Genomic DNA, 72,089 nt, shown 5'->3' with positions numbered 1-72,089 from the left:
AAATAAAATGAACGAAATCGAGAATCAATTGAACATTTAAAATTACGAAGATGAATTTGTTCCCATTCCAAGTCCTCAGGGTCATTAACAAACTCATTCCAAAAACACACCCGCTTTTCAGGAACACATTTCTCAATCATGATAGAATAAGCATATCGAGGAGTTTTTGGAGCTTGGATAAGGTTATCAACCAGATTATTAAATATCTCAGAACTAGAAATATCAAAGTTTGGATTATCAATCCAAGAAGAGGGAACATTTTTCATAAAAAAATTAAATTTCTTCCTATCACGATTAGAAATATCAAAATCAAGAATTAATTTTTCAAACAATTTACTACCTGGATGGGGAGGATTAAGTAAATCATCAACATACACAATACCTTTATCACACCAGTCTTCATAGTAAAAATACTGTTTAGATTTTGATCGAATATTTCTGTTCAACCACAAAGATTGGCAAGGCCCAAGATCTGAAAAGGGAATGCCAAAACTGAGGTTCACGCCATTTTCACGGAAAACATACCACGTCCTGAGTGAATCGGCCAATTGAGTACCATGAAGCTTATTTAATACACTTTCTGGAGCATAAGATTTCCATAAAATATCACCATACATACGATTTAATACAGATAACTCAATTGTTTTCCAAAAACTGTTAAAAGTTATTATCAAGGAGTAATTTAACCCAATACATTTTTTTAGCCAAGGCAAAAGTATAGGGATCAATCATACGAAGGTCACACAGAGAAAAATCATTGCACACACATTTTCTTTTGACTCTATCATTATCACCATTTCAAATGAACTTGAAAAACAATTTGTTAAGTTCTTTAAAGAAAGAATTGGGAATTTTGATACTCAAAACTGAAAAAAGGTAGAGCAGCTGAGGCAAAAGAAGTGTTTTAATAACACAAATTTTTCCAATCATAGAAAGATTTCTAGCGCGCCAGCAATTTAAGGTTCCCTCAATCTGTTTCAGTTTAACCTTATAATTATGATCAAACATTGACTTAAAATTCAGAGAGAAATTAATACCCAGCGTTTTAAAATCACTAGATCTCCAAAGAAGACCCTGCCCAGAAAAAGGATGATTTAAAGAACCTTTCTTCGAGCCAATCCAAATAGCTTCAGATTTGGTGAGATTAATTTTACAGCCAGAACAAGTCGCAAATTTTTGTAAAGTCTCAAAAAGGTTGCTAAAGGAATCAGGCGAACCATCCAGAAAACAAGTTGAGTCATCTGCTAACAATGAAAATTTTAACTCTCTCTCCTTAATAGGAATACCCTTAATGTTAACATTCTGGCGAATAGCAAGTGCCATTGTTTCAATAACCATCAGAAATAAATAAGGAGATATAGGACAGCCCTGAAAAATTCCTTTATCCATTATGATGGGATTTGTGAAAAACCCATTATTAACAACATAACTTTTTCTTTGAGAATAAAGAGTTTTAATCCAGTGAATAAAATGTTCACCAAAATTTAAATGTTTCAAGACTTGCAGTAAAATTCATGGCTGACACTATCAAAAGCTTTCTCAATATCTAAGAGAAGGATTGCACCTGGGATTTCATTAATATTAGTAAATTCAATGATATCCATAATTAAACGAATATTATTATCAATATATCTTCCTTTAAGAAAGCCAGATTGATCAGGATTAATAAGATGGGTCAAATACTTGTTTAAACGGTTTGCCAAAGTCTTTCTAAGGATTTTATAAACTGTCAACAGTGAAATGGGTCTATAGTTTTTAATATAAATGGGATCTTTATCTTTCTTAGAGAGTAATGTAATAATACCATATCTTTGAGACTGAGACATGACACCATTCTCCATAGAGAAATTAAATGAATTAAATAAGATATCTGATATATCAGGCCAAAACACAATATAAAATTCAGTTGGTAAACCATCATAACCTGGAGTCTTGCTTTGATTCATAGAAACAAGGGTGTTATACAATTCCTGTTTTGAAATGGGCTGCTCAAGGAGTTGTTTATAATCATCATCTAATTTAGGGATTTCAATACTTTCAAGAAACTCCTCAATGTTACTATTATCAGTTTGCCCATTATTTTGCTTGGAGTAAAGATGCTGGTAAAAAGGGTGAATTTCAATCATAATATCAGCTGACTTAGAAATTAAAGAATCACAATCATTTTTAATTCTCTGAATATTTTTCCTCTCAGAACACCTTTTCTCTACGTTACAAAAATACTTTGAACTTTTCTCACCTTCTTCCATCCAGCGAGTACGAGAACGAATAATTAGACCTCTTGTTTCAAAATCCAAAATTGTATTCAACTGGGCTTCAAGCTGATCCAATTGAGAAAATGAAGAATCATTGGATGTAGTACCACTAATTTGATTTTTGACCTTTTCAATTTCACCCAAAATCTTGTTTTTTTCTCAGCATTTCTTACTTTCTTTTTCCTTGCACTGTATTCCATACAAACACCTGTGATCGTACATTTTAAAGTGTCCCATAAAATGTTAGGATTACATTCATCATCTTTATGAATATTTTTAAAGTCTTGAATTTTCTCTTTCACCAAATTAACGAAATCGGCATCATGATGTAAAAATTACAATTAAGTTTCCAGAACCCAGGCCCTTTAGTAGGCTGGCCATCATTAAATTGCAAAGTCAAAAGGTGTTCACTATACTACCAACTGAGTGATCTGACTGAATACCCGGAATTATTTTTGATTGGAGGCAATTATTGACCAAGTTATCAGAAACAAGGATAAATTCCAGTCTAGATAAGACCTTGGGAGAACGTTGGTGCATAGTGTATTGCTTCAAACGTGGATGAAAATTTCTCCAAATATCACATAAATCAAATTCATCCATCAAAACTGAAATCATTTCACTAGCCTTAACATTAGAGTGATTTTGTCTACCACCTTGATAATCAATTGAATGCAGCACTGCATTAAAATCACCACCAACAATCAAGGAGGAATAATTAAATTGGTCAACTTTGCCAAAAACTTCAAGGAAAAAAATCAGGGTCATCATTGTTAGGGCCATAAATATTAACCAAAACCAAGGGCAAACCATAAATAGAAATTGAAATAATCAAAAACCGCCCATTTGGGTCACTAAATAGAGAATGGAACACAATAGATACCGAATTACGAATTAAAATAACAACACCTCTACTATTCGAGGAATAACTAGAGAACCAAGCATTCTCACCCCATTGGTTCTTCCAAAAATTTTCATCCTCGGAAGAGGAATGCGTTTCTTGGAGAAAAATAATGTCACTACTGACTGAACGTAAATAATGAAAAACCTTTCTTCTTTTAATATGATCTTGCAATCCCCTACAATTAAAGGATGTTAATGTCAGTGGCATATTGAAGCATTACATAAAACCCTTACTTTATAAATCATATACAAATACATGCTGCAGCAAAGATTTATAACCTGATACAATATAGGACCTTCAATATGAATCAAAATACAAGTGAGATATTTTATAAATAATATGATGAGTAGAAGTGTGACTGCATGATCAAAAATTATAATACGTCTACATGTAAGATTATGTTTTACAAAGTGTGAAAACATTCTATACAAAGTGACTGTGGTTATGAATATGATCAAACAAATACAATACTGAAAATGACAGATCAGTAATTGAATAATACATGATTGCATATCTGAATTAGCAACTGCTGCATAATTGGTGAAGAAATTGGAAAAAGATTGGATCATTGGAAAAAACAAAAAAGGCAAAAAAGGAAACAAATTAAATTGCCAAAAAATGAAGGCGCAAAAAGCACCAAAAAAGCTTAGACCTCAAATCACACCCGGTATAAGCAAATGTGCAAAATGCGATGGCAAAACGGGGCAACCACGGGTCACACCCAAACCCAGCAGTGCAGCTAATAATTCTAAAAAAGCAATTGTAGATCAATCTCTGAACCCATATCATGGGAAAAAAATCAATCAATAAAGAAACCCCATGAGATGGGTCAGAGAAAAGGCCCACATGAGTTTCATAAAACCAAGAACAATAGAGCGGCCGCACGAAAGGTCACCAGACCAAATCCATGACAACAAACGTTGATTGCAAGTCCGCTAAAAAGCACCGAGCTTTAGAAAAATGGACAAATGTCATTTAAAATCATTAAAATATTATCAAAATGCTACTTCACTTCAGTACGCTTGTCTTCAACTTCCTGAACTCTTCCATTCTCATTTCTGTACAGCAGCTTTGCTGGATAGGCAAAAAATGGCTTCTTCTTATCATCTTTCAGCTTCATAAAGAGAGGCATCTTCTTCTTTCTCATCTGGAGTACAGTTTTTGATAAATCATCACTAACAAAGATCTTCCTCCTTTGAACATATTGTTTGACTTGAGTTTTTCCATCATAGCTTTTCTCACCTTTTCTCTTGCAATAAAGTTATTGAATCCAACATGGATCATTCTAGGCTTGGAGGTATCTCTGAACTTTCTTGTTGGTGTACGATGACACCTAGCAACTTCTTGATCCACCGCATGCTGGTTAATCCCAGCAAATTCAAATAGCTCTTTGACAGTGTCATTACAGTTTTCAGATTCACTTACTTCTGGAACCCCATATAATACGAGGTTATTCCGTCGGGATCGATTTTCAAGTTCATCCAACTTCTCTTTTAGAGCTTCATTTTCTTTCTCCAACTTATCAACATTATCCTTCAAAGCATTTATTTCAAAGTTCATACTGGCAATTTTCTGCTCATGATCATTAACCACAATCAAAAGGGGTTCAAAACGCTTCAAGCGTTCATCAAGGCGAGTGTCAAAATCAATAAACCACTGAGGTGGTCCCAACGGTCCAAACGCCAACGATCTTCTCGTATCATGAGTATCCATGGGGTCCGCCATATTGGATTGGTCGCCATGTTGTTGATCAGACTTCGCCTTCTTGTGCGCGGATGAAGACTTGGTAGGAGATCTCTCTGGTCTAAGATGGTCATTTGGAGGGCCCATATCGATCAAATTATTCCTGGTTGCTTTAAAATATTTAAAATTAAACAAAGTTGAAGAACATCGCCGGGTTTAGGGTGATTTTATAATGAAAGACAAAGGTAAAAACAATTTATCGCGTCTGACGTCATCTGTCAATCAAATTCGAGCACGGTTTGTTTACAAGTGTCGTGATGATGACTTGCTGAACGCAGATTTATAACCGGGCGCCTTATTGTTAATTTTGCACCTTTCGACATGCGAACCATCTCAAAAATTAGGTCTTTATAGTAGGAAACTTTCTTTGGCGAAGGCACCATGTCCACAATACCTAGAAAAGCTGCTTTTTGCCTTGTAAAAGTACGTAATTTTTCGCCATTTGCTGCTATTCCTTTTCTCCGATCAGCACCAGATAGATCGGTCTTCCTTTACGCGCTGATTAACCTGTGTAAACCAATCAAGGATCGTAATTGACAGTGACATCAGACGCGATAAATTGTTTTTATCTTTGTCTTTCATTATAGCGCACGAATCACTCCATACGTCTACCAGTAGTAGTGTGAACAGCGGCCTCCCAATTTGATGGAAATCTTATAAAAAGGCTTTAAGGTCTAGATAAGGTAGTAATTTCAAGCACGACATGAACTGAGAAATAGTTGTTAAGCTCATTTTATTTGTCTGTTTGTTTGTGTAGATGTCTGCAGTGGAGTTACCTGTATGAATGGAGGAAGGTGTGTGGTAAATGACAACTTCGAAGGTGTATGCAGGTATGTATCTGTTTGCATATTTCCCAAAACTACTAATTGGTTTCACAATTTTCAGTCTGGTTGTACAGAATACAATAGGTGATTATTTTTGACATTCGCCATCTGCCCAATGGATCTAGGTTGGTTGCATGTGCGAGTTTTTATCAAAAGAATTTCTTGAAAAATTTGTGCTCAATAAATGATTATAGTAACTCAATAATTACCATATGTTTGTAATCCAAATGCTAACAACTTTTGATGAAGAATAAATTCAGTGAATTAATTTAATAAAAAAATTAAAGCAATAATGTGCAATATTTCCATAAAGAATATATTATTATTTGTTTTCCATAAAATGTTAGTTTTCACTGATCACAACCATTATGTCTCCTTTCAATTTCAAGCCAAAGAAATGAGGTACGCTCGTAATACAAAGAAAATTGATATATCATTCCAGCACCCTATAACTATTGCTAATTCGTGTATTAGCTCGCCGATCGTTATTGAGCAGAGTTTTACGCTGCTGGGATGCATAAATAAGACGTATGATTTAATTCCTAACTTCACGTACAGTATAACGTATTTATTGATACACATACACATGCACAATGTGCATTGCACATACACATGCATGTTTCATCAATTACTCGACCGGTTAACACATTGAATAAAACTGGGATGATGGCTTCATTATAAAAACTTAAATTTTACTGTAATTAAAGCAGTTCATGCTTAGTCTTTCACATGGTATTTTGTACTACACCATAGGGCAGTTAAATACAATTGTGCAAAAAGTAGAATTTCAAGAAAAAAGGGAGTCGCTCTGGGGCAAATCAAACGTTATGACTTTATTTGAGAGAGTGAACAAGTCAGGAGCATGGCGATGGAACCCAGTCACTTATGGTTAATAGTAAAGAGCTATTCCAGTATGTCACATCAACATTATAGTAAAGTTCGAGAAAATAGCCTAAGATTTCTAAAGCATAATATGCTTCAAGAGCATTAATGTAAAGGTATGTTCCATTAATTTAAAGGTATGTTCCTTTATACAGGAGCATTTTCATTTATAATGCTTATTGGATCTAAGAACATCATACCGTATTAAATTTTAAAAATGACAATTCGTTGTATGCTTCACATACTGTCATATCTCAAAAAGCTGCCGTGTGTGATTTTTATTATATTTTTTATTTCAAATTGTTGCTTTATATTTCAGCATTGCTTCTTTCATGAATGGACATGAGTTACTATTGTGATAATACTATAGTACGTTAAAATTAATACAAAGTTAATACAAAGTTACTTTTACAATGTTTCTCAACACAGTTAGATGACAATAATAATAAAAAATAACAAAGGGCAGCCTTTTGAGATAAAACAGTATGTGAAGCAGACAACAAATAATAGAATGTATGCAAAACCAAAACCATGAGATCCCCAATAAAGGAGTGCTTAACAACAACAAATGTAACCAGTAAATATTATTATTATTGTTTTGTAAATGTAAACAGTAACTACATGTATTGTTATTATTATTTTGTATATAAATGCAATTCGTAATAATTATAGCTGATTGATTATTATTATCTTCCAGGTGCCCTGATGGAATCAAAGAAGATACATGTGGTAAGCAAAGATGTTATGCCCAAAGATTACTAACTCAAAATTGCACTATACGTAATGCTATGGTAAATCTGCCCTCTTGGTTTGTCGCTCAGGGGGCCACAAAATGTTTAAAAAAAGTTTGCCGGTCGAATAGTAAAATAATCGGGAGGTACATTAAGTGGCCTCCATAAGCGACATACAAACATGACAAAGTCTGTACTCCTTAATATTACCTCGTTGATGGTAAGTCAAAGATGAGGTCTGTCCCAAAAAGTAATCAATGTGTTATTCAGTGGGCATGGTCTAGCTTGTAAACACAATATCTGATTGTACATTCACATGATTTTGGGTGCCATCTGTCAGGTTGGAGATGACCCTACATCATTGGACATGCCGATTCCTTCTTCTTCTCCTTATTAGTGCCAGCCTTGAGTATTATTGTACTGCATACAGACAAGCTGTGCTTATTTTTACTCTGGAACCTAGAGTAGATGAGTGTATTTTTGAAGTACAGTCAACAATACCGGGATGATCCCCTGCTCTTTCGAATAGCCTGTGATGTTAATGCATTAATATCAGAAATACATGTACATGGGACCGACAGCTTAAAGTGCCCTCCGAAGCACTAAGCAAGTAGAGTGAAGTGCCTTGCTCAAGGACACAAAGAGCCAGCCGAGCTCAAGCGGACCTACCTAGATTTTGAGATCCCTGGGATTCACAGTCCAACGCCGTAACCCCTCGCCACGCTCCTCTCCACAATTATTTTGGTAAGGGTGGGTTAGTTGCAAGTGGTGGTACTAAAAATATTGTGTTCACTCAAATTTCCCTCAAAATCTATATTTTCATACAAAAACTAAATTAGAATGAGAATAGACGATAAAAAATTCATGTACGGGCAGTACAACCATTATTTTTGGCCTAAGCATGTTATGACCCAAGCATGAGCTGCTATATGACCTGATTAACCTATTTATTCCTGTTGATAATTTGTGGGGCAGTTAGACAAAATATGTTATAATTATACAAATCCTAAAAATTGATATGTTAGTTTGAATATTTTAACAATTGTTGTTCCAGATATTTTTCAGAATGTGTCAGGTGGCTTGTCTGCAGGAGCAATTGTTGGCATAGTGATTGCATGCATTGTGTGCATCATCCTTGTCATCATCGTTATTGTGTGCTTTATGAAGCGCAACGCTGGTACTAAATGTGATCCAGAAGAGGACGCCAAGGAGCCAGGACTTGAACTAGCTACCAGTGGAGATGGCAGAGGAAAGGCTGGTGGAAGTGGTGGTGGAAAATTAAACAAAGCCATGGAACAGGATGAGAACACGAAACAAGATGACAAAGGAGGAAATGGTAGAGAAATGAATGAATATGTTGAAGTAGGAAATGATGGAAAAATGACTGACAGCAAGGGAGGGAGTGATGGGGAAAAGAATGACGGAGTAGGTGGTGTTGAGGTTAATAAAGAGGACGAAGGAAGGAACAAGGAGAGAAAGGATAAAGGAGGGAATGATGGTGGAAAGGATGAGAAAGAAGGTATAGATGAAGTGAATAAGAATGAAAATGATGAAGGAGAGAGTGGCGAGGAAAGGAAAGAGGACCAAGGGAGTAAAGATAGGGAAATGAACAAAGAGGACGAGGTTTGAAAATGATAGCAAACTTTTTTTATATTATCTCATGCTCAAAGGCAGCTTTTGTAAAGAATCATAAAATAAATATTGTACACAGAAATAGCTTGTATCGTAACACTATTTTGTACTACCGGTACTTGAAACATGTAAATGTGTATACTGATGTCAGTTATTGTGTATTCTGACAGTGAAATTTGGTCAAATTGTATGAGCATTTTTGCAAGTGTGGTGGTTGGTGAATGATTGATGGCCTAAGATAAGGTCAATTGTTTGGCCAAGGTCAGCTAGTAGAGGTAAACTCTTGATGACCTAGCAGCAAGTAACTCATGGGATAATTGTTGCAATGCACGGATTGACTTGAATTGCTTTTTCCCAGCCCTAGATCAGATCTATGACGTTAATAAACAGGAGGAATCCTGACATGGCAATCTCTAAAAGGGCGGGGTTCTTTAACTCCAATATGTAGGCCTATACTCAGAAAATGACCATTGAATGCACTTTATATGAGATTCATTATCCATGGTATGAGGTCAAACATTTTAGTATTTACTGTTGTGTGGAGCATAATTTGCCACAAGAAGTTGGATTATTATTTATACCAGTCTTCTGAGTGGTACAATAAATACGCGTATCGCAGCGTGTCGTCGAAGTACCTAGACAACTGCAATATTTAAAAGAATATAACATGCGCAGATGATGTGCGCGCATACGTTTCACTGATCGGCATTACACTCGCACTGCGTTTGTCAAATCAGTCAAAGTAAATTTCATTTTTCAGACTGATTCAATATATTTTGTTTGATACTAGAATATATTGCACTTAATAGAAAAATATTCTTGTATCCCGATATTATATAAATATAATTATTTAGGCTCATAAATGTATATATACTTTGATACTAAGAAATAGTGTACATGTAGTTGAAACTTTATAGTGGAATTATCTATTCAAACTTTGATGACACCTCTGTCACTTTGATGAAACAGGTGCCCTGTTAAATTTGATGCTGTATTGAGTTCAGATTTATTTGCTCATTGCATTTACCCCCACGAAATGGAATTTGTCCAGCGTGATGTCACTAGGTGTCACCGTATCTGGAACGTATAATACATAACTGTTTTCTCAGTTATTTGTGATGTTTTATAATGTAAAATGTTTGGTAATACTATGGGCCAAAGGCATGAATGAATTTAATAAACTTGAACTTGAACTTGAAAAACAGCTTTAATATAATCATGTCAAGAAAATGTATTTATCATAAAAAAATGATTATATATAGCACATTTTAGATATCAAATTATATGTGCACCAATTTGTAACTGATGTTTACTTTTGTTATGTACCGTAAATAGGGTTTGCAGGGACAGGTGTGAATAGCGTCAAACGTTTGAAAGTGTTCTGGGGCTCCATTTTCATACTGTGACGGAACCGAGGGGCTAGGTACTTAGGTAGCAAGTGGTTTAATTGGTGGGTTTGCCGGAGCTGGAATCTAAATCTAATCTAATCTGGAGGAGTCTAAAATACGCCACGCCAGAATGAATAAGAAAAATGTGTTAATATAATTATTTAACATATAAGGCCTACAAAAAATTAATTAAGTTATTTAGTACAAAATGAAAATTTGCGCATAGTGGTCCCGCGCGGCACCATGCCAATAGCAATGACACTTGCAAACGACATGGCACGCATGTATTGGATGAAAAATTAGGCAGTATGGCCCCGCTCGGCGCATGCCAATAAGTATAACAGATGCAAATGACACGCTCAAGTGTGCACATATTAATAATAATATTTTGAAAAATCAGTTTGGACGCAACTGAAAATTTGCGCATAGAGGCCCCTCTAGGTGCTGACCAGACCTTTGACAATGCATAACAAATGACACACCTGGGGTATGCATCGTTATGTATTCTCACTTTATCTTAAGATTACGGCATAATAAAACAATATAGATTCCAACAGACTGTGTGTTATAAAACAAAAGCACTATACAAACCATTAGGCCCCCACCATCAGGCCTTGGATTGAAATAAGATTTTAATCAAAACACTTATACTATGTAAACCCTGGGGTATTCAAGTTTGTTTTTGGTAGGGATGTGCTGATGAGAATTTGAAAGCAGAATCATCCATACATGTATGTTTATTTTCCAAGAAATTTGGACCCATTACTATATCAAAAGTCAAAATTTTAGGGAAATTAAAAAAACAAATTGAGCCATCAATATACCAAAATTGCCCCAGAAAAATGTGTCATTGATATACAGGGTGTCCCAGAATGATTTGTACCGTGTTTGCGAAAATAACTAAAAATAGAAGACGGGCAGTGTATATATTTTTGATACCAGCATTATAATGTTGGACATGTCTCCTACTTATTCTGTTAATTTCAGCACGCTACCTTTATTTGTTTTGGCGTGGCATGCAATAATGTAAAATCGATGAAAAACGACTCGCATACCTTTGAAAAATGGCACGATACGATTAAATGAAGAACGTGGGATGTTTGGCACAGCATTTCGACGACAACTACTGTTGGGGTTGGGCCCCGGGTTGGGCCTTAAAGCTTGCCGGACAGCGGCAATGTTCGCTCAAGTTCTTACAGTCTTACGAGCACCTGAAGCTTCACTCTGCCGATTCCTGACAGTTCCGTGCTCGTCAAACTTCTTTACGTTATACACTATCGTCTAATTAATCTTCTTTGCGTCTCAACATAGCTGCCGGTTTGCCAGTAAGTTTTTGAAAGAAATCCACGTTGCTGCACAGTAAATTGAGGAGCCGTCTTTTCTGTACCACAAGCAGTTCGATATCTGCAAGCATTTCAAATGACATGGACATCACACCACAATAACTATATTTAAAACTACCGCCAAAGAGAGAATGGGATTAGGCCACACATCCTTAATTCCATATAATGCTTGCTTCGTAACGTCATAAATAATAGATAGATATCGGCTATTAAGTGGAAATATGAACAGGGCACAACCAAAATACCTGCATAACTTTTTCTAAATAACTTTGTGCTGAACGGTTAGTAATGTTACAGATTTTCAAAATAGGTTGCGTTGTCAAAACTTAGAATTCACCATTTTACGCAATCTTCTATAACATCTACTAGAAACATCAAATTTTAAAATCTAAAAAATCTGAGAAAGCTAAATATATGTATAACTTAAAATGCAAAACAATATGACCATTCAACATGCCCTTCATACCTAAAAAATTCCATCTTTCCCGGTACAGATCATTCTGGGACACCCTGTACCAAACGCCTGAGAATGAAACCCATGTTTGCGGCACATCCCGTTAGGTGAATGTTTGTACTACCACATGTAAACTTACTTTACCTTTCATAATGTTTATTTTGAGAGGACTGTTGAGAAGATCTACACTAAAGTAGCAGACCATGTGACATGTAGCTTAGTTATGAGTCATTTGGCTATTCCAGTTGATATCTACACACCCCCTGTGGAAGACATGATGACCTTAACCTTCAACACAGGATTGAGAATTTCAAATGTGTGGGAGATTAAGGTCATGTCTTCCATAGGGGGTGTATGGGTTTTAACTGGAATAGGCCAATGCTGAGACAAATGAAATTGTTGCAATGGATAAACACACACAAAATATCATACATTATAAATTGGCCTTTTGTGTGCGAGTAAAGATCAGGGAAGTCACCAACTAGTGTTCTATTTTAATGTACTTGCATAAGATTATTTTATACTATGCAAAATGTGATTAAAATCTTGCTTTTATAGAAAAGAAAGAAGTATTTGTGTTCCATTTTTGTGTTGGTAATTACTTAGGGAGTGTTCATAAATACTTTGGTGGGGGGGGGGCTGGAAAATATTTTTTTTCATGTCGAAATTTTTTAACCCCCCCTCTTCGCGAACCCAAAACTTTTTTGACCCCCCCTCTTAATGGACCTAAAACTTTTTGACCCCCCCCTCATATAGGTTCAAAACTATTTTGACCCCCCATCATAATGTACCATTCTACTAATTCAATTCTACTACCATTCAAATGGCATTAATGGTATTAAAATTTGTATTCAAGTGCAATAAAATTGTACGCATGTCATTGATGTGGAAATGTGGAAGCTAAACAAATGAAATTTGATGTAAAAGTGGATAACATAGGCGCGAAGCGCGCAAAAATCTGTACTTTGGGGGCTAAAATGGCCAAATATGAGCTTAATTTGGTCAGAAACACACATACAAGCGTCAACATTGGGGAGATGGTTGAATGTGCCATCCCCCGGGATCTACGCCTATATGTTTACTACGCCTATGTATTTTAGCCCAAAATACAGGGGCGTAGCAAGTTTTCTTGGTCGGGGGTGAATAAAATTTCGGGGACACAGACGAGAAAATAAATTGCAGTTGCAAATACATATACCGGTTTTGTTTTTTAGAGAGACTGTACATGTATTTGAGCTTCAAAAAAAGGCTTTATTGGGACAATACGCGTGCAAAAATTGTGTATTTCGCCCATGATGGGATGAAAATGCCTTTATTGTGACAATGTTGGCACACAGCGTGCAAACATTTTGTATTTTACACTATTTTGGCCCATGATCGGGTTGAATTTATATGGAATATTGTCTAGGCCCTATAGCATTGCATTGTTTGTTGCATCGTATAATTTTCATTTGTCCATGCTAATCTCCTTTTTTTGTCAGAGGGGCACTTTTCTCTTTCATTTTTTGTCAGGGCCCTTCGGCCCCTGTCTACACTACTGCCGAAATGGTGTGTTTTGATCTTAAATTGATGGGCCAGTTCGCATAGCGCAAAATTTTGCAATTTTACCCTATTTGGGCCCAAAACATGGTGCTTTTCGATGTGCTAAAAAAAGTTGCACATGGCAATTATTATTATTGCTTTATTTTTTCTTCTTTAAGGATTTTTAGGGGATGTCCCCCCATGAAAAAAAATTAGAGGGGAGGACGTGTACCCCGTTTCTCCAAGCCTCCTCCGCCTATAATTGTAATGCAACATGATTTAGTTGTATATATTAGTGATAATAAATGAATAATCTGTACTGCATGAAACATTATTGTAAAAATTGTCAACACTAAAGAAGAGCAAAGATATTGCAGCTTTTAGTGATTTAAAGAGCTGACCAGGTCACTACAAATCTAGATGCATGGGTCACAGTTGCTCATTAAAATCGAAATTGCCTTTATTTTTCTGAAAATTTCAGCTATATTTTTTCACAGGAACCCAGAGTCGGAATCCATAGGTCTGGATGGTAAATTACGAAAATATCAGCCCATACTATTACATGAGTTTGAAATTTTTTTGAAATAGAAAATCATTTCAGGCAAAAATTATTTGTGCATGAAATTGTAAAAAAATCATCAGTTTTAAAAATGGCATTCTCACTGGAGACAAAAATCTGTGACCGGTTGAAAATCCATCAAAAATCTGCAATCCACAGACTTTTCACGGAGTTTTCAACCAGTCACAGATTGTTCACAGAAAAATGTCTAATAGTGATATCTGATCCACTTTTGGCCTGGCCCGCATCCAAACTACTCATTGATCTTTACTGTATTAATATATATATACAAATATATACTGCCATGAGAGGTTCTGGTTAAAACTATGGGCTCGAGGTGAGATCAATAGTAGCCCCGAAGGAAAATAGTATTAATTGATCTCAACGAGGGACCATAGTTTTAACCAGAACTTCGAATAAAGGCAGTATATAGTTGTTTTATATACGTCATTAATATGTTCTTTGTTCATTGATTGGTTAAAAGAAAATTATTTGACGTTTTGATTTTTTTTAAAGTAGATGAACCATCTGCCTGCAGCACCGTAGTGGGAGCGCCATCTATATCGCCGCTCGCCCCCCCCCCCCAGGATCGCGAGGTCTTTGACAAAGACCATCCAATAATACCACCTTATTCTCAGGCTCTCAAAAGTATCTATTTACCAAAACTTTCAGATCTGTCAAATTTCTTCCAAAGTTCCAAAAATTCTTCTACTCAACCAATTATAAAAATCAACTGTTTTTGTATGAAAAAATTAAAATTAACACGCAAAAAACAGAAAGAAGACTCTCATACGACGACTAAACACTCCCAAGTGAGTTTATTTTATATAGGTCCCGCAGTGCTAGAAAGATCGGTGAAACGCTCAAGCGCTAATGCAATTCCTTGCCTCTAGAGCTTATAAAAGTAAAACACACAAAATTCAAATTTCTTTTGGAATAATGAATTAAAATAGAAGTAAAACAAAACAAAAGAAAGGGCGTTTTATTGACACAATATCATCTCTCTTTATAACGAAATGGTGGCTCTGAAAAGAGCCGTTTGGTTTTTGTAGAGCTAAATTTTCTAACTCCGTCTCTGCCACGACCCCGCCTGGCGTTCACCATGTATATAAGCACCGCTGCACAATGGACTTTGCACCGCACCTAAGCATAAATCCTTGGCCGCACGTCCAAATGGATCCTGCCAAGTATCAACGTAGACGAAGCCCTCACTATAGAACTCACTATTATGAGCTGAGAACTGGTTCTGGTATCCCCTAGATGACTGAGGATGGCGAGTTGGGCCCTGCCCCGTGAAGGATGGGGTGGGCACTGGTTCTCTGGGTTTTTTTCTCTTGGAAGGCTTATTATCCGCCTCCTGTAGACTCTTTTTCTTACTCTTGCTAGGCAATCTTTTTTGCGCTAAAAATTTGACTCTGTCAACAAGCAGCTAGCAAGACGATCGTTTCTGGACTCGTATGTCCTTCATCAGTTGCACTGCTTTGAATCAAGAATTCTCTTGACCCTTGCATGTTTTTAATAATAAAAAGCATAGGCTCTAAATTCGATCCTATACCTCGGAATGACTACTGTCTCCCGGAATTATTTATTAATTAAAAGTGTAGGTCCCAAAATTTTCTGTACACCTCGGTCAGCTAACTTGCCTCCTGGAAAATTAGAAAAAAGCCCAGGTGCTCAAATTAACGCCATGTGCCACGGCTAGTCTTCAAATAAACTATCTGGGTGACAAAAGAAAACTTGCTAGCTGCTTGTTTAGCATTTCATGTCTCATTTGAGATATGGAGCAACCTCTCTAGGGGTTGACAGTTACCATAATTTAGATTAATTGGAATTTAATTAATTAGAATTTCCCCTATTTTTTGTACGGCCTTTGATATTATTATATTTAGAAATATAATTATATCTTGGACTCTTTTTTGGATATATTTTGGATTTGGATAGTTTTTATTTAATATATTTGTTACTTAGATTAATTTATATACTGGATATTTTTGTGTGAATTTTATTAATTTCTTGGAAATATGATTTTAATTTTTAATATTAGTGGAACTATTTCTGCGGACAAAAATAACAAAGCTAATTAGCATGAAAAATCATTGGTCAATTTTATAGATTTTTGATTGGCCATATCCGCGGTCCAATCGGATCGCTCAATTTACCAACCTATCAGCGCATTAAAGTACTTTTGGCATTATGAATATATAAGGTGACTCATTTGATCAAAAACTTCAATTCTCTCTCAGTATGAGCAGACAATTACCATTCGAGAGCAAGTTATCACTAAAGAAGAAGATGTCAGGTTCTCAGACTTCAATCTCCAGCTCGCAATCTTCTCAGGTGCAAGGTCCGGAAGGGCAGGCACCGAGTTTAGGTCAAAAACAGGTGCAAGGGTCGGAAGACCAGGTGCCGGCCGTTAGGGCCAACCCAGGACTCTCAATTAATTGCCCGGGTCAAAAAGAGCGCTCCGATGTCCCCCACCACCATTTAAGATTCCGGATCAAGAGCTTTCGAAGCACAATCGTGCGTTTATTTTTGGTTTAATTAACATGATGGAAGGAAAATTGATTGGTTTGGCAATTCTCGAGGAAAAGATGACCAAGCGATCAAAAATGCTTTAAACAAAGAGGTCTCCAAAAGTGTTAAGGAGGACAAAATAAACTACATGGAAAGGAAGTGTGTGGAAATGGAAAGATGTAAGGGTGACTCAAAAATAGCTTTTGGTATTGCCAAAGAACTTACTAAGAAGTTGACCCCCAGGATGGATGTTATAAATGATGAGAAAGGTAACACTCTTACCGAAAGTGAAGACATCAAGAGGCGATGGATTCAGTATAGTTCCCAGCTGTTTGAGGCACAAGATGACAAGGTGTATGCCCGGGGGTGTATGTACAGTGTGAAACGAGTGAGGAAGAACCTCCACCATTGAGAGCTGAAGTTGAGCTTGCCATGGAACAAATGAAAAATGCTAAGTCACCTGGCATTGATAATGTATATAGCTGCTGAGTTGTGGAAGGCAACTGGAAAAGAAGGGATAGACCTAATGTGGCGTCTATGTAATATCATGTGGAAAAAGAAGAAATGACCGAGAGACTTGTGCAGGGCAGTATTTATTCCACTGCCAAAGAAGGGAAATTTGAAAGAGTGTGCCAATCACCGGACCATCAGCCTGACTTGTCATGCAAGTAAAGTGCTTCTGAAGATCACCATCAAGAGAATGAAGAACAAAATGCAGCAAGAAATATCTGATGAGCAGGCAGGATTTCGTGAAGGAAGGGGGACTAGGGACCAAATTGTCAATATCAGGAATGTGATTGAGAAATGCATAGAGCATAGACTTCCTCTTTACATGTGCTTCATAGATTACAGTAAAGCTTTTGTTAGCCACCCTCAGATGTGGGAAAAAGATGGGTTTCCCAAGTCATCTTGTGGATCTGATCAGCTGCTTATATGCAGACCAAGAATCGGCAGTCAGAACATGCAGTGGGGACACAGATTGGTTCAAGATTGGAAGAGGCTTACGACAGGGCTGTGTGCTATCACCAAACCTATTTAACATCTACTCTGAAGACATATTGAGAACAGCTTTGGAGGGGTTTGAAGGTGGAGTGATGTTTGGCGGTACAAAAATTACTAACCTGAGGTACGCCGATGATACCACTCTTATTTGTAGCACCAGAGTAGAGCTGATTGATCTTTTGAAGCGCATCAAAGAGGCCAGCGAAGAAAAACACCTTCTCCTGAACACAAAGAAGACAAAAATAATGGTTGTAGACAGAGAGCGGAAAAGTGATGAGTTTGTGGTAGATGGACAGCAGATCGAGGAGGTGAAGCAATTTGAATATCTGGGTTCAATTATTAACAACAGTGGTGACAGCACAACTGAAATTAAGCGAAGACTGGCTATTGCAAGGACAACTGTGCAGGGCATGTCAAGCATATGGAAAAGTAGAGGCCTATCCATTGACCTCAAGGTACGCCTACTTCATGCACTGTGTTTTCCATTGCGGCATAATGGAGAGACAGCTGAAGTACTTTGGCCATATTGTCAGGAAACACGGAGTGATTTATATATTATATAATCTATGTATCATAAATGATTCGTAATTTTGAAAAGTTTCACATTGCGAGACATATCTTGGATATTTTCATTTATAAATTTACCCTTCGTGGTTTTGATTTTGGAACTGGAGGCAGGTTCCGTTCAGGGTCCGTTTTTCTGTAATTTAATTAAATCCGATGTTTGTTGAACAGGATCCTTTACTGTAATTAAAGCACATCACGTGGTATTTAAATTTAAGTACACCATTGGGCATTACAATCATGCAAAAGTAGAAATGTGAGCAAATTACTTTAATGAATATTTCACAAACACTAGTAGGGAGTCTTGACCAAGCACTGATGGTCGATCCCAAGATCGAACCAATTAGGATCTGGTGCCTTTCATCCTCGAGCTCGGGTGTATTTAAATATGTGGTAATCTCATTTGTGCAATGGGCTATTCCACATTGTTGTGTTGTGCCCTAAGTAATTTGATGATTTATGTGTGTTTACATTTTTATAGGAACCCCCGCTCATGTAATCAAGTTCATTCAAGATCAATTCAGTCAGATTGAGAATGAGCTTTTCTTAGAATGGGACTTTTTAGTTTTTACTAGTTTAGTACAAATAAGAAGCAAGAGATATATGTGGCAGATTTTATCAAGAAAGTTGTATGTTTTCTATTATGTGTTTATAGTCTATGTGCTTTCAACGAAAGCTACCTGTAAGCCAGTCAATTTGCATAGCCAATAACGTGTTATTGATCCAGCAATATATAAAGAAGGGGATTTCGAGTACAACAAAGTGCTCTTTCTTCCCAAAAGTGGAATAATTCTTCTGTAGACTTGCAGAAGTCTAGTTTATGAAACAACACATCTTTAATGTAGGTGGAGCAGGTGTAACGAATAATGTATCCTGAAGAAAGTGAATGATTGGTGAAAGCAGCACCATTGTGAAAAATTGTCATCTGTGTAAGGATTTGTATGCAAAGGATATAAATTCAAGTCGGTGGTCTTCGCAGGACAAGTTTGAACATATGTTTATACATATCAGTTGTCCGGAATATTAAGTGCCACAGAACTGTCTAATAAACAACAATACTGCCGGATTAGTAATCAATATAAAAGTATCATTGTGATTCATGTTTGCATTTTATGTTCATATGCAAAATGAGTGTCCAATCATACTTTTCATTAAAGATTCAGATTTTGTTAACTCATAAAATCAGTGTGTTTTATTGTTCATTCTGAAGTAAATTTGGAGTAAAAGGTGTTTTTGGCCTTGAGTCATTGCGATCCGTAACAGATTGGGGCTCATCCTGTAAAAACAGTTGACATTAATTTATGAGTTTCAAAAGTGAGAGTACAGTATGGCGTTCAAAGCAGAAGAGTTTGCAAAATTTTATAAATTGAAATAAAACAAAATGCATTGATTGATGTTTTGGTTGATGAAGAGCTTTTTGATTAAACCTGCTTGGACAAGAAAGTTGAGGATCAAACTGAAATCAGTTGCGATGCAGTTAAATTGAAAGAACTAGAAGTTCAGTTGGAAATGGAAAATGCAATTGCAGTTATGCAATAGTTAGATAATAAAAAGCAAGAAAAAAATAGCTCCCAAACAACAAAAGCTACAAATGAGAATAAAATGGCGATTGGCAATTACCATTCGAGAGCAAGTTATCACTAAAGAAGAAGATGTCAGGTTCTCAGACTTCAATCTCCAGCTCGCAATCTTCTCAGGTGCAAGGTTCGGAAGGGCAGGCGCCGAGTTTAGGTCAAAAACAGGTGCAAGGGTCGGAAGACCAGGTGCCCGTAAACAAATCTCTGACTGGGTCTGAGCCGTTATATTAGGGCCAACCCAGGAATTTCAATTAATTGCCCGGTCAGAAAGAGCGCTCCGATGTCCCCAACAAGATTCCGGATCAAGAGCTTTCGAAGCACAATCGTGTGTTTATTTTTGGTTTAATTAACATGCTGGAAGGAAAATTGATTGGTTTGGCAATTCTCGAGGAAAATATGACCAAGCGATCAAAAATGCTTTAAACAAAGAGGTCTCCAAAAGTGTTAAGGAGGACAAAATAAACTACATGGAAAGGAAGTGTGTGGAAATGGAAAGATGTAAGGGTGACTCAAAAATAGCTTTTGGTATTGCCAAAGAACTTACTAAGAAGTGGACCCCCAGGATGGATGTTATAAATGATGAGAAAGGTAACATTCTTACCGAAAGTGAAGACATCAAGAGGCGATGGATTCAGTATAGTTCCCAGCTGTTTGAGGGACAAGGTGTATGCCCGGGGGTGTATGTACAGTGTGAAACGAGTGAGGAAGAACCTCCACCATTGAGAGCTGAAGTTGAGCTTGCCATGGAACAAATGAAAAATGCTAAGTCACCGGGCATTGATAATGTAGCTGCTGAGTTGTGGAAGGCAACTGGGAAAGAAGGGATAGACCTAATGTGGCGTCTATGTAATATCATCTGGAAAAAGAAGAAACGACCGAGAGACTTGTGCAGGGCAGCATTTATTCCACTGCCAAAGAAGGGAAATTTGAAAGAGTGTGCCAATCACCGGAACATCAGCCTGATTTGTCATGCAAGTAAAGTGCTTCTGAAGATCACCATCAAGAGAATGAAGAACAAAATGGAGCAAGAAATATCTGATGAGCAGGCAGGATTTCGTGAAGGAAGAGGGACTAGGGACCAAATTGTCAATATCAGGAATGTGATTGAGAAATGCACAGAGCATTGACTTCCTCTTTACATGTGCTTCATAGATTACAGTAAAGCTTATGACTGTGTTAGCCACCCTCAGATGTGGGAAAAAGCTGCTTATATGAAGACCAAGAATCGGCAGTCAGAACATGTAGTGGGGACACAGATTGGTTCAAGATTGGAAGAGGCTTACGACAGGGCTGTGTGCTATCACCAAACCTATTTAACATCTACTCTGAAGACATAATGAGAACAGCTTTGGAGGGGTTTGAAGGTGGAGTGATGTTTGGCGGTACAAAAATTACTAACCTGAGGTACGCCGATGATACCACTCTTATTTGTAGCAGCAGAGTAGAGCTGATTGATCTTTTGAAGCGCATCAAAGAGGCCAGCGAAGAAAACACCTTCTCCTGAACACAAAGAAGACAAAAATAATGGTTGTAGACAGAGAGCGGAAAAGTGATGAGTTTGTGGTAGATGGACAGCAGATCGAGGAGGTGAAGCAATTTGAATATCTGGGTTCAATGATTAACAACAGTGGTGACAGCACAACTGAAATTAAGGGAAGACTGGCTATTGCAAGGACAACTGTGCAGGGCATGTCAAGCATATGGAAAAGCAGAGGCCTATCCATTGACCTCAAGGTACGCCTACTTCGTGCAACTGTGTTTTCCATTGCCACTTACGGATGCGAGTCTTGGGCTATGACCAATAATGATAGGAAAAGAGTAGATGCTTTTGAGATGTGGTGTTACAGGAGGCTTCTACAAGTGACATGGAAAAACAGGAGAACAAATTCCTGGATCCTCGACAAGATTGGTACAAGTCTAACCATCAGAAGCGGCATAATGAGAAAGCTGAAGTACTTTGGCCATATTGTCAGGAAACATGGAGGTGTAGAAAAACAGATTTTGCAAGGGGCTATGGAAGGCCGACGAGGAAGAGGCCGTCCACCAACATCTTGGACTAATGACGTGAAGCTGGTTTCTAACCAAGGAATGCAAGGTGCAACGCACTTAGCATCAGATCGAGTGAGATGGCGTACTCTTGTGAAGACCACAGCAGCGCTACACAGCGCCACCTGACACACAGAGAGAAACATGTTTAAGAAAGTAGTGATTTTGATATATACAATCTATGTATCATAAATGATTCGTAATTTCGAAAAGTTTCACATGGTGAGACATATCTTGGATATTTTCATTTATAAATTTACCCCTTTGTGGTTTTGATTTTGGAACTGGAGGCAGGTTCCGTCCAGGGTCCGTTTTTCTGTAATTTAATTAAATCCGATGTTTGTTGAACAGGATCTTTTACTGTAATTAAAGCACATCACGTGGTATTTAAGTACACCACTGGGCATTACAATCATGCAAAAAGTAGAAATGTGAGCAAATTACTTTAATGAATATTTCACAAACACTAGTAGGGAGTCTTGACCAAGCACTGATGGTCGATCCCAAGATCGAACCAATTAGGATCTGGTGCCTTTCATCCTCGGGCTCAGGTGTATTTAAATATGTGGTAATCTCATTTGTGCAATGGGCTATTCCACATTGTTGTGTTGTGCCCTAAGTAATTTGATGATTTATGTGTGTTTACATTTTTATAGGAACCCCCGCTCATGTAATCAAGTTGATTCAAGACCAATTCAGTCAGATTGAGAATGAGCTTTTCTTAGAATGAGACTTTTTAGTTTTACTAGTTTAGTACAAATAAGAAGCAAGAGATATATGTGGCAGATTTTATAAAGAAAGTTGTATGCTTTCTATTATGTGTTTATAGTCTATGTACTTTCAACGAAAGCTACCTGTAAGCCACGGCTGTTTGATGTATATAGAACTGGCTTCATTATTAACTAAATGCAAACTATAGATGGCGCTATTTATTCTAAATCATATTTCTTCATTTGCAATGGTTAGGTGTTTAATACTGCCATTAAAACAGCTGCAATAGGTAAAACAAGCAACAAGGAAATTTTATAAACATATTTTATCAAACAATAAAAGGAATTATTTGTATTAAAAGCTTGAAAGGGTAATTTCCAGTAACTAAATAGCGCCACCAATTTTGTCATTAATAGATACATTTTATATACGAAAAAGCTTTAAAAAATACTATAAAAGTGAATAATTTTATAAAAGAGGGGAATTTAAAGTTGAGAACGACTCAAAAGCATCTGTATACATTAGCACGATATCACTATTAGCTGTTTAAGCCTAAAATTTGTTTATACATGATGTTTTGTTTGAAAAACTAATAAATGAGACCATCAAACAACCGTGAAGCCAGTCAATTTGCATAGCCAATAACGTGTTATTGATCCAGCAATATATGATAACGAAGGCGATTTTGAGTACAACAAAGTGCTCTTTCTTCCCAAAAGGGGAATAATTCTTCTGTGGACTGCAGAAGACTAGTTTATGAAACAACACATCTTTAATGTAGGTGGAGCAGGTGAAACGAATACTGTATCCCGAAGAAAGTGAGTGATCGGTGAAAGCAGCACCATTTTGGAAATTGTCATCTGTGCAAGTCAACGGTGGTCTTGAACATATGTTTATACATACCAGTTGTCCGGATTATCAAGTGCCCCATAACTTTCTAATAAACAACAATACTGCCGGATTAGTAAGCAATATAAAAGTATCAATGTGATTCATGTTTGCATTTCATGTTCATATGCAAAATCCCTGTCCAATCGTACTTTGTTTTAAAGATTCAGATTTTGTTAACTCATAAAAACAGTGTGTTTTGTTGTTCATTCTGAAGTAAATTTTGAGTAAAAGGTGTTTTTGGCCTTGAGTCATTGCGAACCGTAACAGATTGGGGCTCATCCGGGATCACACTGTAAAAACAGTTGACATTAATTTACTGAGTTTCAAAAGTGAGAGTACAGTATGGCGTTCAAAGCAGAAGAGTTTGCAAAATTTTATAAATTGAAATAAAACAAAATGCATTGATTGATGGTTTGGTTGATGAAGAGCTTTTTGATTAAACCTGCTTGGACAAGAAAGTTGAGGTTCAAACTGAAATCAGTTACGATGCAGTTAAGAGGCTTTATCCGATAGACTCAGATGGTAGGTGGAAGATGGGGGTCAGCAAATTTTGTTCATATTTTGTCAATCAAACATGTGTCCATGAGTATTTACAGTGGAGGTATTAAAAAATTTTGAGGACCCCCCACTGGGAGATACTGGACCCCCCTCAAATTGACCCCCATGATTGTCTTCTCAGACACAAAAACTTTGAAATGTGCACTAACTTTTGATTAGAGCCACGTAATAACGCGCATCTCCAGACATTTTATTTATACTTCACAGTAATAATACACATTTTGGCTCGACATAACAATAAAACATTCTTTGGACAACATTTGGGTTGTTCCATTTTCAGAGAGGGGTGTAATGGCCTTTTCAGCAATTGTGTAAATGTGAAAAATCCTAATTTTGAAGCAAAGTTTGCAAGATGATTGTGAGAGTTCCTCAATATTTTTGTCAAAGTTATTTACTTGTTGGATAAAGTATATATAGGTTGAACAATTGAGCAAATAAAAATCGTGGAGACTTTTTCCGTTTTAAAATGAGCATATCTTACTTTATGCTCTTTTTCAGAAAAGCGCAAAATCCTAATTTTGAAGCAAAGTTTGCAAGATGATTGTGAGAGTTCCTCAATATTTTTGTCAAAGTTATTTACTTGTTGGATAAAGTAGATATAGGTTGAACAATTGAGCAAATAAAAATCGTGGAGACTTTTTCCGTTTTAAAATGAGCATATCTTACTTTATGCTCTTTTTCAGAAAAGCGCAAAATCCTAATTTTGAAGCAAAGTTTGCAAGATGATTGTGAGAGTTCCTCAATATTTTTGTCAAAGTTATTTACTTGTTGGATAAAGTAGATATAGGTTGAACAATTGAGCAAATAAAAATCGTGGAGACTTTTTCCGTTTTAAAATGAGCACATCTTACTTTATGCTCTTTTTCAGAAAAGTGCAAAAGTGCGATATTTTCATGCTAAACTCAGGTACGGTGATTTTCTAAGTTTAAAAATGACAATATTTTTCTTTATTTTTAGCTGTATTAAATAAAGCCTAAATTTTCACTTAAGCTCCAATTTTGTAAGGTAAGGTTCAGTTTTTATTAACAAATGTTAGAAAGTGATGCTGCTATTTCAACATCGAAACTAGTACTAAAACGGGCTCTGTTAGCAGTTATTCGGAGAGGGCCTATATACTTTTCTTGTGAAATCGAATTTGCTTAATGTTACTGGGGAAATTCGCTTAAATATTAGTATAAATGGTCATTGCCATGACAACTGCTTTCTCTTTGAAATCTCCTAATACATGTAGCTTAAAATTAAAGAATCCATGTATATCAATATACTTATAAAGTGTAATACAAACTTTTTTAATGCAACAAATTGCTCAAAATGAAGAAAATGGGTCAATTTGGGGTCAAACTGCCCAAAATTCAAAGATCATAGATTACTGGGGAAATTCGCTTAAATATTAGTATAAATGGCCATTGCCATGGCAATTGCCTTCCCTTTGAAATCTCCTAATACATGTAGCTTAAAATTAAAGAATCCATATCAATAATATACTCATTGCAATACAAACTTTTTTAATGCAACAAATTGCTCAAAATTTGGGGTGAACTGCCCAAAATTCAAAGGTCATAGGTCACAGAAAAATGTTGTTGCTGTCATTTGGGATGAGGGAGGCCACAAAAGTTGGTATATTGGGTTTTACCTTGATGATAATGGGGACGAAATGCGGGGGAAAAAACCTTCGACCTGATGCGGTACTGATACAGTACCGCATGCAGCAGTTTGAGATTGTGCCTGTGACACTTATCAGTTTCCGTAGCAACATAACAACTAGCCATTTATATTATGGGTTTTTTTTGTAAATTTTACCATATATTGTGGAGATGTCCTTAACAATTTTACTCCCAACTGGCCAGTATTGGGGATAATAAATTTTTTCCCCTCATCTTATTTTAACATACCACTGTCACCGTAGAAGGTCAAGGGTCAATACACATGACTTGGTTGAAGCTCTCCCCTACTGACAGTGTAAAAAAAAGAAAATTTATTATCCCTGATACTGGCTATTCTGGGTAAAATGTTTAGGTCATGTTCACATGATGAGGGAATTGTTTTAAAATTTGCTTTAAAATTAGTATAAATGGCCGTTGCCATGGAAACTGCCTTCACCTTGAATTATCCTAGGTCACAATTAAAGAAGCCTCGTATAATCAGTAATATAAAGTGTAATACAAACTTTTGTAATGCAAGAAATTGCTAAAAATGTAAATACAATAAAATACATTAAACTATCAAAATTGTATAAAAGTCTGCAGTGCAAAAATCTACATTTTTTACTTGACATGCTTGATGTAACGTATGTTGTGTGTCTATTTCGTTTTTCCAATTTATATTTATTTTTTTGTTATGTAAGTTTTAACCTGTTGTAAAGCTTTTCTGTAATTTAAATATGGGCCTGGTTCAAAATTTGGGTAAAAAAGGTGCATTGGGTCAGAAATGGTCGTAACTCAACACATGAAGATTTGAGACTACTTCTAACTGCATAAATAGATTGATTGACCCAAAACAACATAGACTAGACACCAGAACCTGGTAAAAAGACCCAAAAATGACAAAGTTATGGCTAAAAATGTGATTTTCAGGGAAAATGCAGCCATTTTGGATTTTTGCTGTGCACATTCTTTTTTGAAACCCAGGCTTAACATTTTGTAATTTCATGTTGAGATAGGCCTAGGTCAAATAGAACATACAAAAAACCTTATCCCGAAGCAAAACAAAACAAGTCCCATTTATAGCCCACTCCTAGCATTAAGTTCCACCCCAGGTTATTAGGATTTAGTACTTTGGGGTATGGGGCCCTACTAGGCCTAGTTCCTATAGCTTAAGTACTGATGCATGTGAAATGATTAAGAATCGGAATAGGAGCTTGTGATTCATAATACCACTAACATGTATGAATACGAGCTTGTGACAATGAGGTAGGGGCTCATATTCAAGGAGCATTATCTACTGGCGATTTTACCAATACCGTAAAACCCCGTCTACAAGCATATATAGTGTTTTTTATAAAAGCTTAATTAATTCGAAGCAAGCGTTAATATACCAATACAATAGATCGGTCTTAAAATAATAGTTGTTTGTATATGCTTGGATCCGTAATTTATTTGCTCAAACTCCATAATGGCGACTGGATTAATGTAGCTTTCATCAGAAGCACACTATATGCTTGTAGACGGGGTTTTACGGTATACTGTAAAAGAGAAACACCTACCCCTGTATTTGATTTACATTCTTAAATGTGGTTCTTAACTCCTCAATGCAATAACTGACTATTGGCTCAAGAAAAGGGACTCCTACAGTGAAAAGATCATATATTTGATGTTGGTGTTGTATACAGCATCATTATACCAATGTCACATATTGGGAAAATCCAAGTTTGTGTTCTATGAAAAGTAAAAAAGTCTCCATGATTTTTATTGCATTATATAAATGACCTATGTACAGAGGTTCTCTCCTGTAATGAACAATGTGAGAAAGATTGAGGAACTCCTACAATGACGTCACAAAGTAGAGGGATATTTCACTTTTTTTCAAAAGTTGTAAAATGTTAAATATGGGCCCCCACCCCTGTTCATAAATGGAACATCCCAATATAAACATTTGTTGTTTTATATTTTGTGATAAAGACAAAGGATGAAAGAAGGTGTGTAGAAAAATTTACTTTCATAGATGCTTGTCTTAGGTGCCAAAATTTGTTCAAAATGGCATAAAACGGCATTTTACAAGTCAGAGAAATACGTGTTAGGGGGGCATATTTTAGGGGCCCCATATTTCCCAGGAGGGGGCATAGCAGATTTTTTATACTGATTATTATGAACACTTATCCAAACTTATTAAATTGCCAAAATATGGTTGAAATTTGCTGACCCCCATCTTCCACCTTTTTCCCATGGCATCAGTATTTCTCAGAAAATCTCTCTTAAATTGAAAGAACTAGAAGTTCAGTTGGAAATGGAAAAAATGAAAATGCAATTGCAGTTATGCAAAAGTTAGATAATAAAAAGCAAGAAAAAATAGCTCCCAAACAACAAAAGCTACAAATGAGAATAAAATGGCGATTGGCAGCAAAAATTGGAACCTGAAAACATAGAATGGATATGGAGACACATCAGAAAGAAACAGAAATCGAGTTTAAGCAAGAGAAATTAGACAAACTAGGTGACAAGTACTCATCAGGTTTCTCCTCAAAGTCACGCTTTGATTGAGTGTTTTAACTTATGCCTAAAGAAAATTAAGTATTTTCAACACTTTGAAAAGATAGCTACAAATTTGAAATGGCCTAAAGAGCACTGGACCTAGCTGTTACACAAAGTAGTTTTGTATGGAAGTCCAGGGAGATTTACTTATCTCTACCAATAGAGAATTAATAATTACGACGATTGAAACAGTCCTAAAGACCTGCTGGTGCCTGAAGCATACAGACAAAAGATTAGAGATTCAATAATGCAAATGTTTGACAAGTAGCCACAAGTTGTTCGGTTCAAAAGATGTCAAAGATGATTTTGGCCAACTTAGGCAATTGGTTCTGGTCGAAGAATTCAAAAGATTTGTCATTTGACATTAAAATTCACTTGGATGAAAGCGCTAGCGAAATTAAAACTTTACATGATGCAGCAACAATGGAAGATGACTATGGCTTAACTCGCAAGCTAAATGCAAGTAAATTTAGTCACAACCAAAAGCATTAAGCAAAAAATTCAAATGTAGTTTATTATCATAGTGCTTGTGCGGTTGTTTGATGGCATGTTTACCCGTATGTTTACTGTATTAATTTGTAAGCAAAGTTGAAAACTGGTGGCGCTATTTATTCTAAATCTTGTTTACATCCTTACATGGGGTAGACACTTGTATATAAAACATTAGTAAAATGAGTAACAAATAGCAAGGAATTTTTCTAAAAACAATTTATCATGAAATGAAAGGAATAACACATTATTATTGGGTTAATTTAACTAAAAATATATGTAAATAGCGCCCTCAATTTGCACACAAATATACAATCTTTCAAACACTGAAGGTTTGTTCTTCAAACTTATAGAAACATTTACAGGTCAATTCGTCCAAACAAAAACCCCCCGTAATTCGGTTATAAACCCTAATCCTTACCTTACCCTAAACTTTACCCTAACCCTAAACTATAACCTAAGCCCTTATCCTAACTTTATCCCTAATCCCAACTTAGAATGCCCTAAACCCTAACTTTTACTCTTTATGGACTACTGACCCGTTGGACTAATGAGCTGTGCCCATAGAAACACAAAACATACAGTAAGACCTAAAAAATTGTTTGATTGGCGTAACCTGACCTACCCTGAAATTAGGCACGACCCTAGACTTTTCTCTCTTTTTTTGCAAAGAAATAAAAAAAGAAAAGAAACAAAAACATCTAATATAAAAAAGAAGAAAAAAAAAGATAAAAGGCCTTTATCAAACACAATTTACAGCTTTAAAAGTTACATTGGTAACTTTTTATCACAGAGAATGGCCTTGAATATACTAAAAAAATCCTACCTACCTACCCTTTTTTTATATTACGCCTGATTATTAAGTATGAAAATGGAACCCCAGAACACTTTCAAACGTTTGTCCTTATTCACCCCTGTCCCTACAGACCATATTTACGGTACATAACAAAAGGTAACATCAGTTACAAATTGGTGCACATATATTTCAATATCTAAAATGTGTTATATACATTTCTTTATAATAAATATACAAAGTCGGAATTGATAATACCACTAAGTTTCAACTACACTATTTCTTAGATTTAAAGCATGAAAAGCAAATGCAGCGAAACTTAAAAGTGGTCAAGTCTTCTGTATTGCTTAGAATTGAACAGGGCACCTGTCTCATCAAATCCATCTTTGAAAGTGACAGAGGTGTCATCAATGTTGAAATAATAGATAATACCACTAAGTTTCAACTACACTATTTCTTAGAATGAAAGCATGAAAAACCAATGCAGCAAAGCCTGACAAAGTGGCCAGGTCTTCTGTGTTTATTAAAGAAAAAACACTTGACAAGTTTTACAAGTATCAGTATCAAACTATATACATTAATTTCCATATAATCATTTTCAATTGATCGTCGGCTTTTCCTCCCAGCTACATACACTTTAAGAATATATCATTAGATTTATAAAATTTACTTCGACGACTCTTATATATCAAAAATGTGAAAAATATCAAAATTTTAATAATTTGTCATAAAATTTGTATTATATCGTGAATTTCAAAAAATTAAAATTATTTGATATCAGAAAGACATTCTTTGTATTCAGAATGTAATTTGATATGTCTGATGTACTCTCATGTCCCACAAAAAATACTGTCGAAACGCTCAAAACGCTTATGCCAGATCCCTTAACATTTTTGTGTTTTTAAAAGCATTTAGTGTATAATGTGGTATGTGTGTATACCATTGTGAAGTATGTGACACGATCTAATAGTTGTATTTAATGGATGTACATTTACCATTTCCTAATTTTGGGTCAATTTCAGCCATACTTTATGCAAACAAACTGGAACAGCTGAAAAGCATTCAAACATACATTACCAACTCAACATTGTTAAATTGCTAAATGATGACACATAGAATCATTACTGCTAGAGCATATGCTAGAGAGTCAAGAGAAACAAATGTATTGCAATTATAATACTGTGTGCTTCTATATTCTTTGATGTTTAATATGACATTGATAACCGTATGATATGAACATTCTCTCTCCATTGCAGATGGCATTGCCAGTCTTGCGGACTTTTCCTTGGATACTTTTGCTGCTGCTATGCAGCTGTAACAAAGGTGAGTGAATCATTAAATTAAGTTAAATGTAAATGATTATGTAGCAGTGATCCGGGGGGGCACTCGCAATAAATGTGTTGTTATCCTCGAGCATTGTTGTGGTCCGCTCATGCTATTTTGGAAAAAGGGGTATACATTTCAGCACAGGTCAGCGTTTAGGGTATGCATTTGATGGACATGAGGTCGGGGATTAGGCCAGGTATAAATATGTTAAAATGTAATTGTGTTAGTTTTGCCAATCCCGGGGGATAGGTCAGTGAAAAGGATATCTACTAAAAAGTACATAAACATTGTGCCTTGACTGGATAAAAAATCACATATCGCATAGCTCATTTTCTAAAAAAAAAGCATAGCACTGATACAGGGGAAAGAAGAATACATCGCACACTAACACAATTATACATGAATTTACAAATGGAAACATGACATGCATAGGCGGATATACAAGACATACATGCCTGTGCGGGGAGGGCGGATCCAGGACTGCTCCCCCCACCCCGTGGTGCTTAAAAAAATCAGGGGGGTGTGTGAGGGGTGATGTGCCCCCTCAGAAGTAAGAAACTTTTGCAAAATGAAGACCTAATTGAAGCGATTTGGTGGACCAACTATTGACAAGTCTTGAACCCCAGACCTCTCGCTTGTCAGGCGAGCGCTCTAACCACTGATCGAGCTACACAAACTGCCCCTGATAAACAGGACCCAAATCTGGTAATTATGGATAGCACGTAGCTTTTTTACCAAATGTGTCTGAGACAGTCTTTCTTCTTCTTTTTTTTTCTTTTTTTTCCTTGTGAATACAATACTATAAGAGTGACTAGACTACTAATATTGTGATCGTAAAGTACATTGCAGTCATGTAAAAATCAAAGCATATCGAGAGCAACTTTTGACAAGTTAAAGCAGCTGTTGGAATCTGCTTATCCACAAAAATAGGCTATGTAGTTAAATTCAAATATCTACCGGTCGATTGGCCAAAAAGAAGTTTCCATTATCAATTGGACCAATCAGCAACGTTGTTAGAATAATTTCACCACACAAAACAATTGCGGTGAATTATTTGCAAAGCTCCATTCTGATTGGTGATTAAAGTGAAGATATCATGTAATTGACCCATCAGTGGCAATGTTAGATATGTGGTTAATGGCCTGAGATTTCGATCCTAGCAGGATCTTTATCAAAGACACTTTGCCTTTTGCCTAGATCGAAAGCTCAGGCCATTAACCACATATTTATTATTTTTGAAATAAAGAATTGAATGTATGAATACAAAACCCAAGCAAGTCCATACGTTGGCTAAATTGAGTTAAGCATGGGCAATTGTTTCTATACATAGGCCTGTCATATGTATGAAAGAACAACTCAAATTCATCCTCTGTGTCTATTGAGCATGTAAAAAATAGCATGTATGAAAGAACCACCCAATTCCATGACTTGAGTCTTGTAACACATTGATTGAAATCCAGTATGTATAAAAGTCCACTTGTAACACATTCATTGCTAGAGAGTGACCTTTGGAAAAAAAAATGGGTTTCATAAAGGAAAGTGTGTGGTTTATATTATATGGCAGAATGCTTATCAACATTATACATACCTGTGTGCTTTATTTTGTATTATCTTACTAGTGGTAATCTCATTCTAACATTGTTGTCTTTGTATATGATTCAAAAAACCACCCAAGTCCAAAATTTAAAATGAACCCCACGAAGTCCCTGAAATGCTAATCGTCATACCTAATACAGGTTAAGCCACTCATTTGCACGTAAAACTTACCATATTGACCAGGTAAATCTAACTGAAGGAATTAAAATGATTCACAGGTTTTTCTCTCAAAATCACTTCCCATGGACTTGGGTGGGGTTTGTATTCATGTATTCAATTTGTTAAATTGAATATATGCAATTTTGCATGCAAAATGTTTGGGCATAGTAAATATAGTAAAACAAGTTCATTGTTAATTTGAAGTATAATTATTATGTATTATAATCAAATTTGAAGTTAGCGTTGGAATGTTCCAGGAAAAAAGGTCAAACGATATAATATAGGCCTATTCTTAGACCTCATAACATATAAAAATATAACACTGCCAAGTTTAAACTTGTCATAAATGCCGGGCCATATAAGGTACAATATGTTGCAGGTTTAGCGATTTTTTATTTTATTTTTTTTTTGATTAAAAAAAGATTGATTTATTTGATTTAAATCTGATTTTTTTTTTTAAATTGATTTCTTAATATTTTTTTATTCCAAGAACTGCTATACCCCATGATAAAGTCAAAAGAGACCAGTGGTATGCTTGACATAATGTGCAAGCCTATCAGATATTTACAAGAAATCAACACATGTTTTTACATGTGGAAATTTCAAAGAAAAAAATTGGCAAAATCTTAGGGAAAAAAACTGTTGAATTCTACACCTTGATGATAAATTTTTAGCAATAGATAAAATGACATCATAGTGGTATTTTAATTGTATTCAAGTTGTAGAAGCATTAGGAATGAAGTAAAACATAAATTAACTTACATTGATCAAAAATCGTAAAAAATGAAAAAGTTGATTTGAATCAGTGATATTTTTAAAAATCATTTAATACAACTTTCGATTTAAATTGTGCCAACCCTGATGTTGATGTCCAGAACAACTATGTAGTTGTACATGCTGACCGAGCATGTTGAATAGCATCCCGTGAATAGAAAACATGTGACACATTGCCATTAATGCTTCAATAATTGCTGCACTTTCTGTGTAATGTATACATAAATGAAATAAATTCATATCAAAAGCACCATGACAGGCAACATACTTTATTACCCTTTTTTAGCATATGCATGTATATAATACCAACAATCTGATACACCGATTATATGTGCCCAACTTGAAAAACAACCCAACCCAAACAAGATTGTTATATGAATAGATTAATTTTTGTCACATAAATTTTTGATATTTTTGTAATGGTAACATATCTCCGGACTTATAATAAAACCTAAATGGGCTATCCTGTTGAAATCCACACTACCCCTGTGGAAGATTTTGGAAATATCTTCCACAGCGGGAGTATGTTTTTCAAATGTAATTGGTTAGGGTTAATCATTTTGATACCCATACTCCCCCTGTATTACGTCTTTACCTATATCTTCCACAACTGGAGTGTGTGTTGCAAATGGAAATTACTCATTACGTTTTTTTTACTTGGAGAGATTTGATCATGTCTTACCTCCTTTTCCAACTAAATCGACGGTAATAACTTTTGTAGTGAGGGATCAACATTTAACCACAAATTGCCTCAAAAAACTCACTTCCTGGGAATTAAATACCAATGTCATTTTTATGTAACTCATTGAGTTATATACTGCCTCTAGCTATAATAACATCCTTGTAATCTGGTCAACTCATTGACAGATACGAACCTCAGGAGGGAATTCAATTTTTGATCAATTCTCTCCAGGTAGTGAAACGTAATGTCGATTTTCTATTGTGTTCAAAACTCATACACCCTCTGTGGAAGACTTAAACTTAATCTTTCACAGGGGTAGTGTGGATTTCATATGGAATAGCCCAATTCTGACATAATGTAGTGTAGACCTACATGCCTGGCTTACAAATGTATATTCATTAACCCAAGTAGAAGGCTACAATTGGAATGGCCAGTGATGCCATTTTGCTTACCCTTTATTCAGACACTTCAAAGTCCTCTTAGCTTAGGGGTGGTGCAATAATTATGTGTATCTCAGGTGAATTATAGGGGGGCAAAGACTTCTTGGCAGGCCAAAAGTGTGTGGGGGGATGATTTTTGGTAGGTTGAAAGTGGGGGAAGCAGTTTTTGGCACAGATATTTTGGGCACAGTTTCTATATTACGCCCTAAAATTGTGAGGGAAACATTTATAGGAATACGTTCAAATATACAAAATTTCCTGCTCGCTGTGCTCGCATTACATGATAAGACAATTTAAGGTTTTAAATTCGGGTTCCCCAAAATCTTAGTGTGTAAGGGAGGGGGCAAAGAATTTTGGGCACGTCAAAAGGGGGGACAAATGTTTTTGGGCACGTCTAAGGGGGGGCAAAGATTTTTGGCCAAGGCCAAAGGGGGGCAAGCAATTTTTGGCAGACCACTTTGAGAATTCACCACCCGGGGGTACACAAAAATATTGCACAGCCCCTTATATAGAACTCCATGTTAAATTGCTGAAATACCCAGTGGGGTTTCTTTCATTATACCTTGTTATTCCGACGTAAAATGCACAGAGAGAAAACCTTTCCTGAAAGTTATTACTAACACTATTTCACCACGTGTAAAGAATAACAAAATTAAAATTTGATGTAAATCGTACATCATGGCTATTAATAGCTTTAAGCTGAAAGCATTAATATATAATGTTCCCATCCATTTTATACTCGTTAAACCCAGATGCGGCAGGAAAGACGCATTAATACTCAATGTAATAAAATACCATTACAATGTCAAATAGAGCCAGGCTTTTAAGCAAAGGGAGCCATTACACCGCATATATCGTCCCAGTGTATAAAAAGGTGATTGGTGCGATTTTAAAAATAATCATCCAATTGCACTTAAAGGAGCATATTAAGATGTGGAAATAGGAGTATAAACTGACCAGTAGATACCAGTTGTAGTCCTACTGTATATGGCATATTGGATGGCCTAGGGGAAAGTTAGCCCATATTTGCAAGACTATCCTTGCCTTCAAGGTGAAACAAACCTACTCATGTTACCCTCTGGCCATGGGCTGGCCTGGTGTCAGATCTTAACCAGGGAAAGATGACATTCCAATATCGGCCTTTAATATTTTGTTTAACAGTCTCCTTTAACGACCTACTGCTTCTCTACACCCCCTGATAAATTTTGTGACTAATTTTGCATTTTTCTCAAAAAATAACTAACACTGGTAACAAAAGTTATGTATATATTATAGGGAAAAGTGTGTGGGAGCAGCCGCGTGGCGCACAATGGTCCCGGGTTCAATTCCCCGCAGGACCCCCTAAAACAAACCCCATCTTATCCGCTCTCCCCGTGGCTCATCTGGTAAAGGCGGGGCAGATGACCCACAAAAGACCTCGTTACAGTCGGTTCCGATCCGGGTAACAAAGCCCGATTGTTGGCTACACTTGACTGTCCTGTAAACATTGCACCGACCAGCTATCTACGGCGATCCCCTTCATTCACCAGGTCACTTGTGCCTGGCCGAAGATTTGTCAGCATTATCTCCTAGATTTCAGCTGTTAATGCCTAGATATGCTCGACATAAAAAAAAGGAATCCAATTACTTCACAACTTAATAAGTAGTTCCTTATATATGATAAGAAATGAGGTACATTCTAGCAGTACCTCTTTTCTTATCATAAATAACGTACCAATTGTCTTGAGTCACAGAAATTGTTGTCACGATTCTGGTCTTGACCTTCATCTAACGAAGGGGGTGGTAGATGGACCCCTCTGTATCTTTTTCTGTTGCCATGAAACCTCGAACAACCTGCCAAATGGGTCTGTGTAATTGTCCAATCATCCTGAATGTCATGGGTGGCAGTCTGGGGGTATGGCCGATGTCACAGCTAACAGGCCTTGTCCAGAGCCTAGCCAAATGGGCACTCACAACAAACGAATTTTGAGGACAGAACTACATTGTAGATGAAATAAGTACTTTGAGCCTTTTGTTTCAAAAACAAGTGATTTAGTAATGTATAAGGCTGTTATTGTATATGTAGGTTTATTTTTTCTCTGTATTTTTTTGCTTACTACAGGCCTAGGCCAGACTACACCATGGACAACACCAGGTAGGTTGTTAAGTAAAAGATTTACATGATTTATCAAAATGACCAAAATGACCCTGGATATGTGTCTTTTCTAAAATTTGCTCACTTAAGTGCGTGATTAAATTCCATTTCACTGCTATGTTTGCATGAACAGTGTGGTAGAACTATATACATGTAATATTGCATGACATTTCGGTCTACATGTACCTCAACATTGAATACGCTCGTGTTTGCATGAAATTACCTAACTTTGATTTATTGTTTCATATATTTTCTGTGGGTATGAGGGCTTGTGCAGGCTGTGGCGTAGCTAGGGGTTGTGGCGCCCAGGGCTAAGGATACATGATGGCGCCCCTCCCCAATTCTTGAAACCGCGCGCGAAAATTGGGCCTATCAGTCATTAATTTTGGTTATAATGAAGTTGAATATAGGTTTTCATGTCATCTTTTAAATGATTTTGCGTGCAAAGCGGGCGGAAATTTTGATTGTTAGGGGCGCAGAGTCGATGCTAAATTGGTCAAATTGTAAGTATTCCTTCTAATTCTAAAAAAAAAATTCTTCCTGTGATGTGATTCTGTAGACGATTTCATATGTGATGATGGGACTTCCATTCAAAGTTCCTGGAGGTGCGACAATTATGAAGATTGTGATGATGGAACAGATGAAATTGGCTGTGGAGGTAAATAAACCAAGAAAATAATGATATGGATAACTGATGAGGATAGTCATTGTGAATATATTTGCTATATATTTCAGTTCCCAATATATCTGACCGTCTATAATCGTTTCGATACTTGGGTTGAGTTTATATATATTATATGGGGTAGTGAGGAGGTGTAACCAAAAATCTAAGCACTTGACCACCCCGTCCTTGGCCGAGAGGTACCGCCTGCCATCTGGATACCCAAACTGTTCTGAATCTCAGGATGCTTTCAGTTTAGGTCATGTATAGTGCACACCCCCACCACACCGAGCTTTCTTGCGCTTAGGTGTGTTTTTGGAGAGGGCTGGTCCTTTACCAGAGTGAGGAAGTGAGCTTCCTCTGCCTCCCTAGCTCATTCATCTCTGTCAGTCTTTCTGCCACTTACTTCTAGCTAATTTTATTTGTTCTTCTTTTCGCAAGCCAGTTTGCCAGGATAGGTAAGCCAACTTAGTTGGCTTGGTTAGGTTATCGCTCCGTTTGTGGGTGGTCGGGGATGTTAGGTGTGCATCCCACCGTCTAGGATTAGAGGTGCCTGATCCTCAGGATAATCATGACTCAATTATTGATTTCATTCTGGGGTACAGGACACAGATCCCCAGTGTGAAGGTGACGGCACATCCCACACGGACAACACCCTACTTCTTTGTGTTGTCAGGTCAAAGCTAGTGTGGGTGCAAACTGGTATTGTGACTATCTCTCTCTCTATTTTTCTTGTACATCCTAGTTAACCCCAGCTATGAGCTAAACATCAATGTCTGACCAGCATTGTATATCCAGGTGGTTACACTATGGTCACCCAGCTATGGTTAAATAGTCGGTGCTGAACAGGACATCGTTATGGCGGACGAAATCTTTAGATTCAACGGCACTACTTGTTCCTGGATTTGAGGCGAGTCACTCCATAATTAGTGAACCTCGGCTGCTGTCCACCTGTGTAAAAGCAGAACCCTCCACCTAGGGAGTTGCATAGGGTTAACCCTTCATGTAATGGACCTGCAGAAGAACTGCGAAACTTCAAAAGAAAGGCAGGCACTGTTGCAGAGCAGGCTGCGAAGCTGAGAATGACCTTTGCCAGACACTGGATAAATTGATCAAATTATCAAATTTATCCACCTTGCAGTGAGCAGTTTTTACTACTGACCGTGCTGTGAAGGGTGTCTGGTTTTCCCGGTGGGTGCTTCGTTTTTTTACCTCCCAATGGGGCTGACTCCCCCAATTCTGCATTATTTGTCACGAAAGTTACTAAAGAGAATAAACGGACGGACCGAACGAATTTGACTAAATCTGCTCACGGATCACGACTAACGAATTTGAATATTTGGCTGACCAACCTGAGAGGCTTAAGAACAAATAAAGGACAGCTAGAGGCTAGGATTTGCTCTGCTCCAACGAAGTCCAAGCCTGATCTCATCCTCATTACTGAATCTAAGCTGGAATCTTCAATCCCTGAAGATAGTCCAGCCATTTCCCTAGCTGGCTATTCTAGCATGAGAAGAGATAGGATTGACAACAGTGGATGGGGCGGCTGCATAGTCTATTACAAGAATGGCTTGCCAATAGTGAGAGAATACAGCATGGAGCCCAAGAGGCATGAGGTAATGGTCTTCACCATGGAAACCATGAGTGGTACAGTACTGCTTTCTCTTGTGTATTGTCCTCAAAAGAAAGTCATCAAAACCTTGGAGTGGTATGATAATAACATGGACCGCCTAATCACAAGAACCAAAGCCAACATTTCTATTTTGGCTGGCGATTTCAACTGTCACCATCGCGAATGGCTTCTCAGCAGATCTCCTACTGATGAAGAGGGCAGGATGGCATATGACTTCAGCTGTACACATGATCTTACCCAAATTGTCTCAGGAGCCACCCACCAGCTTGGTAATCGCTTAGATCTTATCATTACAGATGCCCCCAACCTGTTCACTCCAGTCATCATAGATCACAACATTGGCACCTCCGACCACTACCTTGCCAAGACAACATTGCAAGCTCAACCTCTATCTGAACAACCACCACCCAGAAAAGTATGGCTCCACAAAAGGCAGATTGGAACGGACTCAGAAGTGCTTTAGCCGCAGCTCCGTGGAACAAGTTGATCACGAAAAACAACCCTGAAGCTGCATGTGATAATGTGACCAATGTCATCTGTGAGGCAATGCATGAGTTTATACCCCAGAGATCTGTGCACTCCTATGTTAACTACCCAGAATGGTGGAATGATGGCTGTGAAAGGGCACTCAAGAAGAAGGATACCAAGTGGAGATGTTGGAAATCCTCCAGACTCCAGAGTCCCGACTTGAATATAACAGAGCCAGGACAGAGTACACATCTGTGTCAAGAAAAGCTGCATCTGCGCACAAGTCTAGAGTTAAGGAGAAGATGACAGACGAGCTCCAGACAGGATCAAAGTCTTGGTGGTGGACCGCACATCGGCTTATGGGCAAAGGGGGCAAGAGTGAAATACCAGTCCTCAAATCTGATGGCAACACCTACATAACATCAGAGGCTAAAGCTGAGTGCTTTGCAACATTCTTCAGTGAGAAATCAACCATCCCTCATGCTGAGAACTGTAAGCCAGTCCCCAACATTCCAAACAAGACTGCTTCCAAGTGCGGCAACATTGTATTCTGGCCAAAGCAAGTCAGTAAGCAGCTGAAGAAACTCGACATCAACAAAGCTTCTGGACCAGATGGTATCCCATCCATTGTGCTTAGAACCGCTGCCCCTGAGCTTGCTACCCCACTTGCTCGTCTCTTCCAACTTTGCTTTGATAAAGGTCATGTGCCGAACCAGTGGAAAGTTGCTAATGTCATCCCATGCCACAAGAAAGGGGACAGGCATTCTCCCAGCAACTATCGCCCTATATCCCTACTGTCAACACTGTCTAAAGTCATGGAGAGACTGATATATGAAGCTATGTGGCGCCACCTAGACTCACATCAGCTAATATCTAAGCAGCAATTTGGTTTCAGGGCTGGCCATTCCACTTCCGATGCCCTAACATATGTCTCCCAGCGGCTATCAAACTCCATCAATGACAGAGAAGAAAGTAGAGTTGCCTGCCTTGACATCAGTAAGGCTTTTGACAGGGTATGGCACCCCGGCCTATTGGCAAAGCTATCTGCTCTGGGTTTCACTGGAAAGCTGCTGAAGTGGTTGAAGGACTACCTCACCAATCGTTCCCTGAGAGTCTCACTGAATGGGATTTCATCAACTGAAAAGCCTATAAATGCTGGTGTCCCACAAGGCTCCATCCTTGGACCACTTCTGTTTATCATCTTCATCGATGACATCACCTCCGGACTCACAAATCCATCAATCTTATATGCTGATGATGTAACCCTGATGTCATCCATCAAGTCCAAGGAAGATAGAATTGGCGCTGCAATATCACTTGATGTAGACCTCAAAGCAATAGAGACATGGGCAAACACATGGAATGTACTGTTTGGAGCTGCGAAGTGCAAGACCACCACTATTTCTAACCGCAGAGATGCTTCATATAGTCACCCTAACCTCCACTTTTTGGAACAACTCTAGAAGAGGCAGACAGTGTTGACCTTCTTGGTCTTACTGTTAACAAAGACCTGTCATGGACCCCTGTAGTGGACAAGATGGCAAGAACAGCTAGCCAACGTCTTGGTCTCCTACGTCGTGCGGCCCCCTACCTTGTCCCTTCTCAGAGAGCAACGATATACAAGACTATGATCCGATCCAAGATGGAATATGCCAGCTCTGCATGGATGGGTGCTCCACCCACTTCTCTGTCCAAACTTGATGCGATACAGAGAAGAGCGGTACGTATCATTGGCATCTCAGAAGCAGATGGAAAGAACCATCAAATACAGCACCTGAGACATAGAAGAGCAGTGGGAGCCATCACTCTATTTCATCGGATGTTCTATGGCGAAGCTCCAGAACTCCTTCAACATCTGTTACCAGATCGTATGATTATTGATCCTCGTCTGCGGCGTTCTGTCAGATCCCACGACCAAGCTGTCAAAATCCCAAGATCCAACCTGGTCAGCCACCAGAGGTCATTCCTTCCATCCTCAGCTCACCTTTGGAACGATCTACCTGGTCCAATTATCTCTAACCAGAATCGGCTGAGCTTCAAACGGGAGGTTAACAACTATCTTGGCGCTAACCCATCAGCGCTATCATACCGATAGCAGCTGTTAATGCCTTGCATAGTTCAGACATTAAAAAAAAAAAAAAATAAATATCAGCAAGATAATTTGGCCGCGGATGTTCATTTATTAAATCCGGTAATAAAAACTGGTATATTTACTCTGCCATAGAGGTGATAATCTATTCTATGTTGCGATTAAATGTCCCTACACAAACTTAACTTTTATGTTATTATAATAATAAAATAATAATAAATTTCCTTTATCAGAAACTAAGGTCCCTCACCCTGTTCTATGGCCCGACTGATCCAGAATTTCTGTTCGGGATTTGCTGTATGCAAAATGTAAAATCAGTCGTTTTTCAGACAAAAGTGGATCATGATAGAAATTGATGTAAAATTAGCTGCATTGTGCAAAGAGTAGATTTATTTTGACAGAAATTTTGACTAAAAACTGTGTGTATCGAAGTATTCCTCTAATATTAAATATAATTCTTCCTGTGATTCTCATCAGGTGATTTCATATGTGATGTCGGCAACACTTCCATTTCAATTCACTGGGTATGCGACAATTATGAAGATTGTGATGATGGAACAGATGAAATTGGCTGTGGAGGTAAATAAACCAAGAAAATATGATATGGATAACTGATGAGGATATAGTAATAATATAATAGTCATTAATGTTGTGCTTTGTTTTTGGGTCTGACTGATCATTCTGATTCATCAGGTTTCCTTATTATAAGAGTGCCATGAAAGGGGATTTTCCTTGTTATTCCTGTTAACATCACACCAGAGCATCTTTCGCAGACTATATTGCTGGTACAAAACACACTTGAATCAGGTTAAATTTATAGACAGAGAGTCAGACAAAACTACCAGATGCCTTAGAAGCTATTGGGATAAGGAGAGGTGACAATGTTCTCATTAAAGACGAGGAGCGTTTACATACATGTATTCATATAATGCAAGCTATACAACATCTTTGACCAACATCAACTCATCACCTTGCTTTCTATTGTCACACTTGCAATTGATTTAACCATAAACATGTGTGATTTGACTCCTATTTACTTCTCTTTGATGTCAAAAAACAAAAACAAACAAAAAACAAGAACAACTAGCATCATAACTTTTTAACACCTAAAGTGATAATTTTTTTCCTACAGATACTGTATGACTCATCGTGTCTGTTTGTATATATGTTTGTTTGTGAGCTGTACTCATTCCCTAAAGGGAAAGCCAGCAAGAGACTGGTTTCTGACCCATGGAGCTGGCCTATAGCCAAATAATGGCCACCCGCAACCAGCAAGGTTTGAGGAGAGAACCACAAAACCTGCTCGTTTCTTATTGTAACGTAGATGAAACTACTCTAAGCCTTTGGTTTCAAAAACAAGTGATTTAGTAACTCTTATGTCTCATTCAAAACATGACATTGAAAACATGACATTGTACCAAAGTCGGGCGCTTTACCAACTAAGCTAATGAAGTTGAGACCCATATTTGCAGGTTTAGTTGTTCGTATATAACTAAGTATATTGATGATTTGCCCAAAACCATTTGCACTTTTGTGGATGGGGCTCTTCATGTTTTTAAAGCGCTCGATAGCAAGCACATATGCTAACTATCGAGTTTTTACGGTATACATGAATGTTTATTTTTTTCTCTGTATTTTTTTCTTACTACAGGCATAAACCAGACTACGCCCTGGACAACACCAGGTAGGTTGTGAAGTTGCTAAAACATTAAAAAGACCAAAAATAGCCCCAGAGGGAGTTCTTCAAAATATTTTTGGAAAAGACTTTTGGATGCTGGCTTTCTCTATACCTACTTGCTGTTGCCACTCATCAGTATACCATTTTTATGACCAAAAAACAAAATAAACCTAAAAGCACCCACATTTGCCCTAATTGGGTGCTTTTATTTAATTTTCTCCACTGAAAACCTAGCCATCGACATACCAAAATCGCTGAAAATGTACCCCCCCAACGGGTAGCACATCCCTGTATTATACCTTCAACCAGATAGAACCCCCCCCCCCCCTAAAAAGCTATGCATATACAAATGATCCAAGGTTGTATTACATACATGTAGGTTGGTCACCAATGTCACCAAGCTGCATAATTGCATAGAATTGCCATGGCAACTTAAAGACAACTTGAACTTCCCACAGCATTGTAAGATTTTTTCGATTTTGGCCAACTTTGGACACTGTTGTATTCGTGAAGTGAATTTTGATTTGGTGAAGGGATTAGATATATTGCATACAATTCACAACCAAATACTAGTTATGTGTGCAATCTTGGCCTCCGATATAGATACATCCAATTTTGGGTGTAACTTTAGATGGGCTATTCCATTTGAAAACCATACGCACTCTCTATGGAAGACATGAACTCAATCTCTTGTTAAAGGAAGTGTCATGCAATCACAACATTATGTCTTATACGTCGTATGTTAGAAAATAATTATCAAGCACGAATTAGCACGAATTGTCAAACGAATAAAAACAGCCATCTCTCAACACGCGATATTCAAAATTCCCGCGCCGAAATTGTCTAGAGCAATGACGTCCCAATAATTTAATGAAGCCTAACGACAAATGAGCACATTAATAACCATGACGCCATTGCTCTAGAACATTTCGTCGCGGGAAATTTGAATATCGCGTGTTGAGAGATTGCTGTTTATGTTACCATGTTATTCGTGCTTGATAATTATTTTTCTAACATATTATAAGACTTAATGTTGTGATTGCCGGACACTTCCTTTAAGGGAGTGTAGATTTCATAGGGAGGTAACCCCATTTGAGATTTACATACCTCGTGTGGAAGATTATGGTCACATCTACCATATACGGGTTGTATGGATTTCAACTGCAATATCCCAAAGTGGATCAAACTTTTGGAGGCATGTCCCTACACAAACCAAACTTAAGGAACTAAGGTCCTCATTCTGCCAAGGTGATGAAAAAAAACACCACCCTGTTCTTTGGCCTGACTGTTCCAGAATTTCTGTTAGGGATTTTTTTTTAATTTGCTGTATGCAAAATGTAAAATCAATCGTTTTTTAGACAAAAGTGGATCATGATAGAAATTGATGTAAAATTGGCTGCTTTGTGCAAAGAGTAGCTTTATTTTGAGAAAAATTTTGAATAAAAACCGAACCCTGTTCTGTGGGCATGTGATGATATTTGTGGGGGATGTGTGTGGTCTGTGTCTGTATCAATGATGTATTAAAGTATTCCTCTAATGTGAAATATAATTCTTCCTGTGATTCTCATAAGATTTCATATGTGATGGTGGTAGCAATTCCATTCCAAGTTACTGGGTATGCGACAATTTTGAAGATTGTGTTGATGGAACAGATGAAATTGGATGTGGAGGTAAATAAACCAAGAAATTATGATATGGATAACTGATGAGGATAGTCATTGTGACAATGTTCAGGTTTCATCAGGTTTCCTTATTATACGAGTGTCAAGAAATGGTACTTAAATTGTTATTCCTGAAACATTATATCAGAGCACCTTCCACAAACCACCATTTGCATGCTTGAAATCATAATGAACTTGAGTCATGGCAGTCTCGGTACTGTGGTGGGCTCTATATATGCTGATTGCGTAGGTTTACTTACTTGGGTCTTTTCAACATATCTGTGATCAATCAATTGTGATGCCTTACGTGTCTAAAGAATTTTGCATGTCAATTGCAAATCGAAACTCTTCTTTATTAAGGGAAGGGGTATGAACGTTTGGACAGCATTTATTGTGGGATATTAGAGCACATCAGACATATCGAATTGCATTCTGAATACGCCCTTACGAAAATGCAAGCAATGAAAAATGTGTGCGACAGCATGCAGCACGCGTGCGGCAGTGTGCAGCACACGTGCAGATGTGTGCAGCATGCAAGCAAGGCCTGCTGGTAGCGTGTTCATGTGTGCGAACCAGCTGTGTGCATGCAGGCACCGCACACAAATATCCACCGCGCACACAATTTGCTTGCAGAACCTGCGTGCAGACTACCAATCTGTACGCAAATTACGTGCAGACTACACTTGTGTGCGGACTGTAGGACTGCATGCAAATTGCACGCATCTTGCATGCAGCACGCATATTGCTGCACGCATGCAGGGTTTTCAGATCACAAAGTTAGAATGCTGCACACATACAGGGTTTCCAGAAGCAGTAAAGGTAAAATGCTGCATGCATGCAGGATTTTCAATGACTAATTCACCTTTACACAACTGACATCAAGTCACAATTTGGCAATGATCTAGAAGTGAAAATATTTAAATGTTTACAATGAATAAATAAGTTAGCCTTAATTCGGACCAAAATTTTCTAAGTATTTAACCTTCAGACCAAGATTTTTTGGCAGACCAAGAGGGGGGGGGGGCCAACAGGGAGGGGGCAAGCATTTTTTGGCGGGTCTAGAGGGGAGGGCAAGCAAATTCCTGTTTCGATAGTTGGCATTTCAACTTTGGGCCAATGTTGGAATGCCATTCCTGTTTTGATAGTTGGCATTGAAACACTGGGCCAATGTTGGAATGCCATCCCTGTTTCGATAGTTGGCATTGCAACATTAGGCCGATATTTGGATGTCATTCCTGTTTAGAAATTTGACATTGCAACATTGGGCCAATGTTGGAATTCCATTCCTGTTTCAATAGTAGGGATTGCACCATTGGCCCAATGTTGGAATGCCATTTCTTTTACGATAGTTGGCATTGCAATATTGGGCCAATGTTGGTATGCCATTCATGAATCAACAGTTAATTGGCACTGCAAAAAATCAAAACAAAATTCAACATTTTTATAGTGAATGTTATCAATATTCACAGTAAATTTGACCAATATTCATAAAATGATGCACTTTGGCCGGTTTAGTCATCAAAATATTGCTTATATTAACTTAAAACACTTCATCAAATGTGTATACCCCAATAGCTCAAATGGGAAAGCATCAGACTCCCATGCAGAAGGTCCCAGGTTCAAAATCAGGTAGGTTAAGTAAGATGAGTGACTTGTATACAATTAAGCTAGGTAATTTTAGTTCATTGTGAAATGGATAGCCAGGTTATGTAAGACTAATTATAAGGACAATATACACTGTCAACCATTTTTTTATATATTTTTTTCATGATTTTGTCTCGCATATATATGGCCAGTACGTGCTGCACGCATGCAGTGCACGCTAATGGATTTGCATGCTGCATGCAAACTGCACACGCTCATGACCTGCACACATGCAGCAAGCATCTGCACGCTTCCCTGCATGCGTGCCTCGTTCCAAATATACGCATCCGCACGCGACCAACTGCACGCGTGCTGCATGCGGTGCGGCACGCATGCTGCTTGCATGCTGCACGCGTTCAAAAACTGCGTGCCATTTTCGTAAGGGCGAAGAATGTCCTTCTGATTTTTTGAAATTCACAATGTTATACACATTTTATGGAAAATCATTAAAAATTGATATTTTTGATATTTAACAGTACTTGAAGTAAACTTGATAAATCTGATGATTTATACTTAAAGTGTATGTAGGTGGGATGAAAAGCCGACGATCAATTGAAAATTTTGACCTTTCGTATTGAAGATATGGATTTTTTCCCAAAACACCAAAAAAAGAGGTCTTTTGGGAAAAAATCCATATCTTCAATATAAAAGGTCAAAATTTTCAATTGATCGTCGGCTTTTCCTCCCAGCTACATACACTTTAAGAATATATCATTAGATTTATAAAATTTATTTCGAGGACTGTTATATATCAAAAATTTGAAAAATATCAAGTTTTAATAATTTGTCATAAAATTTGTATTATATCGTGAATTTCAAAAAATGAAAATTATTTGATATCAGAAAGACATGCTTCGTATTGTAGTGTTGAATTATAAAAAATAAAATTTAAAAAAAGGCATACCACATTTTATTTTCAATTCCCATGGGACATGATAATAATAATTATAATAACATGGTTATCCGTAAATCTTACTATTTTTGGTTTTAATTTCAGTACAAAATTCAACCACAGCGGAACCTACAACATCTATATCAGGTATTCCTTTACTGTGCTGAGCATTTCAAACATTTTTACCCAATCTTTAGACCTTCAGGAGTGTGGCATTTTAGGAGAGTATTGGACAATAGTTTAATGTTCCTGCTTTTGCTGCATGAGGTACCAGGTTCAATTCCCAGCATGCTCAGTTAAGACCTTGGAATCATGACAATGTTGGAGACTGGCTTGAATTTTCAACAACATTTGGGGGGGGGGGGTGCAATACAGTGGAATCATGATGATTTTGGAGAGCAAACTCATGTTGATAGTTTTTATCCTATATTTTCATAATATTATTACCACACCATTATACACAACTTTCAGTGGCATTTCACCAAGACATCATTAGACATGGGACTTTTATTACTATAAATAAGACCCATAGCACTATTAATCATTTTGATAGTTGTTTATTTTTTATCATTTGAGTTCCGTTCTCTCCATGGTGCATTTAAAATTGAGGAAATGAGCTACATGTATGAGTGTACTCTTCATAATCCTACATTATTGCTGCGCTGCAAAAGATTAGACTTTTGAAATTACTCAGTTGTGAATATGGCTATTTACCAATGAGATCACAGCAGTATTCACATCTACTGAATGATCAAATAAGATCCGTGTGAAGAATAGTCCACACTTCTGTAAATGTTGAAAAAAGTTATAAGCTTCCAAATTAGGTCATGACAGTACCGATTACTCCCCAGCAAACACAAAACGTTTTCGACATCAATCGCAAAAGGTTATAAAAGGTTGTCAGAAAACGTTTAATGTCGGGTTATATAAAGGGTATATTAAGAGTATAAAACGTTTTCATAACCTTAAAAAATGTTTTGATAATCTACTGCTCAGCAAACAAAAATGTTTTACAGAAAACGTTTAAATGTCGGGTTACATAAATGGTATAAAAACGTTTTAATTACATTCCAAAAACATTCTTGAAAACTTGATACAAAACTTTCTAAACAGAATGTTATTTTGGGGTTGAAAAAATATTTTGCGAAAAATGTTTGCCCAAAATATTTTCAATAACGTTTTAAAAACATTTTCATGACCTTTATATAACCCGACATTTAAATGTTATTAAAAGGTTTTGAAAAAAACATTTTAAGAACATTTCTGTGTTTGCTGGGTTCAAATATTTCAACATAATGTTATTTAAGTATTGACACAATATTTGGTAAAAATGTTTGCAAAAATAGTTTACAATAACATTTTTTGAAAACATTTAAAAATATTGTTGTAGTGTGTTTTCATACAAAACGTTTTAAAACGTTATCATGACCTTTATATAGCCCTATATTCTAATGTTATTAAAACGTTTTTACCTAAACCAAAAGCCAAAATATAACTTATTTAAAACGTTTTTAAAACGTTTTGGTGTTTGCTGGGTCAGTCATCTTGTCAAATTTCAAGAAATGTGAAAGATTTTTTTTAACTCTTGAGGATATGTGAATTTAAATATCACTCAGAAAACGCCGAATAAGTTTTTAATTTTTGTGTGTCATTCTTGTGACAAAATATATCGGACAACCTGAGATAGGTGCTGTTTTTAAATTACTACGATCTTCTGCAAATAGTGGGAAAATGCTACATGTAAAACACTCCAAAATTTTTATTACCTAACCTTGAGAGGAGCACATAAAATGATTTTATAATTACTTCTACATCCGAAAAAAGAATATTATGAATTTATAAATAACCAGTAAAAAACTTCACGCATACCTAGAGTGTTAATGCAGTCCAGTATTATCTGTTAAGAAAACCTTATTTCTGTTTCTTTTTCTTTATTTACATCCTTTTAAGTTCGTCTTATCGGTAGCAGCAATTCATATGAAGGCAGAGTGGAAGTATTTTACAATGATACTTGGGGTACAGTATGTGATGACTCATGGGATAATGATGATGCAATGGTAGTTTGTCGTCAACTTGGGTTTTCACCTAGTGATGCACAAGCTGTTAGCTATGCTCAGTTTGGAGAGGGAACTGGAGAAATATGGCTGGATGAAGTAAGATGTTCAGGATCAGAATACAGCCTAGATGAATGTAGTCACAATGGATGGGGAATAAATAACTGTGACCATTTGGAAGATGCAGGGGTCATTTGTAACAATGGTATGTAACAATTAGGTCATGAACGGTACTACAGCCGTCTTGCCAAAAGACAATCTATTGTTTTTTCTTCCTTTTTTTACAAACCAAAAAAAAACAACAACAGGAGCATTTGCAAGTTTTACTTGCTGTATTTTTATATATTGTAGTTAACATTACGTTTGTTTGATGTATAGATAATTGGCTTCATTATTAACTAAATGCAAACTATAGATGGCGCTATTTATCCTAAATCATATTTCTTTATTTGCAAGGGGTAGGTGATTAATACTGCCATTAAAACAGCTGGAATATGTGAAACAAGCAACAAGGAAATTTTATAAACATATTTTAACAATAAAAGGAATTTTTTATAATAAAAGCTTGAAACAGTAATTTCCCGTAACTAATTAGCGCCACCAATTTTGTCATTAATATATATATTTTATATACGAAAAAGCTATAAAAATGCCATAAAAGAGAATAATTTTGTAAAAGAGGGGAAATGAAAGTTGAGAATGACTCAAAAGCATCTGTATGCATTAGCATGATTTCACATTTAGCTGTTTAAGCCTAAAATTTGGTTGTAGATGATGTTTTGTTGATAAAATGTCATTTCATGAGAAAAAAAATCTAAACCCGATTCTACCCAAAATCTATCCTTTTAATTAATGTTAAGATCAGTGGCCCACTTAATTAATAGCATATATCATTCCACCCTCAAAATTGAGATTTTGAAGAAATCACAAAAAATGTTATCCATACCCCCAGTTAAAACAGTCCAGCAATGATCCGATTGGATCATGCTATGGTACAACTTGATTTTTCATTTAATATTTCACATTTGCAGCTGACTTTACTCCATGTACAAACACAACTCAAATTCAATGTTATAACAGTACTGTGTGTATTGACTTGTCACAATTCTGTGATGACCGTGTTGACTGTCCAGGCGGTGAGGATGAAGGATTATGTGTTGGTAAGGAGTGATTGGCTATTAAATCAGAAAATAAAAAAAATATCAAAAATCAAATTTGTGCATTTTGTCCAAAAAATAGATTGTGCTAACTTACCGCATGATAAGACTCAGACTGAAAATTATTTAATAAGGGCAAGATGTCACATATTAGTCAATGTTGGAGGAGTATGTCCACACAGACACTTGTCGCTATATGCAATTCAATGTCACTTTATGAACACTAGCCATTTTGGCTCCTTTCCAATTTTTCTTCAACTGAACAAACACACACAAAAAAATATGTTTTGACTTGAATCCGTCACTTATAAACTATTTTTACAAATTCTAAATACTTTTTACCCCTTCACTGACATCACTAATAGCACCTTAAATTAATGAATATTGGCCAAAGTACATAAAGGTCCTAAAACGTTTAAATATCAGGGAGGCCAACATTCCTAGGAGGGTGGGGAGGGGGTGCAAGGGGGTGGCAAGACTTCCCACAGGAGGAGGGAAGCTCCTTCCTTTGGCCACAACACTGGATGTATGTTTCATGATAGTAGAATGTTCCATTCAATCACACAAAGCCAATGACAATAATATTTCTTAAACGCTTAACATTTCAACTTCAATCTTATAATAGCAAAACGCTCTTTTGAGTGTCTATTAACGCTAGCTACATTTTTGTTTTAATTTCATCCAACCACAGAGGAACCTACAACATCTATATCAGGTATGCTTTAAACATATACCATGCGAAGCAGGTTGTAGGAAAAAGCTTCCAAGAACCCAACCCCCTTGCCACTTGATCTAGCTATTATATCCATCATGTCCTCGTTCATTAATTGGTTAAACAAGTATCATGTGATTAAAATAGTTTTAACTATTTTGCAAAGCAGTCAACAAGCTGATTGATGAGGGAACCGGGTATTATTCAAGTACTATTTCCCGAGGGAAATAGTACTATTGCCTTATTTGAGTTTTATATGATTTTGATGACAGGTTGTCATCCATTAGAATGCTAAGAAATTTAGTCTCTGCTATTATCAATATGCTGTTATAGACAGTGCATAAATTTGACTGATAGGTCCTGATTGTGAACCCAGGTTTGCCTGATAGCCTTATTGTAGGATACAGACTAATTAATCACAAAACGAACTTGTTTATATGTTTCTGTCTTACTTTGACACTGTTTTAGTCCGTCTTGTTGGTAGCAGTAATTCAAGTGAAGGCAGAGTGGAAGTATTTTACAATAATACTTGGGGTACAGTGTGTGATGACTTATGGGATAATGATAATGCAATGGTAGTTTGTCGTCAACTTGGATTTCCATCTGGTGGTGCAGAAGCTGTTAGCAATGCTCAGTTTGGAGAGGGAACAGGACCAATATGGTTGGATGATGTAAGCTGTTTAGGATCAGAAAACAACTTGGGTGAATGTTGGCATAATGGATGGGGAAATGACAACTGTGACCACTCTGAAGATGCAGGAGTCATTTGTAACCTTGGTATGTACTAATTATTAGTTGGGATCATGCTGAGTCCTAAAACTGCCATAGATTTAGAAAAGTATAAAATTTATGAAACTTCAGGCAATTGTTTATTGAATTCAAATATCACTCACAAAAGAATGTGCTTTAGATGAATGCAGTCATAATGGATGGGGAATAAACAACTGTGACCATAGTGAAGATGCAGGGGTCATTTGCCCCACCCCACCCCCAAAAAGTATATACTTTATGGTCTAGTTCTGGAGGTTATTATGTCAAATCAAATTACTACAAATGGTACGTTTTGCGCACAGGTGTATACTCGGCTTAGGGTTAGGGTATGGGTTAGAGTTTAGGTATGGGTCATGGTTAAGGCATGTCATATGGCTTATAGCAAACTATAGGTTGACCAGAAACACATTATTTACAATCTCATTTAAGTTGCAACGCCCAGTAATTATCGCAATTATGAAGTCAGTCTTGGCTGATCTTGAATGCAGCAGACATTTTATACACTTTTCAATGTCATTTTTACTCTTTATTATTCAAATTAATGGGAGCAATTCAATGCACGTTTTGTTTTAATATTTTGTATCTTTAACACAGAAGAACCACTGCAATGTCTAGAGTGTGTATTTTTTGAGTATTTTCCTGCGTCGAATTATGATTATGGTAATGAGACATGCATTAGTGGCACTGGGCTTTTATCCTATGCTTGTGATGTAACTCCCAGTGATGGACTAGTTCATAGATGTGTTGTAATAGAATATGTGGTGAATATTCCTAATTTTGATTCATATGGAAACGAAGGTAAGAGGCTATGCATCATGCACTAGAACCTTGAAAGAATCCAGCATTACCTACTAGCGAAGAAGATCAAGTTAATGATTCTTACCCAAGATTTTAATGTGTCAATTTACAAGGGGAGAAAGAACCCCTCATCGCACACTAGAACATTTTTAACATTAACTTACAATGTACATCTAAATATAACATGCATAGACAAATAATCCCAGAGAAAAAACTTGCATTATCCTTCAAAGATGTGAAACCTTGTATTAGACCTGGGATTGGGTGATGAAAATGACATTTTCTGAGGTTTTCATATGAAATTCCCCAAACTTTCAGCTTTCTTTTAATTTTTATTTGATCAAAATTGAACATTCCGTTCAAATTTTACAAATGAAAAACTGTGAACAGAAAATGCGAAAATAATCCATAATGAGCGTTATCCCATATTAATACATACATTCTATTTCTTATGTATTTTATTGTTTTCAAGCAATGATATTTTAGAAATCATTGAATACAAATTAATTACAGATCCAAAATGCACCAGTTAAACCAAACATATTGTTGCATTGAATATCAAACTGTTACAACAGTAAAAATAATCATTCTAATCATAAAAATTATGTTAATTAGCTAATTAATATTCATTATTGATTTTGTAAAAATTAAAGTCAATTTTCTCGTATTTCATATTTTCACCAATTTTGGAATTGCAAAAAAAATGTGGAAGCAAAACTACACCCCCTACTGGCCTGAAATTTGGAATGAATATGCTTGAATCCCTGATCTGTGCATTGAGCCTACTTTTGAAAATGTTAACTACATACTTCAATGTGAAATGTCTGCCATACGAAAGTTGCCCATGACGAAAATCAAAATATGTGCCCCCCCCACTTTCAAAACATGCGTATGTACGCCACTATTCTTTAATTCTTACTTCTTTCTTGTCTGAATTTCAGATCCATATCCAACCACAATGGAACCTACAACATCTACAACAGGTATTACTTTACTGTACCATTTCTTAAAACATATCAATATACAGGGCGGATAAAGAACCATCACACATTACTACAATTATATATTGCAATTTAAACATAACATGCATGGACAGATAAGCCAGGAGAAAAAAAGGCTCTGGACTTATACCTGTTTGTGCGGTGACTTGGAAGATGAGTATACCGTCCAACTGACCTACACAGGATGATTATACAAGTCTGGTACTCATTATTCAGCAGTCAGGGTAAACAGCATACACATCACATTCAGATGTGAAACGGATTTCACCTTATTTGTTGCTCAAGATTACATCTTTTCTTTTATTCTCAGCCCAATCAATGCCAATTCGAGCTATTTTACCCCAATTTCGCACAGTTTTTCAGCATTTTTCGAGCATTTTCAGTTTTTTTTCCCAATAGTCAATTTCATGTCTGCACATTTGTTTGGGTTTAACAACCCTGGATAATCGAAGAAAGCCTATTATGAATAGCACTCTTTGCAATAATCTGGGAATCACGGTTGTTTGATGTATATAGAATTGGCTTCATTATTAAGCAAATGCAAACTATAGGTGGCGCTACTTATCCTGAATCATATTTCGTAATTTGCAAGGGGTAGGTAATCAATACTGCCATTAAAACATGGAATAGGTGAAACAAGTAACAAAGAAATTTTATAAACATATTTCATCAATAAATAATAGGAATTATTTGTATTACTATTAAACGCTTGAAAGAGTAATTTCCAGTAACTAAATAGCGCCACCAATTTTGTCAAAAATAGATACATTTTATATCCGAAAAAGCTTAACAAAATGCTTTGAAAGTGAATAATGTTGTAAATAACGGGAAATTAAAGTTGAAATAATTCAAAAGCATCTATATACATTAGCATGATACCGCTTTTAGCTGTTCAAGCCTAAAATTAGGTAGTACATGATATTTTGTTTGAAAAACTATTAAATGATCACATCAAACAACCGTGGGAAATGTTCAAATTGTGATTAAATATGTCAACCAGAAAAACGCACTTTTTGGTTAGATGTTAACACCAACGTTGCAGCCAAAACATTTGGCCTTCAGCTGGGTGGATGACATAAGGGTCGTCTGAGGTAAACCGTTGAGGAAGTTGATTGATAACTGGATCCTAACTATGACAGATTAACTTCCAACTCTAATGACGACATTGTCATTTTGGACCGTGAACCCTGTTGGTTTGAACAAGGAATCAAAGACGCAGTGTTGGTATGAGCTGAACAACCATCCCATTGCAAAATCCAGTATTCTACTTGATTATTATACAATTGACAATGTTCACCTTTGTTACAGCTACAGCACATAGAGCGTTTGCAAGGACATGTATAGCGGCTCCTCCTGACCCTGACCTGTCATTGGTTGGTCCAGATGCCCTTGAATTTCTCGAAGATTTTGATTCTCCTGACTACAATAGTTATATGGGAGGTCCAGAACCCGCACCAGATGGCATCTTTGTGAGAGTTCACACTTGTGACCAAGATGATTGCACAAGTAAGCTTATATCTTATAGTGTCATATGACAGTACACATATTTAAATAATAAAACTAACCCACAGAGGATGATTAAATACATTCCCATAACCCAATGTGGTGTGTCTGCCTTTTGTACACATGTGGCATAGTTGTCCATACCTTGCATTAGGATTGTGTGCAAATATCTGGTGTTTTCATCCTTTTATTTAACATACAAAATATTGCGACTTATAAATAAAATTAATGCTGTGTGACATTATGAATGTTTTCTATAAGAAAATTCAATTTATTTTGATAAGCCTCGACTATTAGCTCGTTGTCTGCAATTTTAAAATTACCATTTTGTGTGGTAATGGGAACGGAAGGTATTTGAGCCTCCTCTGACTAACCCACTTGCTGATGAAATGGGGGAAATGGAAAAACCTTACCCCTATCTAAACCCCAATTCTACCCAAAATGTAACCTTAAATGTTAAGGTGGGTGACCCAATTCTCGCTATTCGCAATAAGGGCGCCGCCAGCGGTTTGCGATGTAATCGTGATGTATCATGGGAAAAGGTCGACATCCAAGTCCGCGCAATACGAATATTACCATGCTATTACATAGGAACACGTGACAATATTTTTTAGTTTGTCAAAATAAAGGTGTTACACGCGAATCGATACTCAATAATACTTAATAATGTGATTTGAAATGTGCACAATTATTTTTTCTCTATCGATTTGCGTGTAATACCGTTATATTGACAAACTAAAAATATTGTCACGTGTTCCTATGTAATAGCATAGTAATATTCGTATTGCGCGGACTTGGATGTCGACCTTTTCCCATGATACATCACGATTACATCGCAAACCGCTGGCGGCGCCCTTATTGCGAATAGCGAGAATTGATATCATCATCCACCCTTCAAAATTGAGATTTTGAAGAACGCTCATGTATTTCTCATAACTCCAGTTCAAATGATCCAGCAAATATCTGATTGGATCATAGAATAACACACGGCTTGTAATTATTCATTGATTTTCATTTTATATTTCACATTTGCAGCTGACTTTACTCCATGTGCAGACCCAACACAAATCCAATGTTATGACAGCACTGAGTGTATCGATTTGTCACAATTCTGTGATGAACGTGTTGACTGTCCAGGCGGTGAGGATGAGGATGAAGGTTGTGGTGGTAAGAAATTTATTTCATGGAATTCAAATTCAGTGATTGGCTATTAGTCATCCAAAATCAGATTTGTTCATAATTTTTTGTGATAACTTTGCTGAAATAGGATTCTTATGATTACAACTCGTGCATACCTCGTGGCGTAGGTACTGTGAAGGTACTCCTAGTACCAAGTTACTAGGGAGCAGAGTACTGATGTAGGTATTCTAGTAAGAAAATGACGCATACAGGTTGTCATTTATTTGTTTGTGTTGCCATATATGTTCTTGATACATGTTTCTTATTTGTGATTTTTTTTAAATAGGTGAAGTAATAAGTAAATGAGTAAATAAATAAGTAATTCATCTAAGTTTTTTGAGTAAGTAAATATTATATCTGAAATACCTGTTTTGGATGTGATTCCTGGGCTATCTACAGTGTGGTGGCCGACGCAGGTACTTTGGTGTAGTACCAACATCGGCCACCATCAGGCCAGTGCAGCAAAAGTACACCATATATCGCCAGGAATCCTGTAGTGTACATGCATGTACCTTGCACGTGATATGACCGAATATAATCCAATATAAAGGGCAAAATGTCACATTTTAGTCAAAGGTGAGTTGTATCCGTACAGGCACTTGTAGCTACACAAAATTGAATATTATCAAAATTTATATTTATCAACACTGCCATTTTCTTCATCTTTACCGATTTTTTCATATGAAAAACACCCCTAATAATTATAGAGGCCTTGCATGTGACGTATCATCCCGTAAATATGGCGGACTACTCAAATGCATTCAACAAAAGCATGATTGCAATCTACCGTGACAGTTCGTCTCACACACATAACCCTGCACTACGATCAAATAGGTTGATGACAACATTTGATTGAATGGACTGCACTCCGCCATAACTACGGTGAAGGACACCGGCTCAAATCCTTTGTTTGGAGCCAATCGATAATTTCATGCAGGGCCTCTATTTTTTTTTTTGTTTTTTTTTTCTTTAAAATTTATATAGCGCCTTTTTCCAGCTAGATCTTGAAGGATTCAAAGCGCTGTAATTTCGCTGCCATGGTGAATCATCACAATCAGATCGCATCATCTAGGCCAGTTGCAGCCGAACCTCAGGCGCAGACCTATCCGCACTTAGATTGTAACATCCACCAATTATCTGCGCAGCTCCCCAAATTCCATTGGGTGAAGGAAGTTTTGATAACCAAACAACTAATCACCGATTTTTGAAAGCAGGAGGAAACCGGAGATCCCGGAGAAAACCTGCGAGAGCGAGCATGGAATCGGGATAAACCAAGTGCACATGAGTCCTTGGGCCGCGCCGGGGCTTGAACCCGGGACCTCAGTGGTGCAAAGCGAGGGAACTACCGCTGCGCTAACTCGCCCTCCCTACTATTATATATTGATAACTGTATTGGCTGAATATATAATGGTCTATTCAATACTGCAAAGCCAATGACAAACTTTATTCACCTTTGATTTCATAATAGCAAAATATTCTTTAAACCATAGTACTACCGTAATGAAGGGAGGGGGTTACCAACCCCCTAAGGGTTTTCATCTGGCATACAAATGCTTGTGTTTACAACTTACGCTAATCATATCATTCATAGTTGTTGCATCCTTCGGCATGATGGGGAGGGGGTGAGGCCACCATGATATGTTTCTACAGTAAAATCCATGATTTTCATTTTGTTCTTGTGACTTTTAACTTGTTAGTTAGGTTGAAATCGTAACTTCCTTTCATAGTTAGGAGAAAATCGGTGAAAATTGCATGTTTGTAGAATTTTTAGCCGAAAATCAATTTTGTCTGTACTTTTTAGGTGGGCGTGCTCATGGCATATTGACATAATATAGGGAATATTTGTACTTATTTTGATATCACTGGATAGAGGAGATCCATAGCTGTACATTTGTCGATGTTGAGCATTTTTGTTAATGTTGAGCATTTGTCAAGTATTTATTTAATACCTTTTTATTCATTTTTTGCAGTACAATATCCAACCTCAGAGGAACCTACAACATCCAAAACAGGTATTTCTTTTAACAGATGTAATATCGTGCGAAGCAATAAAAATAGAAGAAGCATTTTATTTACTTTTCAGTGTTCACCCACATCAAGTTGGTATATCTCTTCAATTGATCATTTCTTCCCTTAATTAACTTGGTCAAAGGTCCTTTTGAATATATTCCTTTCAGGTGGAACATTCATTCCCTTGCCGCTATTGAAGTTGCATGTTAGGAGAATATTTGATATACATGGTGTCTCAATAAAAATAGGCCCTGTGGATTGGGGGACGTAGCTTAAAATGTCGGCAGTAAAATCAAAACGTTTTTAAAGATTAAAAAATCATGACGTTTCTTCTTTAAAATGGTGCACAAAACATCAAAATCCGTTCACGCGTCACAGAGATAATTAGGATTTTACAAATCGACCCATTTTTGGACCGTTCCAATGGGACAATACACATTAAACACTAATGTGCTGCATTGTAGTTTATAATGGACAAAAAAAAGTTGCTGTGTACGATTTAAAAAAAAACAATCAATTTATCTCTCAAAGAATGTTTTTCACATCTTTCTGTTTGGGTTAAAAATATTGTTCAAACATTTCTCAAGCAACAGTATATGGCCAATTAAATAAGTTTCATAGTATACACATACATGACCAGAAAAACACAAAAAATGTTCTTTCCTAAGAATTAATCTCCCGAATGGCGTTAAGTGGCCCAAAAACGTTAGTTGATGCGCGACTAGTAATTTTCAAAACATAGCCTAAACAGGATTTACCCTTTTGAACAAAGTCATCCCTATACATGAATTTGGCGTATTTTAACAACAAATAAGCAGAATTTTTTTTTTGAAAGGTAGCACCAATACAGGATTTAAATAGAATACACACTTTGTATGATTTCTTTATCATTTTCCAATATAATGTTTGAGTGATGAGGAAGCACGCTTTGCATAACTCCTAAACCATGTATAGCAGTATGCAGACTCCTAGTATTAGACGTACAATATTGTATGTAACATATCTACGTTATTTAATCTATTGCTATTCTATTTCCAGTAATGTTTAAGTTCTAACGAATGTTTGATGACGTAAAATCGATAATATGTTACGTATCGTCACCCTCATAACCAAAGTGCCTAAGTCATTATTACATGTTTCTCGTTTGCAATTTTGATTTTCTGAGTAATAAACCCATAATTAATCAAATTTCCAGCCGCATTCTTCATTAACTTGTGGAATTCATCGCTTTTGATGTATTCCACAAGTGAATGAAGAATGCGGCTGGTAATGGGTTTATTACTCATAAAATCAAAATTGCATATGAGAAACATGTAATAATGACTTAGGCACTTTGGTTATGAGGGTGACGATATAATATCTGGTAGAAATATATTATCGATTTTACGTTGGAACGGTCCAAAAATGGGTCTATTTGTACAATCACAATTATCTCAGTGACGCATGAACAGATATTGCTGATTTGCGCACCATCTTAAAGATGAAACGTCATGGTTCTTGAATTTACAAAAAAGTTTTGATTTTACTGCCGAAATTTTAAGTTACGTCCCCTAATCCACAGGGCCTATTTTTATTGAGACACACTGTATTCCAAGCTTACATGAACTTCTTTTCAGAGATTGTTGTTCATGTCCAAAATCTTTGTATTCTCTCATCAGTCAATGTCATGTTAATGATATACCATACATGTTGGGCAATGATTGGTTTTGTATTTTACCAAACTCAGTGTCTCTTTGGTGTTCACAAGGAATAGAATAGATATTATATACCTCCTGGTTAGAGGTTCTTCGGTACAGGGTCTTTATTAGGGTGCACAAGACACCTGTCATTTTTACATGCAGTTTTAAAGAAAGTAAGAAATAAAATCAAATGCAGGGAAAGAAGAACCACGCATTGCACACTAACACAATAAAACATACAATCACAATGGAAACATGACATGCATAGGCAGAAAAACCAAAGAAAAAAACTCCGGACATACCTGCCTGAGTGGGGACTTGAATCCCAGACCTTTCGCTTGCTCGGCGAATGCTCTCAATTTCTCAATTTTAGGTGGGTGCGCTCATATGTCAAAGTGACATTAAATGGGGAATGTTTGTACTTATTTTGATACATTTGTCAAGTATCTATTTAATACCTTTTTATTTTTTATTTTTTCAATACAATATCCAACCACAGAGGAACCTACAACATCCAAAACAGGTATTTCAGATATAATATTGTGCGAAGCAATTTTTTAGAAATAGAAGCATTGTAATTACCTTTTAGTGTTCACCCACATCAAGTTGGTATATCTCTTCAGTTGGTCATTTCTACACTGGAACTCCCAAAGGTTTTGAATCTGGCATGAAAAAAAAACCGCTTGTGTTTACACTGAAATGACTTACACTAATCATAGATGCATCCTTTGCATGATGGGGTGGGGTGAGCAGTGGCGGCGCCATGGGTGGGGCAAACCCCACCCCCGTCAGAACTCTTGCCCCCTGAAAAAAAAAAAATTACGAAAATTTCCACTTTTTGCGGTAATTTTGAGCAAAATTTGTTTTTGATTTTGCCCCCCCCGAAAATAACTTGTCCCCCCCTGCCCCCCCCCACCCCCCGAAAAAAAATTCCTGGTGCCGCCACTGGGGTGAGGCACACCATATGTTTCTACAGTAAAATGCATGATTTTCATTTCGTTCTTGTGAAATAATTCCAAGAGATATTGAATATTAACTTGTTAGTTCCTTTCATAGGAGAAAATCCGGTGAAATTGCATATTTGTAGAATATTTAGCCGAAAATCAATTTTGCGTATACTTTTGTAGAAAGCCAGAATTTCTCAATTTTGGGTGGATGCGTTTTTGTTATGACATCATAGTGACATATGGGAAATGTTTGTACTTATTTTGATATCACAGGATAGAGGAGACCCATAGCTATACATTTGTTCCAAATATATTTGTATATATTTTTATAAAAATTCAAAGAACAGACCTTCCAGAATAGGTAGTCGTTTCATGCCTAAAAGGCAATCGTCAGACGACACGATGAAATGCTTTGGGTGGACTACCATCTCTTAGGAATGTGAAAGAATATACATTCCACGGTGTCAACACAGCCAAAGTCTATCCCAGAGTCAGTCTGTCTATCGGAGATAGTCAGAAAGGGCTCAACTGCAAAAACAGGAGCGTAATAACAACATTTTACTCATAGTTAGACTATCTTTTGAATAAAGTGCTCAATCCCAAAAGGGAGAGCGTATAAAAATTAAAAGAACAGACCTTCCAGAATAGGTAGTCGTTACTCTGAGTTTCATGCCTAAAAGTTAATCGTCAGTAATGTTATTACGCTCCTGTTTTTGCACTTTCTGACTATTTCCGATAGACAGGTTGACTCTGGGATATAGCTGTATATTTAATATAAACAATCTGCCCCCACCCCTTCGTCGTTTGTGTTACAAAAACTGGCTCATCAGTAGGACAAGGGTTAGGTATCTCTATTTAACACTTCTTTTCTTTTTTCAGTACAACCTCCAACCACAGAGGAACCTACAACATCCTTAACAGGTATTTCTTTTAACATATATCGTGTGAAGCAATTTATAAAAATAGATGCATTTTAATTCGTCTTTCCCACATCATGTTTGTATATCTCATCAGTTGGTAATTTCTTCCCAGTTAATTAACTTGGACAAAGGTCCTTTTGAATAATTATATTCTTTTCAGGTGGAATATCAATTCCCTTGCCGCTATTGAAGTTGCATGTTTGGAGATGATTTGAAATTCCAAGCTTTCATGAAACTTTTTTCAGAGATTGTTGTTCATGTCCGAAATACCCGCCAGCCTAATAATATCATTATATTATCATTGTTAGAGAACAACGTAAGTTTTACGATATTAGATTATCTTTCAGTTTAAAAAATTGGAATTTATTTGTAGGTATCCCCAGTTTGTTGATCATAAAAGAATGTGTTAAGGCTTACGCATCGTACACTGGAACATAAACTCCTCAAAAAATGTTTGGAAACTTTCAAAAACGGCTGTATATCAGATATTTTTGAAATTTATCTCCATATTGTTTCATATCAGTAAAACCATTGTTCTTTCCTGTCAACAATTAGGCTACACCTCATTTGTGACGATAACTTATTCCACGGGTGAGTAACTTTCTTTAAAAGACAGAGAGGTCTCAAAGAAAATGTGCCAAACTGACCATTGTCTGCGCTCATCTTATTGCTTTGAATGAATGAACAAGTGGTTTGAATAAAAGAATGAATGAAAAGTTGTTTGCAGTACATCATGTTGCATGAAAAGTGCTAGGATGGGATTAACACTAACACTTCTACATGGGGATTCAAATGGATCAACGCAAGTCAATCTCTCTTGCTGGTCACTTCTTCATAGTGGTCATAGTCTGTAGTAGTCTGTGATTTTACCACCCCTTTTATTTTCCCGTTGTATAACATGTATAACGTATGGTTTCTGGCTCAAGAATTAAATGACACACAGAAAGCATGTAGATCATATCGCACTTAGTTTGAAGTTAGCCTGGGTCATGACATGATAATCCAGAGCAATCCGTCTTGAAATATATGTGTGTGGGGGGCATTCAGCCTGAATTGTCAAAAGTGCTGAAAAAGAACAAAAAAATGGATCATTTTGTCAAGAGGTAGGGATTGACACCTATGAGCCAGAGGTACACAGTATTTTCCCTTCTGTGAGCAACACACAAATATCGCAGAGGCCAATTCTACCTTCTGTGGTCTTGGTACGTACATGTATTCATTCTTACCAAATTCTTTTTGTTTTCAGTTTACAAGTATCTGCTGGGAGAGTTTACCATGACATCTAGAGAGGGTGTACCAGTGGAGTATTCTGATGCTCTTTCTGATCCAAATTCAGCACAATTCAAACAACTTGCTATATTTGTCTGCACAGAGGTAAGGCTTGGTGAGCTTGTTTATATGAGCGGCAGTATGTATAGCATCAAAATATTTTAATTCAAACTGGCGGGTTTGCAAGAAATAATTGGCGTTTTAACCAGTTTGTGCATCAATTTATGTGCAATATAATTATCTTAATTTGCAATGTGGGGGTGGGGACAGACTGCAGAAAATATTATCAGGAATGCCAGATAGAAAAAAGAATATGCCTTTGTTTAATCAAATGCCATCCAAATACCTTTGTCATTTCTGCAGCGATAAAGAGGGGTGCTGATGTACCTAAAAATGCACTGCCATATTGAACTCTGTGGGTATTGTATATTAAATTACATAGAATAATTAAGGCATGCCTGCTATTGATTTAACTTCAAATCTCTATCGTTTCAGATAAAGACTGCATTGAGTGATAAATCTGTAGAACTGTATGAGTGTGAAGTCCTAGAGTTTAAACCAGGCAGTATCATACCAGTATATGCCATCAAAGTGGATGAGAATATATCTACAGCTACTGATGATGAAATCTTAACATACATAACCACATACATGGCCAGTAATAGCTCTGCTTTAGGAGTTGATGGTTCATCATTTAAACTCACCGGTATGTGATAGGATTATAAACCTTAGTGTAAAGAATAAACAGTTTTGATGAACAATTGTAATGAAAAAAGTGTGGAAAGAAAATTAATTTTATCATTGAATGCTAACTTGAATTAAAGGCATATTCACAGCATTTTTTTTTTTTGCGGGGGGGGTGGTTGACTAATTATTTTGACTTCATTATGTGGTACAGTCATAATTTAACATGAAATACAAAATTAAAAGCTGCAACAACAGAAGTTATGCCGTCGGTTATCACAGGACCAGTGCAGCCAAACTCTGTGTGAGTCAGTGTCCAGTTTTTGTCAGATGTGTCTCTGACTTCATCAGATGTGTCTCTGACTTCATCAGATGTGTTTCTGACTTCATCAGATGCGTCTTTGACTTCATCAGATGCGTCTTTGACTTCATCATATGTGTCTCTACCTTCATCAGATGTGTCTCTGACTTCATCAGATATGTCTCTGACTTCATCAGATGTGTCTACGACTTCATCAGATGTGTCTCCGACTTTATCAGATGTGTCTCTGACTTCATCAGATGTGTCTCTGACTTCATTAGATGTGTCTTTGACTTCATCAGATGTGTCTCTGATTCCATCAGTCCTGATTTAAGTCAGAGACACATCTGACAAAAGCTCAACCAGTCACAGAGGGACCAGCTGGGTACTGTGATAACCGATGCACTTGTAGAAATACTATTATAATAACTTATATGAATTCCTGTCAAGAAAGCAGCATTTTTATTTTGACCAAAAAATCACATTTAATGAAAATTATCGGATCCGACAACTCACATTCTACTAAAACTTCTTTTGCTTTACTTGCAATTACTTATTTTTTCTTGGCCTTTTTGTTTTATTATGTTTCTTACTTTCTTACTTTGTTGTTTCTTGCTTTTTTTTTTATTTACAACATAAGTCATTTCTCTTTTTAGGATAAAAGGTAGGTAGGTTTGTCTTTGGTTCTTCTGAAGTGAGTTTACTGTACTGCTCTGCCCTCTACCTGGTTGCCTCCATGGCGAATACAGGTTTCAGCCATGGTCCTCATTGCATCAATTGCGTTGCGTACCATACTTGTGGGCCGGATACTTGCGAATGCATTCAGTAATACGTTTGCGAATATCTTGGATTTTGCCAAGTAGTGTGAGGTCTGGTGATCGTGCAGGTCACTCCACAGCATGAGCCATCCCAACCACTCTGTTTGCTATCCGTGGATAGAGTGCAAAACGGGTACTATTATTCAAAAGGGCATATCTTCAAAAGTTGTGAGCTGATTGAAATAATTGTTTTGGTTTATTAAAGCTAACGATTAAAGGTTTCTTTACATACCAAAATATATTTAATCAACTTTTCAAAAATAGGAGAGAAAGTGGGCGCAATGAAGGGGCACCTTTTTTGGGGGGACACCCTGTTTTGAATATTATAAACCAAAATATGACATTTCCCAGTAGTCTAATTTCAAAACAGCGACCGTGTTTTTTTTTTTTTTTTCTTCATATTTTTGGATCGGTCGATAAGGGCAAGTCAACTTATTTTTTTTAAGCCTAAAGAGTCTTACTAGAAAAGATATTTAAATGTCAGTCCCCCATTATTTTGGCTTTAAATGTTCAGAAACCCTATATGGCAGTTATTACGTACTTGAAACATTATTTCAGCATTTTGGGTAAAGAATAACAAAATTAAAATTTGCTAGAAATTAGTTGTTATCTCACTTTGTTTGTCTGTTTGTTTCTGTAGATATCTGTAGTAGAGTAACCTGTATGAATGGAGGATGGTGTGTGGTAAATAATAACTTTGAAGGCGTATGCAGGTATGTATGTTTCCATATTAAATTTTCTCAAAGCTAACAAATGGTTGCACATTTTGGGTTTGGTTTAACAGACATACGATAGATGGTTATTTTGTCAGCTGACATTGGCCATCTGCCCAGCAGTGGCGGCGCCACGGGGGGGAGGGGGCATGGGGGCAAATGCCCCAGTCAGAACTCCCCCTGTTGCCCCCCAGAAAAAACCCAAAATTACGAAAATTTCCACTTTTTGCGGTAATTTTGCTCAAAATTTGTTGATTTTGCCCCCTCCTGAAATTCACCTTGGCCCCTCAATGCCTCCCCGGAAAAAAATTCCTGGCGCCGCCACTGCTGCTCAGTAAATACTCGGTAACCTTTTATGATATTTAGGACTGTTTCACATGTATGCGAGTGCAACGCACCGCAAAGCAATAGCCGCGTAGTATAAACGGACCTTTAGAAAGCATGTATACAAATTATGCATTTGTAAATTTACAGTTATTTTTTATTATTTTTGTCTTCTAGGTGCCCTGATGGAATCAAAGGAGATACATGTGGTAAGCAAAGATGTTATACATAAAGAGTACCAACTCAAAATTGCACTATACATCGAGGGCTTAGAGCAAGAAATAGCTATGTCCAAAAATGGCATTCTGAGAAAAATGAGTTTGAAAGTTTGATCACAGCTGAAAAATCAGAAAACCTAGCATAAACAATAATCTTCCAGATATCTGTTACCAGTACTGTTTCAAATTTGATGCTAGGGTCTCATACTTATTGGTCCACTGGGTGGGGCACAAAATGGCCGAAATGGACATGACCAGTTCTTGCACAAAATTATAGTCAAAACAGCGACCGTTTTTTTTTTTTTTCTTCATATTTTTGGATCGGTCGATAAGGGCAAGTCAACTTATTTTTTTTAAGCCTAAAGAGTCTTACTAGAAAAGATATTTAAATGTCAGTCCCCCATTATTTTGGTTTTAAATGTTCAGAAACCCTATATGGCAGTTATTACGTACTTGAAACATTATTTCAGCATTTTGGGTAAAGAATAACAAAATTAAAATTTGCTAGAAATTAGTTGTTATCTCACTTTGTTTGTCTGTTTGTTTCTGTAGATATCTGTAGTAGAGTTTCAAAATTTATTTTACAAACAAAACTGGGCAGTACCAGGACCCATCAACAAGTAGCTGATGACACAATGTAACACAACATAAAGAGAGAGTGTAATAATAATCACGCTGGACATAACCACTTTTTGCTCCAAAAAAAACCCAAAACGTTATGGACATAAACAGCTTTTGGACATAAACACTATTGACATTGCTAGGGCGCCCTCTTTTGTTTACTTTTGGGCTTAGTCACTCCTAGTAGAGAAAGAGTATCAATAAACATACCTCACAGTGGACTTAACTCATTTTGGCCAAAAGTGGACATAGCTACTTCTTGCTCTAAGCCCTCAACATAATGCTATGGTTATCCACCATCTTGGTTTGTCGCTCATGGGGCCACAAAATATAACTCCGGCATTCATCGGCAAGAGCCCAAAATCAAACGATAATTTATGGCTTTAAGTTTGAGCATTACAAATGTTTGTGTATATATGGTGTTTAGTGCATGTTTTTTGGCTCAACGTGTTATACACAAAACGTAAACAACATCGTACTTTGAATCAAAGTTTGCTAGTCGCATAACAAAATAATCCATAGGTATCATGGCTTCCATGAGTGACATAAAAACATGACAAAGTCTGTACTCTTTCATTCTACCTCATTGGTGGCAAGTCAAAGATGAGGTCAATTAATTGGTTAATCGGTTAATTGGAGGGCATTGTGAAAAAACCATTTTGCCTTTGGAACCGAGGAATATCCCGATGCCCCAAGGGATATTCCGAGGTCCAAAGCAAAACGTTTAGATTTTTCACAATGCCCGACATATTACTGATGCAAAGTTATTAACCTCATCCATAATCATCACTTTCATCTCTTCACTTTACAAAAGTTTGTAAAAACAAACAATTTTTACACTTTCCCTTTCCAGCAATTGAAAAGGCTTAAACAGGACAATCAGTAACAGAAGTGCTAATCTCAATCTGTGTAAATATGGTAGCGCGCAATCCAATACGGCAGCTAGCGCCCGTACAGTTTGTTTCACATGCAACACTGCGAGCGCGGAGGTTACGTATTGATGCTGGAACAATTACGCATTTTGGGGTCAATTGTGAGATATTAATGACCTGGATTTGCGTTGGCGTTTTAATAATAAAATATGATTGGATCACACGCATTGCTATGTTATTTTTAGGCATGGTCTAGCTTGTAATACATGCAATATCTGATTGTACAATCACATGATTTTATGTGCCATCTTATCAGGTTGTAGATGAATATACGTACGTCATTGCCGACATGCCGTGGTACTAAGAATATAGTATTCACTCAAATTACCCTCAAATTCTATTATTTTCGTAGAAAAACTGAATTAGAATGAGAATAGACGATAAAAAATTATGTTAAGGGCAGTACAACCATTTTTTTGCCCAAGCCCAAACCATGAGCTGTTATGACTTAAGCATGAGCTGTTATGATCCAAGCATGAGCTGTTATGACCCAAGCATGAGCTGTTATGATCCAAGCATGAGCTGTTATGACCCAAGCATGAGCTGTTATGACCCAAGCATGAGCTGTTATGACTCAAGCATGAGCTGTTATGATCCAAGCATGAGCTGTTATGACCCAAGCATGAGCTGTTATGACCCAATGGACCTATTTATTCATGTTGATAATTTGTGGGGCAGTTAGTCAAAAATATGTTATAATTGTACTAATGAGCTAATATCCTCAAAATTAATTTTTTAGTTTGAATGTTTTCAACAATTGCTGTTCCAGATATTCTTCCACCCAAGAAAGTGTCAGGTGGAGGCGATTTGTCTTTAGGAGCAATTGTCGGCATAGTGATTGCATGCATCGTCTGTGTCAGCCTTGTCATCATCATTATTGTGTGCTTTATGAAGCGCAACGCTGGTACTAAATGTGATCCAGAAGAGAACGCCAAGGAGCCAGGACTTGAACTAGCGACCAGTAGAGATGGCAGAGGGAAGGGTGGTGGAAGTGGTGGTGGAGAATTAAACAAAGCCATGGAACAGGATGAGAACATGAAACAAGATGACAAAAGAGGGAATGGTAGAGAAATGAATGAATATGTTGAAGTAGGGAATGCTGGAAAAATAAACGACAGCAAGGGAGGGAGTGTTGGGGAAAAGGATGAAGGAGTGGGTAGTGTTGAGGTTAATAAAGAGGACAAAGGAAGGAAAGATTGGGAAATGAACAAAGAGGATGAAGTTTGAAAATAACAAATATTTTTATAGCACCCCATGCTCATAGCATCTTGAGGCAGCTTTTGAAAGAATCATAAAATAAATATTTTACACAGAAAGAGCTTTATAATCCTATTTTGTAGTACTTGAAACAAAGAAACAGTAGATTATCGTTACATTGTCAACGATGGTCTAAATATTAAACACAGAAAGAGCTTTATAATACTATTTGGTAGTAATGGAAACATGTAACTAACTGTGTATAGTGATGTTAGTCATTGTGTATAACTGAAGGGAGTATCCCATCATGCATTGCAGTCAAATGCAGTGTATCTACTTGCTCCATAGCAAATGTAGAAAAAAAATAAGTAAGAACTGTATACATTTCGACAGCTCTGGATAGTTTCACAATACTTTAGGGGTATATTTTTCTATATGACACGTGCAGTTCTATTATGGTTTTGCAAAGCTTTAATGGGTTGGACGGTGACCTGTCGGCTGCTGTGATTGGTTGAGACTGAAGTGAGATGAGACTAGTGATACACAAAGCGGACGAGAGCTAACCAGTTGTTTAGAGTGAGGTTAAATGGCTAGAATGGTCACATATTAAACACAATTATTAAAAAATTTTGTATACACATCTTTACATCCAAACATATCAACAAAAATAGATAACAAATCGATTTTTCACCCCTTCCAAACATTGAAGGCTTTTACTCGTATTATCAGTTTGAGATTGGCTGTCGTGCATTATGGTTCACAATTAGCTCAATTTGCAAGTTTACTGTACATATTATTTCACATGCCTCAATTATGAAACAATTGGAAGTTTCCAAAAACATACCAAATTTTCTCATGTGAATAGAAAAAAAACATGAATATACTTTGTACATCATTATACAAATGACTGTTTTTTATTTGTTCATTTCTTTGCATTTGGTTTGTTGGAAGACCATGACAAGTTTTTTGCAAATGATTATATGGAAATAAATGTATATATAGTTCGATAATGATACTTGTAAAACATTGAGAGTGGCCATTTCAGGAGTTGAAATGGCCTTCACTTCAGGACAGAAGAACCATCTCACGCCTCACAATGCTCCACAAGATCAACTCTGGAGATTCACCACTGAACCAACCAGTGAACACAGACAGACCAGTTACTCGCAGCCATATACCTGACCAATTCATCAAGTATCCAGCCAGAACAGAGCTTTACAAGAACAGCTTCTACTCACGGACCATCAGGCAGTGTAGTCTACTCCCAGCCAGTGTCATCACTCAATCAACAACATCCAAATCCTTCAACACAAATGCATGGAAGTACATGAACGACCACAAGGCACAGCTGTACATGGGCAGGCCAGCCGGACGTTCCACCTCTGCAAGCATCTAAACTTCACTCCAGTCACTGTATATTTGCGCACCCCTTTTTATTGGATTATCTGCATCCTCAGTTGTTTTGGGTGTAAGAAGTTGAGATGTAACTGGAAGTCTGGATATTTATACCGTCTGGTCCTGTCTAGTATCACCTTAGAAGTAGAAGTAGAAGTGGCGTGTCGTCATAGGGGCACGTGCCCCCAATCGATCTGAATTTTTTTAAATCCCATTGGAAAATTGCTGTAAAATGGCTTGTGCCCCCAATCAGATCCAGTGCGCCGCCCCCTACCCCCCCCATCATGGTCGGTGCCCCCCAATGTGATGACCCACGCTTCGCCACTGTTTTTTAAACTTGTCATTTATTCTTTAATAAACACAGAAGACTTGACCACTTTGTCAGGCTTCGCTGCATTTGTTTTTCGCTGCATTTGTCTTTCATGCTTTCATTCTAAGAAAACGTGGTTGAAACTTAGTGGTATTATCAACTTTGATGACACCTCTGTCACTTTTAGGTATTAGAGGGATTTGATGAGACAGGTGCCTTGTTCAATTCTAAGCAAATTAATGCTGTATTGAGACGTATTGGAAGTTAATAATACTTTACAATGACTGTTTTCTCGAGTCATTTGTGATGTTTTATAATGCAAAATATTTTGTAATGCTATGGGCCAAAGACCTGAATGTATTTAATAAAATAGAATTTATAAGATTGAAAACAGCTTTAATATAATCATGTTAAGAAAATATATTTATTATAAAGAAATGTATATAGCACATTTTAGATAACAAAATGTATGTGCACAAATTTGTAACTGATGTGAACTTTTGTTTTGTAAAGACAAAGCAAACCTTTTGCCGATTTACGGGAAATTTGTTATTTGTAACCCCTCCCCTCTCTGGGGGCACTCACATTTCCCAGCTATACGGGTATGTGCCGCGGCGACGACCCCCTTTTTCAGAGCCGCTGGCCGTTCCTTAGACCCTCTGAATTCATTGTTTGCCCGCTCTGAAGCCCCAAAATTTTTCTAGCCGTTCCATAGACTCTCAGATCATCGATTTCCGCTCTCATCGGCATCTTGAGAGGCGTGTTTCTGTCCTACTATTTCAAGCCCAAAAGCAAACCCAAAAGCTACTTTTGTGAGCCCAAAAACTTAAAAGGGAATTTTCCATTAATTTCTTAACACATTGTAAGGAATAAGGTGAACTTTGGGCGGGATTTTGGGCACCTAAAAGTGGCAACATTGCAGCACCGAGTGCCTGCCGACCGCGAATGATTTTGAGATCTCTTTTGGGAATAAAATTGCCAAATATGAGGAAAAGTACCTTAAATAATTATGTACACATCCTTGCAGCTCTCCATAAACAATGAATTAAAAGGTAATTTACGATCTACTGGTCTAGTGAAATCGGAAGTGGAATGGCTGTCAAATTCTGCACACTTCACTCAATCATCTCATGTATAAGCATGGCAGTTCAATGTAGTCTAAATGTTTTTC

General features: G+C 36.9%; 3 protein-coding genes across 3 annotated transcripts in view; 2 read left to right on the top strand and 1 right to left on the bottom strand.

Annotated features, from left to right (window-relative positions):
- Positions 1 to 1,389, bottom strand: part of LOC140168345 (uncharacterized) — a 1,854-nt gene extending 465 nt beyond the window's left edge. Inside the window, 2 exon segments of the mRNA XM_072191717.1 lie at positions 1 to 662; positions 664 to 1,389. The exon segment at positions 1 to 662 is cut by the window's left edge and continues 41 nt beyond it. Coding sequence (XP_072047818.1) covers positions 1 to 662; positions 664 to 1,389 — 1,388 coding nt within the window.
- Positions 1 to 11,213, top strand: part of LOC140168342 (scavenger receptor cysteine-rich domain-containing protein DMBT1-like) — a 71,007-nt gene extending 59,794 nt beyond the window's left edge. The window contains exons 16-18 of the mRNA XM_072191714.1: positions 5,660 to 5,732; positions 7,306 to 7,337; positions 8,394 to 11,213. Of these exons, the coding sequence (XP_072047815.1) occupies positions 5,660 to 5,732; positions 7,306 to 7,337; positions 8,394 to 8,968 (680 nt within the window). The 3' untranslated portion in view covers positions 8,969 to 11,213. The remainder of the gene's footprint in view (positions 1 to 5,659; positions 5,733 to 7,305; positions 7,338 to 8,393) is intronic.
- A 19,578-nt stretch (positions 11,214 to 30,791) lies between these two features.
- LOC140168343 (uncharacterized) lies at positions 30,792 to 71,480 on the top strand. Its single transcript, XM_072191715.1, has 23 exons — positions 30,792 to 30,891; positions 36,647 to 36,679; positions 37,239 to 37,337; positions 42,008 to 42,109; positions 43,182 to 43,214; positions 44,780 to 44,878; positions 47,511 to 47,552; positions 49,356 to 49,664; positions 50,491 to 50,619; positions 51,308 to 51,331; positions 51,797 to 52,105; positions 52,694 to 52,897; positions 53,839 to 53,880; positions 55,207 to 55,404; positions 56,437 to 56,568; positions 58,551 to 58,592; positions 60,769 to 60,792; positions 62,096 to 62,137; positions 63,383 to 63,510; positions 63,901 to 64,111; positions 65,849 to 65,921; positions 66,423 to 66,454; positions 68,786 to 71,480. The coding sequence occupies exons 1-23, from the start codon at positions 30,801 to 30,803 to the stop codon at positions 69,241 to 69,243; spliced, it is 2,856 nt and encodes a 951-aa protein (XP_072047816.1). The 5' UTR covers positions 30,792 to 30,800; the 3' UTR covers positions 69,244 to 71,480.
- Positions 71,481 to 72,089: the final 609 nt, after the last annotated feature.

This window comes from Amphiura filiformis, chromosome 13, assembly GCF_039555335.1.
Source record: "Amphiura filiformis chromosome 13, Afil_fr2py, whole genome shotgun sequence".
Classification (NCBI taxonomy): Eukaryota; Metazoa; Echinodermata; class Ophiuroidea; order Amphilepidida; family Amphiuridae; genus Amphiura; species Amphiura filiformis.
This window is presented reverse-complemented; position numbering and strand designations above follow the sequence as displayed.

Excerpts from the sequence above, each read along its gene's own strand:
- LOC140168343 (XM_072191715.1), top strand. The coding sequence starts at position 30,801 with ATGAACATTCTCTCTCCATTGCAGATGGCATTGCCAGTCTTGCGGACT. Across the intron at positions 47,553-49,355 it reads ACCTACAACATCTATATCAG|TTCGTCTTATCGGTAGCAGC; the intron begins GTATTCCTTTAC and ends CATCCTTTTAAG. Across the intron at positions 50,620-51,307 it reads GGATGAAGGATTATGTGTTG|AGGAACCTACAACATCTATA; the intron begins GTAAGGAGTGAT and ends ATCCAACCACAG.